Source organism: Cornus florida, unplaced genomic scaffold (assembly GCF_030987335.1).
Source record: "Cornus florida cultivar Cherokee Brave unplaced genomic scaffold, ASM3098733v1 CherokeeBrave_3.0.0_Hap2_Chr03, whole genome shotgun sequence".
Lineage (NCBI taxonomy): Eukaryota > Viridiplantae > Streptophyta > Magnoliopsida > Cornales > Cornaceae > Cornus > Cornus florida.
The window spans coordinates 30797916-30870004 of NW_026775573.1; the positions used below are offsets into that span (position 1 = coordinate 30797916).

At 35.8% G+C, this 72089-nt stretch overlaps 3 protein-coding genes, 1 non-coding gene and 2 pseudogenes across 4 annotated transcripts; 1 reads left to right on the forward strand and 5 right to left on the reverse strand.

Annotated features, from left to right (window-relative positions):
• Positions 1–5177: 5177 nt before the first annotated feature.
• On the reverse strand, positions 5178–5284 carry LOC132302112 (small nucleolar RNA snoR100; annotated as a pseudogene).
• A 10404-nt stretch (positions 5285–15688) lies between these two features.
• On the forward strand, positions 15689–16732 carry LOC132301378 (F-box/kelch-repeat protein At3g23880-like). The gene has a single exon (XM_059798636.1). It carries the CDS (start codon positions 15689–15691, stop codon positions 16730–16732), a length of 1044 nt encoding a protein of 347 aa, XP_059654619.1.
• Positions 16733–18296: 1564 nt separating this feature from the next.
• Positions 18297–18954, reverse strand: LOC132300138 (pathogenesis-related leaf protein 6-like). The gene has a single exon (XM_059797103.1). It carries the CDS (start codon positions 18897–18899, stop codon positions 18414–18416), a length of 486 nt encoding a protein of 161 aa, XP_059653086.1. The 5' UTR covers positions 18900–18954; the 3' UTR covers positions 18297–18413.
• Positions 18955–21272: 2318 nt separating this feature from the next.
• Positions 21273–21374, reverse strand: LOC132301825 (U6 spliceosomal RNA). Its single transcript, XR_009480651.1, has one exon. It is a non-coding gene; the product is annotated as a U6 spliceosomal RNA (small nuclear RNA).
• A 5883-nt stretch (positions 21375–27257) lies between these two features.
• On the reverse strand, positions 27258–27851 carry LOC132300142 (pathogenesis-related leaf protein 6-like; annotated as a pseudogene).
• Positions 27852–28805: 954 nt separating this feature from the next.
• On the reverse strand, positions 28806–35339 carry LOC132300139 (protein trichome birefringence-like 13). The gene is made up of 6 exons (XM_059797104.1): positions 34796–35339; positions 34087–34264; positions 32185–32325; positions 31381–31501; positions 29458–29592; positions 28806–29341 (listed from the first exon to the last, which is right to left on the reverse strand). The coding sequence occupies exons 1-6, from the start codon at positions 35241–35243 to the stop codon at positions 29078–29080; spliced, it is 1287 nt and encodes a 428-aa protein (XP_059653087.1). The 5' UTR covers positions 35244–35339; the 3' UTR covers positions 28806–29077.
• Positions 35340–72089: the final 36750 nt, after the last annotated feature.

Below are 72089 nucleotides of genomic sequence, written 5' to 3' on the forward strand. Positions count from 1 at the left end.
TATATTTTGATGCCAGGACTCTCCCAATTACCTATTTAGGCCTACCATTGTCTTCCACATTAATTAAAGCTAGAAACTGTCATACCTTGGTGGAAAGGATCACTAGAAGAGTTGGGAATTGGACTTCCAGATTCTTATCCTATGTTGGAAGAGCAGTACTTATTAAATCAGTGTTGTGTTCCATTCAGTCCTATTGGTCCCAAGCATTTGTTCTACCTAAGAAAGTTTTTGATAAAATCAATAAGATTTTAAGAAGTTTTTACTGGTTTGGGGTTAAGCTTAAGAAGAGGGGTGTAAAGGATGCTTTGACTGTAGTTTGTAGACCAAAGATTCATGGTGGCTTGGGGTTCCCTGATCTAGAGCTTTCAAATAGAATTACAAACCTTAAGCATATTTGGAAGTTGTGTTCAAGGAAGGAGAGTCTTTGGGTGGCTTGGACTTACTATTATCTTATTAAGGACATATGTTTTTGGACTATCAGGCCCTCTACACATAGTTCTTATTTTTGGAGGAGTTCATTAAGGGTAAGGAAAATGACAATAGGTATAATCAAGTATAGGGTGGGGTGTGGAAAGGACACAAAGTTGTGGGTTGATTACTGGCTTTGTAATGGCTCAATTGTAAAGTAGTTAGGACTAAATGATTTAGAAATTCTTCAACTGGACACTTTAGCTGTAACACCCCAAAACCGAGGTCCTTACCCGAACCTGAGAACACCTAAGGGTAAAATGGTCAACTCAAGGTATAAAAGTGAATGAGATGACTCTAAGTGATTCATACAAGGTCAACATAAGTTTAATTGGTCATGTGGACTCATGCCATAAGGTCTTAGACATAAGAAAGATGGTTGCACACAACTGCACCTTTTTGTTTTCAAAGAATTCTGGAGTAGTCTACACTAAAGAGCCCATAACTCTCTCCACAAATGAAATCTCTAACTGGGATTGGTATCATTGGAAATTTGACTTCAAGCCGATCAATTTAGACTCGAGAACGACCCAATTTGTGTTTAAAATGAGGAAGTTATGGTCGTTTGAAGTTCTAGTCAAAATGCAGAAAACTACTCTCAGGATTTCACCATTTCAGGCCCTATGGTCAAGCTCAAAGCCATATCTTGACCTTGGCTAGGGTCTAAGGTGTCCCTTTGATTATAAGGCCAACATAAACTATTCAATCCTATCCCAAGCATAAATTTCCAAGGTCTAAATCAACATGGCTGCATTATATATAAAATCAAACATGTAATGACACCAAAATGAAAGCATGAATACCATTCATCCATTGTACCATTTATACATTCAAAACTTGAAGTCTCTAACGTCTATAATTACATGCCCTAAAAGGGAAACTTCTTTACATTACAAGCCAAAGTTTACATTTTTTCACATAACCTAATTCAAGGCTTTACAACATAGCATTTATACAACAAAAGATGACAAAACTTATAACTCTAGTTCTATTCATGATTGTGGAAGGATGTCTTCTACAACCTCCTTTCCATGACCAGAAAAATAATAAGGAGTGAGCACAATGGCTCAATAGAAGATTCCTAAAATGCACTCCTTAATACTTCCGTAAATCCAAACAAAAAAGAACATATAGTAAAGGGGTCATACTTGTTCGGGGATAATAATCATTCTACAACGCAATTCCATAAACGAAATGAAATGCAATGCAAATGGAATGATCATGTTTCTCCCCATTTTCTAAAATTCAATCAAACATTTCCCCAAAATTAAACTTCAATCCCTTCACTTTCAAAAATCTGTTTTTCCCCAATGGTCACCCCATGTGATGTATGAACAATACATGCTACTAAATGTCATCTACACAAGGCATTTTCAGCTTCAAGTACCACAACAATAATCCTTACTTTGAACACACACTAACATGGCAGCTACTCAACCACAACAACAGCCATAAGTTTACACAAAAAGTAGGCATTGAATTTTTAGTTTGTAAACATCTATAACACAACTACTATCGTTACTAAATTTCATATTTTTGTAGACAAACCTAATCAATATTTAGGGGAGCTCATATACAGTTTCTAAGTACGTAATACCCACCATCATAGGAGCGAAATTTTTTGATTTTTGAGCATAAACAATAACAACAATCCTTACCACAAAACATTCCCACAATTTGAAGTCATTCACGCATAGGAATTTCAGTTTATGAAACAACAAAAACACAATCATGCTAATTAGTAAAATTTTAATTTTTATGTACACAACAAAATAAACATTTAGGGGAGCTCAAATATCAGTTTCTAAATACATATCACACACTATTGAAGCTATGAATTTCAGTTTTGGAACTTCACAAAACATACTTAGAATAGAGGCAAAATTCTAGACAAGTTCGTAGCTTAAACTCAAAGAATTAATTCACCAAAACAAAGGTTGTATACTATAGGAAACCCCTACCTCAGACCAAGTAAAGTCCTCCAAACAGCCCCCAAATTGAAATCCAAATGTCCCAAATAGTAGCCAAGAACTACCAAGAAGAAAAGGAAGGTAAGAGGAATAAAAACCTCCATTGAAGCCCATACAAATTCCCACCTTGAGGGCAATTTCGAAAATGAAATAGAGGGGAATGGTTCTGAATTTTACCTCATTGAATAGCTCACTCTCTAAGGGATATTTTTTGTTCTTATAGAAGCCACAAAATCCTCCTAGAAGGCCGTAACAACCCGAGCTCGTAGGTTCGGACCGTTAACCAGGTCCTTACCCGAACTCGAGGTCACCTAAGTCAATTCCAGTCAAGTCTAGTATCATTACATCATTCTTAAGCTATAATCTTGCTTCACAAAGGTTCTATGCGACTTTCCACAACTTAGGATGAATTTTGCCGGTGAAAGGAACAAAATGGGACAAGACAGCACAGTTCAGTCGACCGAAGTGGAGCTTCAGTCGACTAAAGCTAGTCCTCCTGGACTGGTCGGTCGAAGTGGCCAACCAATCGACCGGTTGTGTTCCCCAATAGTAGCTGAGGATATTGGAAGAACCGGTCGGCTGAAGTGCCCATTTTGGTCGACCGAAATGGCTCTTCTAGCTGTGGTTCAGTTGCTGAAATGTTGTGATCGAGAAAATGAAGTGAGGCTTTGGTAGGAACCTTAAAACTATTCTAAACCTATTCCATACATTTTAAAAGTGATATTTCATACTATGATCAGAAGCATCGATGATTTATCATATTGCTACAACATTTTCCATTCATTCCGTATATGAAAAGCATAGACTTTACACTTGATTCAGCTTATAATAAAATACTATTAAAAATTTGAAGTTATATTACAAGCGACGTTTTACAATATTATACATTTCAAATGATGCTTTTACAAAAGAGGAGCTCAATATACAAAAGATAACAAAATAAATGAACTTCTAGACCCTTTCAATCTTGTGGTGAATTGTCATCCATCACCTCCTTCCCGTGATCTGAAAAATGTTAAATATAAGGAGTGAGCAAAATTGCTCAGTAGGTGGTGCCTAAGACACACTTCTTGTGACCCCATGAATCCAAACAATGAATAGAAAAAATAGAGAACGGGATCATCCTATATCGGGAAAAATACAACACAATTTCAGTGTCATAATAAACAATGCCATGCTATGAAATAGAATGCCATGCTATGTCATTCCCCATTTTCAAAATCACTTCCATTTCTTCACTTTTCAAACCGTTAACATAACCCGTCCCTCGGTGACCCCTTGGCGACACGAGAGAAGGATTGGTTACTGTTCCTAACCCTTGGCAACCTCGCAGCATCATTTGTGGCCTAGATAACTCAACCACGCTTGGTCGATCTCCCTAGTTCCCTCTAGGTTACATTAACGCCACAAACCATCGGTACTCCTTTGGCGTCCGGGTTTTCACGAAATCATTTTATCAAATCTTCTTCCCAAAATCCCCTTTTTCATTCATTTTAAATCAACTTTCCCAATTCCTTGCCCAATGTCATACATGAATGCATTATGTTTTTCCATGCCATGCCAATGTCCATTATTATACATCTAATTTAAGCTCAATCACATAGCATATTCTACGAGAAAATCCCAAAGAAATATCATGCTTTCATGTCATAAAATTTGGCAATTTCTAAACATAATAGGCAAGGAATATCACCAATTAAGCATGCTAATTTACACAAATATCAACTACACACATAATCACATACTTCATTTACAGCAATTTAATTATCTTGAAGAAAAATCAACATAATTTAGCATGTTATACAACAAATCATATAGAAAAATTCACGAAAGTGCAAGAAATTGTGGATTAAGAACCCCTACCTTAGATGAGATGAAAAACCCCAATTTGTTACCCAATTTCAAAATTCCTAGGGTTGGCCAAACAGTGAATTGCTTATATCAATGCATAGATCACGACAAGCTCTCTGTTTTACCGCAAACAGCACCCAAAATTTACAAAAGATGAGAAAGTAATCAAGGATTGGATTTTACTTTGAAAAAGAAAAAAAAAATGATGAAATGTGAAGGAGAGAGAGAGCTTACGGGACAGAGGAAGAAATAAGGCCAAACATAGCCTCTTGGCCACTAAATAAAAGTTAGTGGTGGATAGGCCTGATCACGGTTCGGATCAAATCAGTTTGGGGATAAAGTTTAAGCCGAACCGGTTCCCACGGATTGGTAAAAATTGAAACCGAACCGATCCGTGGAGGCCTTCAATCCAAACCAAACCAATCCGTTACTTCACGGATCGGACCGGATCAGTTTCCATGGATTGGGCATAAAACAAACTTAAATCTTATCATTTAAATTACTACGATATTAGATCTCCAAAACAATATTATATCTAAACCCAAAGTAAAAACTAAATATACCGAAGAAATGAATTCAGATCTGGAAAAATCAAACAAGTCAGATCTGGAAAAATCAAAACAAGGAACTAAATATACCAAAGAAAGGAATTCGGATCTGGAAAAATCAAAACAAGGAATAACAAGAGTCACCAAGTTGATAATGATTTGGAACACCCAACAGTGCTTGTTAACAGAAAATCTATATCAAACGAACAAAACAAAATTAATTAACCAAGGAACATGATACAAGAAAATACAAAGAATGATATAATAAGACTTTACCAGCATATATATATTTTTTTCGGAAAGTAAAAGAGATTTATAGCAAAACAAAAAAAATAAATATAGATGTAGGTTTGATCCAGGCCCCCAAATCAAAAGGCTAGAAGCATCAGAGGGGGCAGACATGATGACCCTTTATTCTCTGTGCACTTTACCATGCTTCTTTCATTCTTATATTCCAGAACATCGGCTTAATGTACACAGATATAGATCTCAACGATGATATATATATACAAGAGGAGGAAGACAGAGGCGAAGAGTGAAGATTGAAGAGAGAGTCACAGAGGCGAAGAGAAGAAGGTGAAGAGAGAAGACTAAAGAGAACAGGTTGAGAGACGGGGGCGCAGCTGAAGTGTAATGAAATAAGATGAGAGTAAGATAGGGTTAACTTAAAAGAATAATGAATAAAAGAAAAAACAAAATACGGTGGTAAGTAATAAGTATATTTAATATTGTATATATATATAGAATATTAATAGGCAATGGTTCAGTTCGGATCGGTTAATGGTTCGGATCAGTTTTTTCAGAATCCAATCCGTTAACCGAACTGCGAATACCAGATTATAAATTTTTCAAACCATCACCGAACTATGAGATCTAAAAATTGAATTGAACCATACGGATCGGATTGGTTCGGACCGGATTGACGGATTATTTGCTCACCCCTAGTGGTGGGTTCCACCACTAAAAATCCAACCTTTTGTATTTATTTTCCACCACAAAATTGTATATGCACCAATATAATACCACCACATAATAAAACTTCCAAAAACTAAATTATGTACAATGAAATAATGCATGACATGCAATAGACCCAAAATAAAATCCCTGCGCACAACAATTCTGGTAGCGGGTCCTGCTTGGGACCGTCGGGCCCAAAAAATGAAAAAATGCCGAAATGGCAATCCTTACATTTCAAATAGTCCTGAACTCAATAAAATATCCCAACTAACTCTCGGACATACTCGGCATAACTCACGGTGTCTGGTACGTAAAACGAGAAAGGACGAAGATGCCCTTACATTACAGAAAATTCCAGAAAAATAGAAAATGGTAAAAAACAGAAATATTATAATCTCCTCAACTTAAAATGATTTCGTCCCCGAAACCAAGCATACCTGAGGGAGAAAACAACGCCTGGTACTTAGAGCAAACCTCATGTTCTAGCTCCCAAGTAGCTTTCTTGACTCCGTGATGCCTCCAAAGAATCTTCACTAACGGTATCGTCTTATCCCTTAACACATTCTACTGTGTGTCAAGGATCTGGACTGGTCCCTCTTTATAGGAGACGTCCTCATTCAATATCCATATCAACCCAACTCAAAATGTGAGATGGATGTGGTTCATACTTCTGTAATATAGATACATGAAAAACATTATGGACCCTATCCATCTGTGGTGACAATGCAAGTCTGTAGGTAACCTCTCCTACGCGGTCCAAAATCTCAAAAGGTCAATGAATCGTGGCAATAGCTTTCCACTCTTCCCGAACCTCATCAAGCCTTTCCATGGAGAAACCCATAAAAAGACATTATCTCCCACCTCAAAGGATAACGGTCGTCTTCGCTTATTCGCATAACTCTTCTGTCGGCTCTGAGCTGTAAGCAACCTCTGTCTGATTTGCTTAATCTTCTCAGTAGTCTTGAGTACAATGTCGAGTCCTAAAGCAGCTGTCTCGTCTACTTCAGTCCAACAAATTGGAGACCTACAAGGTTTGTTATGCAATGCCTCAAATGGAGCCATCTCAATGCTCGCCTGATAATTGTTGTTATAAGAAAACTCAATAAGTGGAAGGTGATCCTCCCAACTACCTCCTAAATCAAGCACATAAGTTTGAAGCATATCCTCTAATATCTGGATGGTACGCTCCGACTGGCCGTCCGTTTGTGGATGTAATGTCGTACTAAGGTGCAACGATGAGCTAAATGTTATTTGAAGTCCTTCCCAGAATTTTGAGGTGAACTTGGTATCCCTATCCGTAACAATAGCCACTGGGACTCCATGCAACCTCATAATCTCTGTCACATACAGCACACCGAGTGCCTCTGTGGCATTTGTCGCCTTAATGGGTAAAAAGTGAGTCTTGGTCAATCTGTCAATGATAACCCATACAGCTTTATTTCCCCTCTGCGACCTTGGAAGATCTGTCACAAAATCTATAGCAATCTGCTTTTATTTCCATTGCGCTACAGGCAATGGTTGCAATAAACTTATTGGTCTCTGATGCTCGGCCTTCACCTGCTGACCAGTAAGGTACCTAGCCACAAACTGTGCAACATCCGTCTTCATTCTATTCCACCAATATTGTCTTCTCAAATTGTGATACACCTTGGTACCACCTGGATGAACTGTAAAGCGGGAAGTGTGAAACTCCCATAAAACATCCTCACGATAACTTGTAGAAACGACCAACAAGCCTTTGAACTGAAGACCTCCATCTACATGCAAGGTCCAATCATTCACTGTCTCATCACTAGAGATCAAAGTGTGAATGGCATCTAAATTCGGATCCTGTCTCCGTGACTCAATCACTAGTCCGATAAGAGTAAGCTGAGCCACAAGACTAAACAAGAATGCCGACTCACTGCAAGTATCATCATCAAAGCAATACAATCCCAATTCTGTTAAGTTCTCAAGCATCTTCCATTTCCGGATGGTTAACCTAGCCAAAGTCCCACGAGATTTCTGGCTTAAGGCATCAGCTACCATATTTGCCTTTCTCGGATGATACTGCAAATCAAAGTTGTAGTCTTCCAAAAACTCAACCCATCGCTTCTATCTGTTGTTCAAGTCCTTTAAGGAGAAAAGGTACTTGAGACTCTTGTGATCTGAAAACACATCGAATTTCTCACTATACAAGTAATGTCTCTAATACTTCAAGGCAAATACAACTGCCGCCAATTCCAAGTCATGAGTGGGGTAGTTAAGCTCGTGAGTCTTTAACTGTCGAGACCCATAAGCCACTACTCTACCATCCTGCATCAATACACAACCCAAACCATCGCGTAAACCATCACAATAAATCACATAACCTAAGCCACACTCGAGCATCACCAACACTGGAGCAGTAGTCAACTTTGTCTTTAACTCCTGAAAAGATGACTCACAGGCTTCGTTTTACACGAACTTGATTCCTTTTAAAGTTAATCTAGTCATAGTTGCTGCCAAATGGGAAAAATCCTTCACAAATCTTCGATAGTACCCCACTAGGCCAAAAAGACTTCGGATTTTGAAAACATTCTTGGGCTGTTCCCAATTCAGAATTGTCTCAATCTTTGATGGATCCACTGACACTCCCCCTTCTGAGACAATATGCCCCAAAAACTTCACCTATTGTAGCCAAAATTCACACTAATCATATTTGGCGTACAAGCGGTGCTCCAACAAAGTCTGCAACACAATACCTAAATGAATTTCGTACTCCTCCCGAGATCGTGAGTACATAAGGATGTTATCCATGAAAACTACCATAAACTGATCCAAGTAATCGTAGAAAACACGGTTCATTAAATCCATGAATGCCACTGGCGCATTAGTCAAACCAAAGGGCATAACAAGGAACTCATAATGTCCATACTGTGTACGCAATGCAGTCTTCGGGATATTCTCATCCTTAACCCGCAATTGATAGTAGCCTGACCTCAAGTCAATCTTCGAGAAGTAGCTAGCTCCTTTCAACTGGTCAAACAAATCATCTATCCTTAGTAAAGGAAACTTGTTCTCGATGGTGGCATGATTCAACTTCCGGTAATCAATGCACAACCTCAAAGAACCATCTTTCTTCTTAGCAAACAAGACCGGTGCGCCCCACGGTGACACACTTGGTCGAATGAAGCCTTTTATACTCAAATCATCAAGCTGTTTTTTCAACTCTTCCAACTCAACTGGTGCCATACAATCCGGTGTCATAGAAATTGACGTGGTGCCGGGCATCAAATTAATAGTAAACTCCACCTTTCGATGTGGAGGCAACTCTGTCAAGTCCTCTGGAAAAACATCTAAGAAATCATGAACAACTGCTGGATAATCCTTTTCCACAACATCATCTTCTTCGGCTAATAAACTAGCCAAGAAACAATCACCACGACCTCTTCCATGAATTCCATAAAACGATAAAGTGTGGGAATCACTCCGATCTTCCACGAAAAAGAAACAATCTCTCTCGGGAGTGCAAACTATGACTCTTCCTCTGAAACAATCGATCGTAGCACAAAAATGAAGCTAACCAATCCATCTTGAGAATGACATCAAAGCCAATCATCTCAAGGAGGGTGAGATCAAACACAAAAGTTCATCCGGCTATCACAATGGAACAATCCTTCAAAACTCCACTCAAAGACACTGAAACCCCAACTAGCGTATCAACACACAACACTCGATCTATGAAACTGACCTCCAACCCCAATGCAAGTGCAAATGATGATGATATGAAGGAATGAAATGCACTAAACACAGAACACGAGCCCAAGAACCAAATACTGGAAATATACCTTAGAGAACTGATGGACCAGAAGACGTGTCGGCCTGGGCAAGTGCAAAGACACGTCCCTGTGGTGCCTGTGAATTGCCAACCTGAATACCTGGCTGCTGCATTAACATATTAGGAGTATCTCTCCTAGCTGGCCGTGAACCCTGTAAAGATATGGTAGGCTATGGTGGTGGTGGTCTGAAACCTGACTGAGTTGTAGTCTACTGTGACGGCCTCTACTGTGACTTTCTGGCACTACCAGTGCCTGCTCCCCAATTTGGACAATCCCAAATCAGATGGCCTTACTGGCCACACTTATAACAAGCTCTCGATGGTGAAAAAACTATAGGTGAGTTCATAGGACATTTGGACTTGTAATGTCCAGGCTGCTGACCCTGATAACAAACAACCCCACTCTTATCTGACCTAACTAGCATAGGGGTAGTAGGAATGGATCGTGCCGACTACTATCCCTGAAACTGAGACGAACCACCCTTGTTCTTCTTCTATAAAGGCCCCTTTGAAGATGATCCGACATTCCTCTTTTGTTTCCACTATTCCCTTCCTGCATTTCTATCCTTAGCTTCTATTTCTAGCATTAATGCCCTTTCCACTGCCTCCAAATATACCATGAAATATTGTACCGTTATCAGTGGCCTCATTTGGTAATGAAGACCAGAGACAAACTTCCTTGTCTTGTTAGCTTTACTTTTCATTATCTCTGGGGCAAAGCGAGAAAGAGAGGTGAACTTATTCTTATACTCCGTCACTGACATATTACCTTGTATGAGATCATCAAACTGTTTCCTTAGCTCCCACCTCTTGGTAATCGAAAAGTACTTCTCATAAAACAACTCCTTAAATATCTCCCAACTCATATCCTCAACCTTGTGTTGATTAATGATCAACTTTTACCAAAGCTTGGCGTCCTTAGAAAACTTGTAAGTAGACAAAATGATTTTCAAATGATCATCCGTCACATCCATAGAAGTCAAGTGGTCTTCCACTTGGTCCATGTAGTCGTCCGCTACCATTGGGTCCGCACCGCCCTCAAACATCATCGGTATTAACTTTGAAAACCCAGTAATCAACTTGAGATGTTTCTGCGCTGCCGTCTCTTCTACCTGTACCACCAGTTGTGGTACCGGTAATAGAAGAAAAATAATCGTAGCTCTTAAAGCATTCTGCAACAAACGGTTCAGTGCTAGTTCAGTCAAACCTTCACCCTCTTCAATAGGTGTCGCAATATCATCTCTCCTAGTGGAGACACCTCTCGGGGGAATCAAGTCCCTAAGAAGTGTATCCTCATCAACTTGTTCTGCAGGATTAAAGCTAGAGCTTTCACCAACATCACCCCTTGTTGGCCTAGAGCCAACTTTCCTTGGTTCCTTCCGCGGTGGCATCGTACTATAAAATGAGAAAACGATTCAACACTAATGACACTAAGGTCAAACCGAGGATGACTCAACACAAATGATACTATACTAACACTTAACATGCAAGACTATGCAACAAGTACATCAACACAAGCATATGAGCACATAAACACGTAAATAAGTAAAAAATTAAGCATGCTCTGCAAATAACAAACTCCTTAGTAAATAATCACATAAATATGGAAATAACTTCTTATACAACTCTAGGTAGGCCTCTACCCGTCGTCTTAAGGGTTTTTCGAACCATTGCTCTGATACCAAGCTTGTAACAACTCGAACCTGTAGGTCCGGACCGTTAACCAGGTCCTTACCTGAACCCGAGGTCACCTAAGTCAATTCCCATTAAGTCTAGTATCATTACATCATTCTTAAGTTATAATCATGCTTCACAAAGGTTCTATGCGACTTCTCACAAATTATGATGAATTTTGCTGAAGAAAAGAACAAAATGGGACAAGACAGCAGCACAGTTCGGTCAATCGAAGTGCAACTTTGGTCGGTCGAAGCTAGTCCTCCAGAACCGGTCAGCCGAAGTGGCCAACCGATCGACCAGTTGTGCTCCCCAATAGTAGCAGAGGCTACTGGAAGAACCGGCCAGTCGAAGTGCCCATTTCGGTTGACTGAAATGGCTCTTCGAGCTGTAGTTCAGCTGCTGAAATGCTGTGATCGTGAAAATGAAGTGAGGCTTTGGTAGGAACCTTAAAACTGCTCTAAACCTGTTCCACACACTTTAAAAGTGATATTCCATACTATGATCAGAAGCATCGACGATTTATCACATTGCTATACGTTTTTCATTCATTCCACATATGAAAAACATAGACTTTACACTTGATTCAGCTTACAATAAAATACTATCAAAAGTTTGAAGTTACATTACAAGCTACGTTTTACAGTATGATACATTTCAAATGATGCTTTTACAAAAGAGGAGCTCAATATACAAAAGATAGCAAAAGAAATGAACTTCTAGTCCCTTTCAAACTTGTGGTGGATTATCATCCGCCACCTCCTTCTCGTGACCTGAAAAATGTTAAATATAAGGGGTAAGCAAAATTGCTCAGTAGGTGGTGCTTAAAACATACATCTTGTGACCCCGTGAATCCAAACAATGAATAGAAAAAATAGAGAACGAGATCATGCTATGTCAGGAAAAATACAACACAATTTCAGTATCATAATAAACAATGTCATGCCATGAATTGGAATGCCATGCTATTTCGCTCCCTATTTTCAAAATCACTTCCATTTCTTCACTTTTCAAACCGTTAATATAACCCGTCCCTCGGTGACCCCTTGGCGACACGAGAGAAGGATTGGTTACTGTCCCTAACCCTTGGCAACCCTGCGGCATCATTTGTGGTCCAGATAACTCAACCATGCTAGGTCGATCTCCCTAATTCCCTCTAGGTTACATTAACGCCACGGGCCATCGGTACTCCTTTGGCATCCGGGTTTTCACGAAATCATTTTATCAAATCTTCTTCCCAAAATCCCCTTTTTCATTCATTTTAAATCAACTTTCCTAATTCCTTGCCCAATGTCATACATGAATGCATTATGTTTTTTCATGTCATGCCAATGTCCACTATTATACATCTAATTTAAGCTCAATCACATAGCATATTCTACGAGAAAATCCTAAAGAAATATCATGCTTTCATGTCATAAAATTTGGCAATTTCTAAACATAATAGGCAAGGAATATCACCAATTAAGCATGCTAATTTACACAAATATCAACTACACACATAATCACATACTTCATTTACAACAATTTAAGCATCTTGAAGAAAAATAAACATAATTTAGCATGCTATACAACAAATCATATAGAAAAATTCACAAAAGTGCAAAAAGTTATGGACTAAGAACCCCTAACTCAAATGAGATGAAAAACCCCAATTTGGTGCCCAATTTTGAAATTCCTAGGGTTGGCCAAATGGTGAATTGCTTATATCAATACGCAGATCATGACAAGCTCTCCATTTTTCCGCAAACGGCACCCAAAATTTCCAAAAGATGAGAAAGTAATCAAGGATTGGAGTTTACTTTGAAAAAGAAAAAGAAAAATGATTAAATGTGAGGGAGAGAGGAAGAAATGAGGCCAAACATGACCTCTTAGCCACTAAATCAAAGTTAGTGGTGGGTCCTACCACTAAAAATCCAACCTTTTGTATTTATTTTCCACTACAAAATTGTATTTGCACCAATATAATAGCACCACACAGTAAAACTTCCAACAACTAAATTATGCACAATGAAATAATTTATGACATGCAATAGACCCAAAATAAAATCCCTGTGCATAACAATTTTGATAGTGGGTCCCGTCCGGGACCGTCTGGCTCAAAAAAGGGAAAAATATTGCAATGGCAACCCTTATATTTTAAAGAGTCCTGAACTCAATGAAATACCCTAACCAATTCTTGGGCATATCCAGCACACCCCACGGTGTCCGGTACGCAAAACGAGAAAGGACAAAGATGCCCTTGCATTACAAAAAATTCCAGAAAAATGGAAAATGGTGAAAAGTAAAAATATTACAAAGGCCCTAAAATATAAGCTCCAAAAATGGCCTACAATGGAGGAATGTGATGGTTTACAGAAGAAGAAGAAGGAAAAAAAAAAAAAAGGTGGAAGAAGACTGAAGCATATACATGAATTATCAGTCAAAAACAACTGCACAAACTGCCACCTAAGTGTGTAGGTGTCCATTGCATTCATGGTTGAAATTTGACCAAAATACCCCTCCAATGCTACTAATTCACTAAAATGCCATTTCGATATCAAAAGTCCATTCTACCCCCAAATAAATAACAAATGACATGTAAAATGATTAATTACAATTAATAAAATAACACGAAATCCAAAAATCCCGGCGTGGGACCCACACGGGTCTCCCAAAAAATTGCAAAATGGCAAAAAATGCATATCAATACATCCTAAACTCAACAAAACACCCCAAATCAACATAAAAAAAAAAAAACCCATGACACGCAACTCGAGGTGCAAAAATGAATAAATGCAAAAATGGCAAAAAATGCCCGAAAAAATAAAAATTGCGAAACATCACATTAGCCACAGTTGATAGCCTAATTTCCAGCAATCATTTGATGGTTCCTTTATCATTGAGTTTCCCTCAGTTCTTTTAGTTTTAGGACTTTCTCTCCCAACTGTACTCCTTACCTCCTCCCTCTGAACAGCAGGATAGCATTATGTGGTTGCCTAGTCCTTCTGGTATCTATTCATTCTTTCATACAACTGCTTACTTTACACCACCATCCCCAATTTTTGTTTGGCATAAATTAATTTGGTTCAAGCATCATCTACCAAAGCATAGCTGCATAACTTGGTTAGCAGTAAGAGGTAGGCTATACGCTCTGGACTCCAAGCCAATGCTTCATAAGCCCTATGTCAATAGATGTTACCTATGTCTTGCTGAGAGTGAGTCTATGGACCACTTGTTCTTCAAGTGTAGTTACAGTTCACATATTTGGAGATTTATCCAGGTTTTATATACTTCCCAACTGTTGGATGGATTTGATACAGTGGTGTTCAACTCATTGGACTTCATTAGGTTTCTTGACACACAAGCTCCTATTGTCTGCAGCAATTTACTTCCTTTGGCAAGAGAGAAATGGAAGGGCTTTCAAGAATGTTTTTACTCCTCCTCACCATATTATTTCCCAAATCAAGACTTGTATCATAGCAAAGCTTGCAACAATCAAGTTAAAGAGGAATGCTGATCTTACACTAATCACAACTGAGCAAGACCTTCATAGTTTGTTTGTGCAGTCCTGTTCCACATCCTGTGTGCACTCTTGGCTAGTCTTATAAGGTTCTAGTTGGAGGTTATCAGTGTTAGTATTGTATTGTTATGCATTTTCACTATTGTAGCTAATGTTTTGGTTTGAGGTTGCATTAGGCTGCCTCTAGTTGGTTTTGTTCATTTCTGCACTTCCCCATCTCGGGGCCCATGTACATTGTTTCTCACTTATATACAAGCTTGCCCTTTAACCATGAAAAAAAAAAAAAAGAGAGAGAGAGATCATTATTTTTTTTTTTAACTTAACCCTTTAAATAATGAATAAATTAATATGTTCGAATTTGATAAATAGAAACATATTCCTTGTTATTCTTAATATAACTTAAATATATATTTGGTCGAGTATTATTATGACGAAAAGATAGCTTTGGCCTGGTGCGTAGAGAGCTTGGTCACTGATAAAATTATTTATGGACTTGGGCACGAACACTCTAGGGAACCGAATTTCTGGAGTATTAGGTGATTGAATGACTATAGGAAGAAATTTCTTAAAAAAGAAAAACTACCAAATTCATACCATTCATTATTTTATATTATATATTACAATTTTTTGTTTTTTTATTAAAAAATAATTTGTTAAGGCTGTAGAGAAAGATTAAATTATCTCAATCTTATAAGATTTTGAATAGAAAAAATAAGTTCGTTCATTATACCCGGCTATGTGGAAAGAAAAAAATAAAAATGAAAACTTTCTGTTTTGGCAATATCATTGGGTAAGGCTAGGAGTATATATATAATATATGTACGTGTAAAGAGAATGTAGATCACAAAACCTAAAAACCCTTTCAAGTTTTAACATAAACCCTTGTGCCGCTGAAAAGCGGCCGGCGGACTCCAAGAAAATGGAGGGAAAGAAAAAGCAAATGCAGGCTGCAATAGAAGAAAGCGACCTACCAAGTCTTCCATGCGACATCATACACAATATACTCTTGAAACTACCCGTCAAGTCTTTGCATCGATTCAGGTGCAAATCAATACGTTCTGTAATCTCTGGACCCGAATTCGTCAAAACTCACCTAAACCAATCCATTAAATTGGACCGCCAAAGACTCCTTTGCGGCCGGATAAACCATACAAACTGGTTCTGTTCCATACACTATGAAACCTCTGACAATCCAGTCGAAAAACTGTTCTCACCAATGATTGAATACTATTGTTCTTGCGATGGTTTAGTATTATTGAGTGGTCTTGGCCACGGCCACGACTCTATGTGGCTTTTGTGGAATCCATCCACTACAGCGTACAAAAAGTTCAGAGGCCCGTTTTATGGTTATAAATTGTGTTTATATGGACTATGTTATGACTCTTCCGTTGATGATTACAAGGTGGTTCTTATATGTAAACGAGAGGTCACCCATTACGGTAATTATGAGGGATTTGTTTATGTGGTTTTCCCTTCCAAGGATAATTCTTGGACACAACCTAGAAAGTTTACTCATAATCCTATTTTGAGTGAGATTGGAGTTAATGTGAATCGAGTGTGCCATTTTTTTGTGAAATCGGATAATAAGGATTTGTATGATAGTAAAACATATGCAAATATAATTTTCTTCGATCCTGTGAATGAGGAGTTCGAAGAGATGCCACCACCAATTTGTATAGGTGAAGGGGATGTATTTGGTTTGATGGTGGTGAAAGGATGCCTTGGTTTATACTGCAGTACGCCTGATGGAAATCAGGCTGGGGTGTGGGTCATGAAGGAATATGGTGAGATGAATTCTTGGATTAAGTTGTTCGTCATCAAACATAGTCTGCAACCAACCTCATTTTCACGAAATCACTTAAGGCCGTTGTGTGTTACAAAGAAAGGTGAAATTGTGATGGTGATGAATGAAACAATATTGCCATCTATAATCCTAAAGAAAACACGTCTAGGAACCTTGTGACCCCAGAAAATACGAGGTTTTTCAAACTGTTTTTATTTGCGGATACTTTAGTTTTACCCAATCGTAACTAGTTGATTAAGAGCCAACGGCATACTCAAGGGAAAGGAATAAGTAGGTAATTCAAATAATCTCTCTATATCAATTTCTGATATATATATATATATATATATATATATATATATATATTTCTTTCTTTGGTTGGTACTTTCTTTATCCCTCGTATTCTGAAAATTTTACTCCTCATACCATTTAAAATAAAATAAAATAAAAAATTTACTTCTCATTGGAAAACGTGTCCCTATATTTGATTTTTCATTTATATTCAAATTTTATTTTATTTTATTTTTTTAAACCTCATACTATGTTTCTCTCATGTCCAAACAGAGACTACAAGAAGGAGACGTATTGCAAACACTTACCAAGCTTTGTTGTTAGCCATGCTTAACGGAGAGAGATGTTAGGATTAGCTACCAAAGAAGGATATAAGTTTTGGAGTACTGTTTCTTCCTACAATATTTATTTTTATATTTCTCAGTAATGACTATTTTGATATATATCCACTAGTAAATTGGTTTTTATGGAATTGAATTTTTTATGGTTCAGAGTTATTTGACCATACTGATCTTTGTCTCATGATGCATCAGAAACATGCTTTACATTGTGTGTATGTGTGTGTATTTTAAAAAAAAAAATTTAAGGTATATTATAAAAGAGACCCCTGATTACACCGAGAAAAAACAAAATGCTTGGAACAGAGCAAAGCTCAATAAAACCGAGGCTGACTCTATTGCATAAGCAAAGCACTTCTTGATTATGTGAATGTTTATATTCTGCTTTGCTTAAATTGGTGAGATTTTGACCTATTTGATTATGAGAATGTTATTGCCTTCTTTGAGTGGGAAACAGATTTGAACCAATTTGATTATTTGGAGTTTTACCTAATGTTGCTTCATCTGTTCTGTTGCTATGGTCTTTCTGTCCTTTCCTACTTGTTAGAGAATTAGATTGTCTTTCTGTCCTCTACTATTTTGTGGTTGTTGCATCCTTTTTGCATTTTAGATTGTCAACCAAATTCATAGTAATGGTGGTAAATTTTCTCACCATGTCATTTAGGTTTCGAGAAAAACTTCAGACATTTCGGCTTTTCCTGAAATTTTACCTGACGTGTTCTCGATCATTTTGTTTGGGAGTAATAGATGTTTGATGTGTTAGAGGCGTCATGTTATTAATCTACCCATCCAATAACAATGCGTTATTTAGAATGTGTCTATCAAAGTAATTTATGTATATTTACGATCAAAGACACAATATTTAGAACAGAAAATTTGACCTCGCACATAATGACCAAAATACTTCCATACGCAGATAGATTTTTTCAAAAAGAGAAGAATATATATATATATATATATATAGCTCATTCTCAATTCTATTGTTATATTTCCATACAATAGTACCCATAAATAACCACCGCAATGTATATGATAGTATAGCTTGGCAGGTTAGAGAAATTAAAAAGAAAACGAAAGTAGAAAACAAATTACACACTCACATACACACATATATATACACGTAATACGGAGTAATTTATTTTCCATTTGTATTGTTATTATCCATCATCAATACAACTTTTATTTATAATATATCAAATCATGCATGCATGGACTTAAACAAGTACCATCTCTTAGTAAGGGCGTTGCCCTACGTAGTTGCCAGGAGGATCGTAGTTGCAACTCACAAACCACCACCCATTGTTGCACTTAACCCTAGCACACCCGAGCCGGACCGAATTGCGCCAAACCACCTGAGTATAGTGCAAGCACTCACCCCCAACACACGAGTTCGAGTTGTGGTTATAGTTAGCCTTCTCTCCCACCCACATGTTCACTGCAGCCCGGCCAGTGAAGTCACCACTGCCCGCCGCTAGGTTCTCTCCGTATGGCCTATTCGTCGAATGCACCATGTTGCAATCTCCAATCCTCTGGTTCGCGTAGTTCTGTGCAAACGCGGCCACCTTGTCGTCCCATGTCATGGGACCAACACCAACAGCTGCACGAGCCGCGTTGTGGGCGTCGAGGTAGTCTTGTCTTGTGTTCTGGGCTTGAGAGGAATGAACCATGGCTAACCCTAGGAGAAAAAGAAGTGTGAGTGATATATTAAACAACCCCATTTTGGTTTATGTATTTTTTTCAAGCCAAAATGTTGGTTATGATGAAAAATGAGAGAACTAAAATGGGGTATATATAGGAATGATCATGTGGAAATTCTCTCTTTGAATAGTAAGAATACTAAGTGTGATGTAATGGCCTGAAATTTGTGTCCCCACACGTTCACAACTCGATAATTCATTGGATGAACTTTGTGTGAGTCCAAGCTCATCCAATTTAAAGAAAAAAAATTCCACCGCAAATGCAGGAGCTTTATCAAACTAGATTTAAATTTTTGTATTCTTTGTATAATGTGTTTACTTTTCCGTCATGTTTCATATTGAATTTGCTGCGTTTGTTGTAGCAGTTTAAATTGATTGTAGCAGTTCAAATTGATAAACATCACGCAACCATTTAAGGGCCGCCCTTTGAACATGGTTAGAGTCTTACAGACCTGCCGTGATCATTGGGCAAGTTTTGAAAATGATTTAACTTATAGTAGATAAGCCATCAAAGGACTTGGCTTTTTCTTTCTTCATTGATGTGATGTGCTCCTAAATATTTAGTCTGCTTCATGATTTACTTGAAAAATTAAACTAGAATTTTCTTTAATTGCATGTATTGACAATATTTTCGTACATGAATGTGCTATTGCTTAGTAAATTTCTATAGAAATTTCAAAGGAGTAATTTTCCTTGTTGAATCTTCTGGATAAGGTGGCATATCCACTTAGATGCGTAGTAGACTCAAGACTTTGAACGACAACACTGTTTTCCAAATTATATATCTTGGTTTTACTTTCTATCTTTCTCACACTCTCCAATTGCGGTCTCAAATGCTTCATTGAATCTAAATTGTCCACCTAACAATACCAAATTTCTATTTCTTTTTTCTTCTTTTTCTTCTTCTTCTTCTTCTTCTTCATTTTCTTTTTATTTATTTTTTGTAAATAACATTAGCAAATTAATTTCATTTATATATTGTTCACAATAATGCTGCGTTTGATTTGCGAGAATGAAATGGAATGCAAATGGGATTGGAATAGAATGGTCATTCTCATTCTATTATTTGGTTGTAAGTATGAGATGTGTAAGAATGAAATGATAATAACCATTTTTGTGTTTAGTTGGACCAATTTAAAATTTAGAATATAATAATTTTCAATTTAAATTATTCAAAATATCTCTCTTAGTAACAAATAAATAAAATTAACAAAATGACATTCTCTAATAATTTTTTAAAAAATAAATGGTGGCAATGGATGGTGGTGGAGGTGGAAAGTGGTAGTAGTGTAGATGGTGGTGTTGGAAAGCGGCGATGGTGGCAATGGTAAAAAGCGGTGGCGACAGTGGTGTTGGTGGAAAGCGGTGACAGTAGTATGGTGGTGGTGGTGAAAGGAAATAGTGGTGTAAGTAGTAATGGTGGAAGTCAATGGAGGTGAATGTGGCGGCAGTGGAAGGCAGTGGATGTAACAACCCTCACCCTAACCGACTCTCCTGAACCAAAGGCTTTTCAGGGATCACCCATCCTAATACCAGGTTGTAATTAGATGTGTAGAAGACTCAAAACTTTGAACTACAACAATATTTTCCAAATTATATTTCTTGGCTTTACTCTCTATCTTTCTCACACACTCTCCAATTGCGGTCTCAAATGCTTCATTGACTCTAAAAAATCCGCCTAACAATACCAAATTTCTTTTTCTGTTTTCTTCTTTTCTTCATTTTTTTTTTTTTTTTTTTTTTTTTTGTTGTAAATATCATTAGTAAATATATTGTTCAGAATAAGAGTTTCAGAGAATTCAATTCAGTTGTGTTAGCCGTTATTTGATTATGCTCCCTTTGGGTTTGTTTGGGTTTCTTATTACTGTTTTTTTATTTATTTATTTTCCTTCCTGGCAAATGGTTAATAGTTAGTTTACTTTTAGCGTTTCATTTCGGGATTTTTTTTTTTTTTTTTTTCGACAATGGCTAGGAATTTAGTCGAAAGAAGGTGAATCAAAAATCTAGGGTGGGGCACTTTCGGGCCCTTTTATCACTCGATATTTTGTTACTTCTTTGTTTGCTATTACTTTTTCCACAATTGTGACCCAAGCACTATTTTACTCTTTATATATATATTTTTTATAATCCAAACTGGGAATACAGAAACTAGAAGGCTTGGTAGAGGACTCGAACACTGGCCTCTTGTGTGACAGTCCCAAGCCTCACCATCACTGCTAGTCCGCCGGGAGCAATTATTCTATATTATTACTTCACTTAATTCTATGTTTATGATACGTTACAAGTTTTAAACTCTATAAAAAAGAGAGTTTTCTACAATATCATATGATCCCAATTGTCATGCTCTTCCACTTGATTTTCCATCTATCCTACTTCAAACAATCTTAAGATTCAAAAAAATTGGACCATTTCTCGATTTGTGCGTGTCATCCTTGCGCAGGGGCATGCTAATCTTCTTTGGACCGTTCCAATTTTATCGAATGCCTCCGAAGGGACAAAAGGTAATTCCATGTATATATATATATTGAGAGAGAGTGAAGGGAAGTTTTTTTTTTGTTTTAATGTAAAAAGGAGTTAAAATTCATCACTCTAAAATTTACAAGAGATACTAATTCACTGAACTAGAAAGACAATAAAACTATGAAAATATGTAATTAGCAATATACTAAATAATTTTACCGAATAAAAACATGACTATTATGAATAGATATAAATTATTCAAGATAGGCGCAATTCTTCAATAACATACTATTAGCAATCGGTGTAGGCAGTTTAAGCACATCAACCCTTGGATTCATTTGCAACTCGTACTTGCATTATCAATTGGGCTTTAGTTTCAGCGCGCTGAATGTGTTTGTACACCCTACTCATGATTCAATGTGTTCTTTGTTCTTGCAAAGGACAATAACAGCAACTCCTAGCACAAAGGACAAGGAACCCTAATATCATATGATCCCAATTGTCATGCACTTCCACTTGATTTTCCATCTATCCTACTTCAAACAGTCTCAAGATCCATATCTCGCAAACATTGCCCAACATCATGTTACTACTATTTTATAAAAATCATAATTACCATTAATTTTTTATTATTGTGATAATTATTCTATATTATTACTTCACTTAATTCTATGTTTATGATGCGTTACAAGTTTTAAACTCTATAAAAAAGAGAGTTTTCTACTATTTTTTGAAAAGAGATATACTCGAGCTTAACATTTTTTGGGAAATATATGAGTGTAAGGTTGTGAGCTTTATTATTAAAAACTAATGATACGTTTGGTGTGCAGGAATGGAATGGAATGGAATGTCCATTCCAACCATTCCTTTGTTTGGTGTGCAGGAATGGAATAGAACGGCCATTCCTTTGGAATGAAAATTCATTCTTGGGAATAAAAATCCATTCCACAACTAAACCTATGAAATGGCCATTCCATTCCCAAGTAATTGTTTTTAAAAAATCGACTTCCCAAAAAACCCTCATATTCTAAGTCCAAAAACCACCAACCACCTCTGCCTTTCACCACCACCGCCGCCGCCGCCACCGCCGCCTTCCACCACCACCACCACCACCACCACCATCGCCACCGCCACTACTACCAGCTTTCACCACGACCACCACCTTCCACCACCACAGCCACAGCCTACACCACTGCCGCCTCCTTCCACCACCACCTTTCACCACCACCATCGCCGCCACCGCCTTCCACCACCACCGCCGCCGCCAACGCTTTCCACCACCGCCATCGCCGTTGACCACCTTCCATCACCATCACTGCCACCTTCCACCTCCGCCACCGCCGCCGCCTTCGCAGCCATAGCCACGGCCACCTTCCACCTCTGCCACCACCTTCCACCACCACCGCCGTCGCAGCTACCACCACCATCGTCACCTCCTTCCACCACCACTGCCGCCGTTACCTTTATTGCCTTCCACCGCCACCATAATCACACCACTATCTCCTTCCACCACAACCACCACACTACTGCTACCGTCTTCCACCAACACCACTACCACCTTCCACCACCACCACTGCTGCCACCACTTTCCACAATTACCACCACCGCCACCTTCCAATACCACCACCTACACCACTATCGCTTTCCACCATCCACCACCACCACTGCCACCATTTGTTTTTAAAAATTTATTAGAAAATATCATTTTGTTAATTTAATTTATTTATTATTAAGAGGGATATTTTGGAGAATTCAATTAGAAATTTATTCCATTCTAAATTTTAAATTGGTCCAACCAAACACTAGAATGGTTATTATCATTCCATTCCTACACATTTCATATTTACAAACAAACAATGGAATGAGAATGACCATTCCATTCCATTCTCATTCTCATTCCATTCCCACTAGTATTCCATTCCATTCCTACACACCAAACGTATCCTAATAGTTTTGGGCAACGTAGACACATACTAGTACAAATTTATCTCTGCACGTAAGGAGGGCATATGATTTTAGGACAGTGTTCGCATGCCTCTTATTATCCATGTCAATTCTTTCCTATATAGTTTTCCTTGATTTTCTATTATTTATTGAATTAATATTTTATTACTGAATTGTATTAATCATTTTATTGAAATCACTGTGTATTTGTATTGATTTTTTTTTTTTTTTTTTTTTTTTTGGATGGTAAAGCAAACACACACACACTTTTTTACCCACGCCCAGGCTCGAACCCCTCTCCTCTTCTTTAAAGAAGAGGAGATTATACCATTAGGCCAAAGGCCCTTTGGCTATTTGTATTGATGTGTTGTTCTCTAGTATTCTAATATTGTATTATTCATTTTGGCAATAAATTTAATCCATACTTTATCAAATTCCCCTCCACAAGCTACCTACACTCTTTCTCCCATTTCACCTTTCTTGCCCCAACCTTTACTAGTCACACCCCACACCCCAAACTATCTCCATGTTCAACCTTTGAACACTACTATGGAAACCTGCAATCCCACCCACTACCAATATTCTCAGATGGACGACCACCAAACCTAAAACTCATTTGACAAGTCAACTAATTATTGCCCAACACTCAAAAACACAATTAAAAAACTTATAGATCAATCAAATCAAAGCTCAAAGTTCTTAAGCTCCGATTGTATATATTTATTGAGGTCTTAGCCTCTATTTATAAATAATTCACAAGTAATTAACTCCTTTTAGACTGCATTGCTTGTCCCTTAAGCATCTCAATCATAATATACTATCCTTATCGTAAGGATTTACATTATTTGTTTTCCTTAAATTATAATCCTTTTTTCTAATAGAATTACTACTAAAAATGGACTTATTGGTAATCTAGCCTAGAACTCCATTGTTTTTTTTTTTTTTTTTTTTTTTTTCTTAGTTGGTACTCACACACACATGCCTTCACTGAGTCTTAAACCCTTGACCTCCCTTTGGGAAGTAAGGTCTGATACCGCTAGGCCACCGGCCCGTTGGTAGAACTCTATTGTTTCGGACCTTCTTAGTGTATCCAGCCCACAATATTCGGTTGTGCCGATCCAGACTTCTTGCTAAGGCCCAATTTGAAAGTTGAATAGTCTTTGTATTTGTAGTGGACCCCTCATGTGATGACGTGTCGTCTTTTTATTGGTGGAAAAGTATTTTCCCTCCACATATGGTCTTTCATTACCACCATCTAATCCCAAACCTATGGTCTTCCATCTAAACCCAAACCTATGGTCTTTCATTACCACCAACCTTCCACCTCCAAAGGGACCTTCTTGTTAACCCACCTAAGGAAATTTCTGTAGGAGGCATAAATGAGTGGAATGCTACTCTAGTAGGCCATTTTCTCAACAACAAAATGGCATAGAGATTCATCCAATCCCCTACACAGAAGCTTTGGGGCTCCAAAGGACTCTTGGAAGTGATTGCCAACTCCCAAAGGCATATTAATTTCCTCTTTAGATTCATCAATGAAGCCTGGCCTCTATTAACCTCAACCTACAAGAGGGTCCATGGACATTTGGTAACAAGCTTTGTGTCAAGTGTTTTTTAACTTCGATCTCACTTCAGTTCTACACAACTAGTGGCTTGAGTTGCATTGCGAATGCCATAAGGAGACACCTTTATGTTGATCAATGCACTCAGAGCTTGAAAAGAATTGATTTTGCTAGAATATGCATAGAAGTTAAGCCTACAAGCACTCTCCCAGAAAGTTTCATGCTCAATGTAGGTGATTGTCAAATAACCCAAATCTCAGTTCACCCCTGGAAACCCTCTTCATGTACCGATTGTCAAACATCTGATCACTCCATTGCCCAATTCATGAAATAATGCAATGTCTCTTATCTTCTGGTAAAGAAGTCCCCTAGACCACATGGATACACTTCCCTCTTATTCAAAAGCTCTTGGCACATTATAGGAGCAGAAATCACTATGGCATTATAGATTTCATCATTTCTGGGAGACTACTAAGAAAAATCAATTCCACCTTGATCGCCCTTGATATTTTCTACAAGTGTATCTCTAAATTAATCACCAAGAAGCTCAAGCCAATCTTACTTTTCTTCATTAACCAAGCTCATTCACCTTGCATCAAAGATAGGAGAATCGGAAACAACATCGTCTTGGCTCAGGAATTGCTCGGAGGTTACCACAGACACTCTAGTCCTCCAGGGTGTGCTATTAAAGTTGATTCGAGGAAAGCATTTTATACCCTAGGTTGGGATTTCATATCAGATATTCTCCTATTAATGGGATTCCCAATAATGTTCATTCACTTGGGTAAAGCTTAGCATTACCTCTCCTTGTTCTCAATCTCCATTAATGGGAAAAGTCATGGATCCATCAAGAGTTTTTTGGGAATCAGACAGGGTGACCCTCTGTCACCATTTCTTATTGTTTTAGCCATGGAGGTTCTCCCCTTGGTCTTAGTAAAAAAAAAAAAAAAAAAAAAATCCAATAACTCTAAATTCTCCTTTCACTGGAGACGTCAGCCTTTTGGCTTCACACAATCTTTGCTCATAACTTGTACACCGAGTCTTCTCTCCATGCTACATAAAAGTGGTGTAAACAGAATCAGAATCATGTAATAAAATAGTGGCTTCAACCGTGCATTAACAACCCTTATATTGTACAGAGTCTTCTCTCCATACAACACAATCTTCTAACAAGCCTCTTATTCTTTTCATTCATTACAAATTTTATTTTAACATTAGATTTGTGTACTTTCATGAATTGCAGGGCCCATTGATGATGAGCCTATAGGGACGCTGGCCAACTACATTGCTCGGGGATCATAGTTACAAATGACGAACCACGGGTCATTGTTGCACCTCACTCGAGCACACCCTACACGAACTGATCTTCTCCAAACCACCTGTGTGTGGTGTCTGCAACCATTCCCACCATTCAGGAATTAGATTTGTAGTTATAGATAGACTTCTCACCAACCCACAAGTGCACTGCACCGCTACCAATGGCAAGGTTCTCGCCATAGGGGCCACCGGAGTGGACCAGTGCGCAGTCACCCCTCCTCCGGTTAGCGTAGTTTTGGCCATAGGCTGCAACCTTGTTGTCCCACCAGTAATTCCGGGTAATTCCTTGTTGAACAAAAAAAGTAACAAATTTATAAAGAACAAAAAAGAATCACATTTCAGTTCCTAGCAATAATGTTGCCTAGATGTGCAACAAACAATTCATTCCAAACATTAGTAATTCCTGGTACGCACCAGTGCATGCGGTGTGTGGGTGATGATTCACTATGTCTCTCGCTCTCCGCGCGCAATTTCCCTCTTACTTTCATTCTGTGTGACTTAAATTTTACTGTTTTCACGCTCCCACTGTATAATTTAGGAAGTGCCTCCACAGTTGTAATTCACCAAGCATGTTTGGTAACTAGAGAGAATATATATATATATATATATATATATATATGAAAACGAAATAGAAGTCTAGTAAGGTATATATGACTACTAATTTCATTTTCAATTCTGTTGTTAAATACACTTTTTAAACACATACCATAATTAGCTACTGTTACAGAAAAAACCATAGCTGATAAAGTAACAAATTTATAAAGAACAAAAAAGAATCACATTTCAGTTCCTAGCAATAATGTTGCCTAGATGTGCAACAAACAATTCATTCCAAACATTAGTAATTCCTGGTACGCACCAGTGCATGCAGTGTGTGGGTGATGATTCACTATGTCTCTCGCTCTCCGCGCGCAATTTCCCTCTTACTTTCATTCTGTGTGACTTAAATTTTACTGTTTTCACGCTCCCACTGTATAATTTAGGAAGTGCCTCCACAGTTGTAATTCACCAAGCATGTTTGGTAACTAGAGAGAATATATATATATATATATATATATGAAAACGAAATAGAAGTCTAGTAAGGTATATATGACTACTAATTTCATTTTCAATTCTGTTGTTAAATACACTTTTTAAACACATACCATAATTAGCTACTGTTACAGAAAAAACCATAGCTGATAGTACTCTTTCTTGTAGCAGTGACATAAGGGCGCTGCCCTGCGTAGTTGCCAGGAGGATCGTAGTTGCAACTCACAAACCACCACCCATTGTTGCACTTACCCTAGCACACCCGAGCCGGACCGAATTGCGCCAAACCACCTGAGTATAGTGCAAGCACTCACCCCCAACACACGAGTTCGAGTTGTAGTTATAGTTAACCTTCTCTCCCACCCACAGGTTCACTGCAGCCCGGCCAGTGAAGTCACCACTGCCCGCCGCTAGGTTCTCTCCGTATGGCCTATTCGTCGAATGCACCATATTGCAATCTCCGATCCTCTGGTTCGCGTAGTTCTGTGCAAACGCAGCCACCTTGTCGTCCCATGTCATGGGACCAACACCCACAGCTGCACGAGCCGCGTTGTGGGCGTCGAGGATGTCTTGTCTTGTGTTTTGGGCTTGAGAGGAATGAACCATGGCTAACCCTAGGAGAAAAAACAAGTGTGAATGATATATTAAACAACCCCATTTTGGCTTCTCTGTTATTCTTTTCTAGCCAAAAATGAGAGACCTTAATTGGGGATATATATAGAAGTGATCATGTGGAAAGTCTCTCTTTCAACATGATTACAGACTCTGCCGTGACCCTTGGGTAAGCATGAAAATGACTTTGCTCTTTCTTTCTTCATTATATTGGCATTTTTCTAGCTTTTTCTTTAATTGTATGGACGTTCACTAGACGCGTAGAAGACCGACCCAGTCTCACGACAAGGTTGGTGAATCTTATTGTGACGTTTCCTCGCGTCCGAAATAAATAAACCAACAATTTAGTCACATCACTGCATGAGTTGACCCTGTACATGTACCCGAAACCTACAACACCGGTGAGTAGGTAAAGAATATTTAGGGACGTGAGACAACTCTTTTTAAAGAACTCGGCAAAAAAAAACTTTGTTTCTTCTAAAGGAGTGTCCCTCACAAAAGGGATAGCCGTAACCAGGCCCTAAAGTGGTAAGATCATGTATGAAAATATCATTTTTTAATATGATTAACTTATTATTAAAACTTTACTATATATAATAAAACTGATTATATTCCCTTAAAAAAAAAAATTTACCATAAAAAAAACTTTACCATAAAAAAAACTATCTTTTTTTACATATAATATATTCATGAAAATTTAATAAATTACTTAAAGTAAAAGAAACCTTAATTTTTATGCAATATATCCATAACAAATTAAAAAATTATTTAAATTATTCTAAAATTACTTAATATTTTTTATTTTAAAAATTAAAAATAATTTTATGCAAATTTAATGAAGAATGTCATCAAATTAGTATGAATTTAGCTTTTGAAACAACACTACTTTTTAAAACTTCCCCTTTATGAAAGTCTCAAGTCAAATTAATCTCCTTTGAACAGAAAGACATTGCGTGTGAGGGAGAGGGAGAATTTCTTCTCATAATAATTACTCATACAATAATTTCAAGTGATTTAATACATCGCATCAAGAAAAGCACACTTAAATTCCAATCGTATCCCACGAGGGGACAAGCACAATATTTGTAAAATAAAGGTGTTACTACAAAATAACATATGCAGCCATCAACCTAAACCGTAGATATATAACCTAGCTACCCAAATTAAATTTGCACCTGGCATGGTTCTTTTTTAAAAATAATAATAATAATAACGATAATACATACATACATATATATATATATATATAAAGAACAAAAAAATAATCACACTTCAGTTCCTAGCAATAATGTTGCCTAGATGTGCAACAAACAAGTCATTCCAAATATCAGTAATTCCAGGTAAGCACCAGTGCATGCAATCATCATGTTTCTTTCCTCCAGCTGTGGAAGGATGAGCATCTGCCCTGAACTCACTCATGTGAGTTATCTCCAGTATATGGAAGCTGGAGCCTTTGAGGGCCTTGTATAGATGCTTGTTTACGAGCCGCGTCTCCACATTTGTTCCGTTATTTTTCACTGAGAAAAGGTCTTCAACCTATAAGTGAATCCGGAATTCAAAGCCACATCTTGTAGTTTTTGTGTTGAAGAACGGGAGTGAATCGAGAAGCCCCAAAGTTAAATGAAATTTTGTAGTGATGTAATGAGATTTACCTGTGGCGGCGACAAAGGTTGCAAGTGCGGACAAGTACCACCTTGGTTCCAGTCACCTCCTTCAAAATGTCTAGGGGATTGTGTCCGGAAGAATATGACTGCATTTGGTTTCATTTTTCCCTCCACAAATGATATCTAACATTTTAAAGCATATAAAAGTTAATGAAATCAACACAATAAATTTTAAAGGCATGCATGGTTAGCTGTAAATCATCTGTTTAAGTTCAAAATAATTCTAGTCAAATCGACCCCCCCGGGAAGTTAAGACAGTACAGTATTATTTGTAACTCTCATATTAGCATCTAAGATCCATCAAGTCAAGGGGAACACCACTGTTTTGGCCCCTTAAACTCTTACAGAACTCTTCCACCTTTCATTTTCTCATCCCTAAAATTCTATTTGGGATAAATCCTGGAACCACAAACTAGCAAATGGCCCCAATTCATTTCATTAAATGAAAACTTTCATTTACAATTGACAGCAGAATGCATTACCAAAATAATTTCCAGGACCTACTTTTCCAAAGTAGTACTGAAAGCAATACACAACCAGTTCAGAACCACTTTTGTCCTGTGTTACTTAAACTCTTCTAAATTCAATATTAAGCACCTAGCAAGCATATCCAGTGGTTCAAATTTATAACATAATCATATATATAACTCTCATATTGTGCTTCTCTTATTACATTATTGCTTCAAAATGAGTGGAGTTCACTCTGTTACATAAAAACACCATTTTTATAATAGAAAATAAGAGAGAATATATAAATATTAAGCAGTGCCACGTCCTTAGATTTGTGCATCTTATAAACACTTAAGACACTTGGCACATAGCCACACCCAACGGTAGAGACCCTATAATATGGCTTTTGTCATTAACATCGTAAGGAAGACCAATTTTCCATATTCATTTGAACAAGTCTGATTTTCTGCATTCTTGCAGTCATCTCAGCTCTTGAGTGAGGATTTAAATATGAAACTGATTGAGGATCAGAATGTATCAAGGATGCCCAATCTAGCACACATGACAAACAAATAGCTGAACCAAACATACAACCTACATAAGCTCAACACGGCAAAAACTAGGGCAACGGGTATTTCTGACCATCAATTTTTTTTTTTTGATAAGTTCTGACCATCAAATTTGAAAGTGATATTTAGGTGGTCCGATATTTTATTAAGAAAAACCAATAAAAATGGTCCATAATCTCAACTGATCTGGTACAACCTTGATCGAATATATAGTAGGTGGTAGGTGGTGACACACCACAACCAACCTAATTGATGATCTTTAGGCATAGCCCATCAAGTCCTTGGTCCTGAACCAAAAAACGTGTGCCATGCGATCATGTGCGGTGATTAAAAGAACATGCTTCAGGCCCAATAGTCCATATCAAGATATCTGCACTAACTTCTACACTCTGATTGCCTATATTCAGGCTTTCCTTCTATAACATAAACATCATAACATTAATTTTGGCCTATAAAAGAGAAACTTTATTAGCCTTTAAACAAGACTCTAGGCCTCAGTCAACAGAGTGAAAACAATTTCAATTATAAGAATTACTTTAAAATGTATTAACAAATCAATCCATGATTGCTGCTACTCCAAAATACTTCAACTTTGCAATTTAAATCCCACTATGACATTCAAGTTGTAAATGGCACAATATGAACACATTTTTGTTATATTGTTAAACAAACTTCCAATAGAAGGAATTCTAGTAGTTCATTATGGTGGACTTTTTCCCTATTTATTATTGTGGACTTAAAATCTCAAGTTTGCAAAGTATTGACTAGAAGTACAAGAAGTCCGGTAAAGTCTCTCTCTTTAGAGCATAAACATAATCCCAAATACAAGTAGTCAATATGGAGATTTTCTAATATCTGATTCAGAATTTTAAAAGGGAGAATGGTGTAATACCATGTGCTTTAAAACCATTTCGAGAGCATCATGAGGAGGTATTTGAGGCATCACAGGCAGGCCCTTTTCAAAGAAAAGCATAGGTGATTTGACAGGGTCAAACTTTGAAGGAGCCCACCACCTGAAATAAGAATCATACATCCAAATAACTACTCCGGAAGATATACTACAAGAATTCGTTACCAACACAAACAAGATATAGCCACATAAGCCAATGGTAAATGTCACTGCATTATGAAACATGTCACTTATGGTCTCTCCATAAGCAGTCATCCATAATATCAAATAAATGTTTTTCGCAATTGGTTAATTAAACATGGGCTATAGTCATAGTGATCCCCCTATTCAACCACTTTGATCATTTCCAAACACACTACAGCATTTTCAGGGCATCTGAAGCTACAACCATTTATGTATAATTCAATTTTTCATGCACCTTCCTTCCAGTGGGATTCAAAGATAAAAATCTTTCAATGGCTCATATACCGACCCCTCTCACTTCCCCTCCAAGGGGTTTGAGAGCTTTGATGCAACAATGAGAAGAAAATGTGCCATCCCGAATAGGGAAGGATAGAGAATCGAACTGGCAGACACATCTCTCTCAATGTGGTAGATGCATACAAGTAGCACTTGACAGTCCACAGGTCTAGCATTAGTTTACCATATAAATACAACTCAAGATACTTTGCATTAAGCAAGATGTATGCATTTGCCAACTGTATAAAGAAAAAAAGAATGCCATCCTAAATTTCCAAGTCAGCAATTTAACCTATGTAATATAGGGTTGCAAGAGGAAAACAATACCAGTGTCCTGTGTTAAAGACGATAATATCATGGAAACTTGGTGCTTCTGCCCATGTTCCTTCTGGTATATCAATGTCAACTCTATAACCCTCTTTATATCCAAGAGATTCTAATACACTGCCATTAGCATTGGCTGACCACCTACAAAATACAGAAATGAAGAATACCAACATTAGACGGATTTAACACATAAAACAATTTACATAAAGGCTGCCCAAATCAACAAACTAAGGAATTAAACACGCACCATATAATAGATCCAACAAAATATCAGTAACGAAAGTCTACACAATTTAATGTCCATAATGCACATAGAAGAAGATAGGAATACTATATGCAATCACCATTCTTTTTCTCTAGCAAAAAGAAGTTTAATGAACATGTCAACCAGACATCATGCGCCAGCTCCATGATAACATAACAGCACAACTGAAATCATCAAGACGCTTAGCAGAATGACTCACTCATCATGCCAGAGGAAATTAAGTAAAAAATCAGTAATCCATTATGATTCCCTCAAACTCAAAGTTGAATAATTATAATTCTTTTGACCACCAACCAAGTTTCATGATTAAGAGTCAAATGTCCTGCACAACAATACCAGCAAAAATTTTATATTCCATTAAAATGATGCCCATGAATCAAATCCATGTGAAGATTTGCTATTTTCACAAATCAGTAACTATGATTTCCTCAAACTCATATAATTCTTTTGACCACCAACCAAGTTTCATGAATAAGGGTCAAATATCCGGCACAACAATACCAGTAAAAATTTCAAATCCTCTCAAGAGCTAAGCACACGTACATAAGATTTGAATTGGATCACTTAGAAACCTCAAACCTCTGCACCTGAAAATATTATTCACATAACCTTCCTCCATCTGGAAAAAAATTTCTCCGCTTGGAATATGGTCACGGGTTAACCACCCATCTTTTGCATAGAATACAAACAGAATCATTACTTCTTGAGAATAGAACCATCTGATCAGAATATCATGTTTTCTGAGCTCGTCCAGTAATATACACAAGAATCGCTCCTTCGTCACAATTTACAGAGCAGTTGAGAGGCCCCTGATGCATAATTTTTCTACTATACTGTCTTGATTAAACAACATACTATCCAATAGGAATTCACATCTTCAGTATATACTGTCATTATCATTATCCAGCTCTCTATCTAGAAGGCCCTTACAATAATAAATTAATTCCTGTCCATAAAATATGGTCATATAGGAAAGCAGGTGGAGGAGATGGAAATACATAATCGTATATAAATTGTCTAAAACCTTAGAATTTGGTAGCTTCCCTCAGACAATGCTTAAATATTTTGCAACAATCTCTTAGAGAACTGCAGCTACAACAAAAAGTAGTGTAATTTTTTCCCATTTGAAACTCACACATCCACTTTGCCCCTATGGGGACTTGAACCCTCAACTTTCTACTTTGTAGCAAAGCAGCTGACAGTGAACATGTCGTAATAGTCATATGAATTATATGTTCATCAACAAGTGAACCTTCTACTATAACCAGAGTCCAGCCAAGGTGATAAACAACAGATTATGAAACCAAATTCTTATGTGAGGCCAAGTTCTGTAAAAGTTGGATAATTGACCTATTTCAACAGAATTTTATTATGAATTAAATGGAAAAACGTGAACAACCGCAATAGTCAAAATTACTTTAAAAAGACATTCTCCATAGGCTCATTGATAAATGTGGTTGAATAAAAAATCTCCGGTCCTTAACCAGTCCCAACGACAAGCATACATGCCCAATCATAGTTTTGTCCAAATCTAAAGAAGTGAAGAAATATAAGATGTGCAGATATCTGTTAGCAACATGTCTTCAGTAAGAATATCACATAATTACCATATGTTAGTATAATCAAACATAGCTTACCTACCATAACGGGCCAAAAGATTGGTCCGATGATACGCAATGGTAAGGTTATACTGAAGAAAGGTAAAGCCACGGTCAGCTCCAGCGGGACGCCACTTTCTCACTTCAGCAGACACTCGTTTCAAAGTGCAGAAAAGAGAAACAAACATATTCCTATTTAACGAGTCACCAACAAACCCTGCACTGTTAAAAATTCTTAAGGTCTACAAACAGCACCATGAGACTATAAACAAAATTACAAAGAAAACAGATCACATAATCAGAAAATATTATATATATATATATATATATATATATATATATATATATATATATATATAGCTACTCAGTTCCGTTGATGTTTGATAAAACTAAAAACTAATTACTGAAAACTTAAATGTTAATTATAAATTGAGAACTTCTTCTATACCTCATTGACTTTTAAGCATCCAGCGTTAAATGAAGTCTAATTATATAAAATTTACTTCTTTGAATTGGAACTAATTCTTTTGCGTGGTATTCAAATTACATTATTAAGTCATGAATTGAACTATCAAATGCTCTTGATTGAATAATTACTTAGTTTATTTAGAATTAAGTAATGAATAGTGTTCTCAAACAACCTAATTAATCCTAAACAACAATATTTTATCAGCTTAAACAAAAACATCAAGTTATATACAATGCACCAAATGTATATGACGACATTAGTGCTAGAGAGAGAAAGTACCAATATTGGTGTTTCTGTAGCGTTCAAGAAACCGAAGTGGATCGAACGGCGGGAGATCACAGTGACTGGGCTTCCACCGCCACTTGATGAGATCAAGACCGTTTGATTTGTTGCTGCCAATGCAATTCCAACCTTTGTATATCTCCTTACAGGTGTTGTCATACCGCGAAGATCTGACTGTAGGATCGTAGATCCACTCTCCATCGGAGTAATCGCACGGTGATTCATTCAATGCTTCGTTCTTCGTTTTCGTTTCGGATTGTTCAGATTCGAAGCTTCGGTGACGGTGGTGGGGAGAGAGAAGGGTGACGGTGGACGAATATCGGAAGAGAGAGAAAGAGAAGAAGAGAGACACGAGGCAGAGTAGAGAGAGAAAGAGGAAGTAGCTGTAGCAGGTTGAGGAAAAGAAAATGGAGTGCTTCTTTGATTGGTGGTCTCTTGCGGCCATGGAGGGTTGTGATCTTCAAAACCCGCGCAAATTAGCACCCATCCCTCGCAAATTAGCAATGGTGGGACTAGATCTAGAGAAGGTCTTGTTTGAGTAATGGGTTATACCAATAATAATAAATAAAAAATCTAATAATTCTAATCTGTTATATACTTGTAAAATAATAATAATTTAAGAAAAATAATTTTTACACTAAATAGTTACCTAAATAGTTACAGTGAATTATTAAACATACTGGTCTTGTTTGAGTGATGGGTTATACCAATAATAATAAAAATAAAATAAAAATCTAATAATTCTAATCTGTTATATACTTGTAAAATAATAATAATTTAAGAAAAATAATTTTTGTACTAAATAGTTACAGTGAATTATTAGACATACTTTTTTAATTGGTCAATTATGTAACAAATAAATAAATGGAACCCTCCACTTAGTTGTATTTGGTATAAATAGACAATTAAAATTTATTTTAGGCAATTTAGTGCAAGTCTTTAGCTATAAGTATCACTTCTTTTAATAAAGAAGTGTTCGGGTATAAGTATCACTACTCTCATTCTAATAGGCATATAAAGTCAACAAATTATCCAAGAAAATAATAATAATTCTAATTCTAATTCTAAACTCTAAATCTCTATATAAAATTTAAAGTAATTTGCACTCACACCTTTTGAGTTTTGAGTTAACACCACTCAGTGATCGGTCAACGCACTAGTTTATATTGACACCCCATGTGGTTTCAAAAGTCATATTTATTCTTGAATCTGTTAATTGACAAAACTAACCCTAATCAAAATTCTGTATTTCTTCTCACCGACCACCGCCACACCCATACACCGCTACCGCCACAGCCACTGCATGTCGCCACAATCAAACACGCCGCACCCGCCGCCAAAACCATCACAAACACAGCTACAACCCCCACATCACCACAACCACACAACACAACGCCACACCACCCACGACACCATATCCACCGCTACACGTAAACACGCCACACCCCACACCGCCACACGCACAATGCCACAGGGTTAAAGAAGACAATCGGTCGCACCTACACACACACACACCACCACAACCACCGCCATACCCACAAACCCATACATTGGCTGAGCAAGTTGTTAAACCACCAAGCAAGATCTAACCCTACCCACGGTGAAGAGAAGAACGACGATTAGGTGGTGGCAACGAACTGGATCGTTTTCATCCTCATATCACCACCATATGCACTTTCACACTCTCCACGGGCCACTACAAGTAGATCTAACATGCTTTTCACGCGCTCTGCATCACCTTCTTCTTCAGTAATTCTAGTCTTCTTCACACCCTCTGCGATCATCACCAACTCTCTGACGCCGATAAGCATCAAATAAGCCGCTGCCCTCTACAGTAACCTTCTGCCACTACTGTTAGCTGTCTTCTCTACATCATCAACACCACCAAGGTTCTCCCAGTGTATGGACGTTAATCCTTACCGATGGACTCCTATCCTTTAATAAAGAATTACAACAGTGCAAACAAATAAACAAGTCTTAGCCACTACCTCCTCTTTTGGAGGAAGTGCGAAAAGAACTAAAAGTGAACCTTGGAGGATATAGGTGAATTGTGTAGGGTTAGAGAAAGAATGTAAAATAAAGGGTATTTTTGTAATATCCCTAATTTTAAAAGGATAGTCTCAGTATTTATGTATTTGTTTTAATTATATTTTTAATTGTTTAATTGATTTTGTTATTTGCTTATGTGTTTAATTGAATTAAGTGTTACTTGATTATTTGGATTATGTGTCTTTGTGTTATTTGTTTAATTAGATTATGTGCTTAAATAGTGTTTTGATTAATTTTAATTAATTGTAAATTAAATATTTTATTTTATTTTATTTTATTGTTATGGTTAGTAGTAATAGGCCAACAAATTAAGTTTTATGGACTACTTGGATAAGAGGTTTAATAGGTATGGATAATTACCCATGGATAATTGTATATATATAGAGAGAGAGAGATATATATATATGTATATATATAGAGAGAGAGAGATATATGTATATACATATAAAGGGGAAAGTAATTTATAAATTACTTTTATGACAACTTGGGTATTAATATTTAATCTAATGTATTTACTTTATATATTTATATAATAAAAATATACATAGATTATAATATTATGGTAACTTAAGTATTATTAGATAATTTGTTAATAAATAATGGGATGTATATAATTTATTTATTTAATAAGGATTTACATAAATTATATACGTAACATATTTTACGTTACTTTGTTAATATTTTAATTTTAATTTTTTAAGTTGACTTGGATTGGAAAAAGGATTAGGGTTATTTTATTTAGTCTATAAATACATAGCTATAGGTTGTAAAAAAGTGGGCTAGAAATATTTCACGTAATATATTCTAGAGAAAATGAGTTAGAGAGAGAAGGAGGAAGAAGAAGGAATCAGGAGAAAACCCTTTAGAAAAGAAGATCAAGGAAGAAGAAGTTTAACTTTCGATTCGAAAGTTTAAGGCAAGTTCTTCTTCTATCTCTCTCCCTTAGATTTGTGTTTCTATACATGCCTAGGAGATTCCAGGAATTTTAAACACATAAAACTAAATAATTATGCATATTTAATTGGATTAGAACATAGGTTTTATGAATTTGGTTCATAGTGTTCTTATTGTATGAATTGTTAATTCATGAATTTAATCTGGTTTGTTTTATGATTCTTACGTGTTTAAATTATGTAATTTTCATATCTGAGGATTAATGGAACGTAGAAACATGCCTAGGATTCCTGAAACAAATAAGGAATGAATTCACAGTAAAATTCTAGATTGAATCGCATAAACAGGGTTTGAGTCGTCGATACAGTGCTCGAGCCTTGGGGACCAAGCTCGAGCCATGTAAGGAAATCTCGAGCCTGTAAGGAAAAGCTCAAGCAATTGGATGTAAAGCTCGAGCCTGAGAAGGAAAGTTCGAGCAATTAGGATAAAAAGCTCGAGCCTGAAGTAGGATGCTCGAGCCTTGAACAGGGTGCCTGAGCATTTAGGACAAAAGCTCGAGCATTACCTGGAGAAGTTTCGTAAACAGCGTAGTATTACTTCCTGTTGATTTTGAAGGGTCCTGAACATTAAATAGGAACTAGGTTTGAGTTTAAATAAATTTAAATAGACTCGATCATAATGATGTTTGCTACTTGAATGTTTTAAATAAACGAATGGATTTAATCTTTTAAAATGTTCTGGCAATTGAGATTAAATGTGTAGGATGAAATGGATATGGAGAATGCTTATTCGACGGTATAATAAAATATCATCATGCATAAAATTCAGTTTGTGTAGGACATATGATATAGGAAACTTAAATAAATAATAAGTCATTCCTATTATGTGATAACTTGATATCATATTATCATGATTATTTCTGGATTGTTTAATGTATTTCCTTAATTGTTACATCAATTGTTGGATTGTGTGGTTTAATGCACCGGTATGGGACGATGGCATTATAGGGATGGATTAACTTCTCAGTTAAGTCCGACCTATTTTGTATAAGGGAATTGATTAACTAAAATGTTAAGTCCTACTTATATTCAAGTCAAGTCAGCTGAACAAGTTGAATGACTTATAGATGATTACTTGTAGAGGATTAATTTATACTAGATTATATATATATATAATTATAGTGCCATGATATGAGCTCGAGTCTCAAGATCAGTGGTTAGGGCGCATATATCGCCAGGGATGTGTAGTTAGATATAGTGTAGTTGTATGCCCTAATAGGTCTAGGTACTCATGCCCACTATATGTGCGTTTTGCATGATGCCTAATATTCAGGTTGAGGCAACCCTATAGTCTAGTGAGATTCCTTTAGTGTGTGCGTGTGTATATATATATATATATATGGACTACTAGTTATTATTGGATTGACTAGGATGTATACGTGTATCGAATCACTGCTTGGATTGTAGTAGTGTAGAACTTGTTTGTGGGCCTAATCCACCATTATTTTTCAGGTGTTCGTCAGGAGTAGAGGTTGTTCGTGCTGAGCAGGGATCAGTCTACTTCACTCTTCTGGATTTTCTATATAGGAGTTTATTTTACGTTTTAGTTTTCTGATGTAGACAGTTATTGCTGTCACTTGTTATATTTTGGATTTTTCTAGGGGTCCACACAATATGGATTCCCGAGTTGCATTAATGGAAGATTAATTGTATCAGAATGTTTTTATTATTAATAAGAATTTATTCTGAGGATTTATTGGATTATTATTTTGGTTTTCTTTCAATAAATTATTTATTCCTATTTATTCTTTTGTACTCTGTGTTTATTTATTGCCGATTTGTTTTTGATATCCCCGAGCATTCGGTTGTGGGCCTGGCCAACCCGCATTCTGAAATTCGGGGGTATCATAGTTGGTATCAGAGCACTCTAGGTTCAAATGTCCTTAAGAGTGTCTTTCGTTATATGAATTCCATCTTGCGTCTCTTAAAACTTAGAGCCCATATTAGGATTCATTGTGCTCTATTTACGGTTCATTAGGAGGAGCTGATGTCAATTATATTCTATAGTTACATAATGGTTGACACTGGGATGAGGATTGGGTCCAAGGCGAAGGCGATAAAGACACAAAGGAGTAAAAGAGTACGTTAACTATTTCTTTGCCAGAAGGTAGAATTAGGAATCGAAGGTTTAGTTCCGGATAACGCTACTTTAAAGTATAAACTAAGGAAGGAGTTAATTGTGTGTGTTAGGTCACCACATCTTGGGGCCTACACGATTTCAGTTATTCTCATAAAGGAGAAAAGCAAAGAGGAGGAGTCTAAAGAGGATCCAAATGGAGGAGATTTCAGAGTATCCAAGCAAAAGGGTGCTAAATCTTGAACATGAATGATCGCGCAAGGGTGATCTTGTTTGCTAGTATTATAGCAAATGATATTAGTAGAATTGGTGTTGATTAATCTACAAATAATTAAACTTTCTTATCATCTCTAAAAGAGATATATAATAAGTACTCTTCAGGAGTTTAAGAATTTGATGAAGTTCTTATCAGAACGAAACGTATGATTTTGTATCACATTCAGGAGAGTATGTGATTATGTTGTGACTTTGTAATTCACTTTATAAAACCAAGTTAGACAATCTATATTTCGCATATAAGGAGGATGAGAGATAAGCCCTTAGTATTTGCTTAGGCAAACATATGTTGCTTTTAAGCTATGTTTAAAGGATATGTTTCGAGGTTGCATAATTACCTATGAAACTATAAAAGAAAATTTTGAAACAATCTGGTAAGGTTGATTTCAAATGAGACTTTCTTTTTTAGAAAGAACGATGTCCTAAATAGGAGTATATTTTGTTATTTTGTGCTATTGTGTTAGTCATACGTGTTTTATTTTCATTTATTATTCTAGGTAATGGTATGTAGTTTAGTTAGGGATACAAGTATGTGATCAGTCAACTATTGTTTTTAATAACATGGAGTAATAGCGCTATTTACATATAAATCTAGCCAATCTATCGGACCTAGACATGCTTCATTATGGTATGTTATTTGGGATGTGATAGTTAAACCATCACTACGAGTCAAATAATCTAGTACAATTAGTTTGACATTTGAACCTAGGTTTGGATTCGTATCATATTACAACGCCATGATAATGGTGGTTATTAATATTTCAGTATGCATGAGATGGTGGTAAATAAAGATCATTATAACGCCACGATGATTTATCATAGGTGCCGGATTTGCTGAACATCTTCTTGGAAATCCCAGAAGTTGTTTCCAAGTTGAAATGAGGATTTAGTACTGGTTTAGGTACTGATTGGAATGACATCAAGTGAGGATAGTTGACTGGATCAATCTTCATTAGTTAATTCTTAATCAAGAATTTCTTCACAAGGGTGTGTCATTAGGAGGAGTTATCGGTGTTGCACATGGAGGAGGAAACTAAGTCTCTTCACTTACATAAATAATATGAATTTTTTTTTTTTAGGTCACAATTTGCAACAATTAGCTATTGCTAGGAAATTGATGACTTCTTTAGAGGATGAAGAGATTTCATATTCTTTTGAAGTTAAACAGAGATGTCGGATTGACACTAACTTGTCTTAAAGAAACAGGGTGTGTCAGAGACAAAGTGGTGAGACCAAACACCTATATAAAGAAGAGATGCACGGTATATATGGAAAGGTCGCAGTTTGTTGACTTTTGTAGAGTTTTTATAATAGTTGACTTTTGATGAATAGAATTACCGGTTGACTTTCATTATTAGTAAGTCTATCACAGATCTATGATGCATGGATTCAGTTGCAGAGTTCGCTTTTGAAGATGCTCCAATTTAAACAAAGGGTATAAGACGAAAGCTGGTGGTACTGGATTAATGGTACTTTCTGTAGACAAATTAGATAAAGGATGCAAGGACTGAGTTTCGCAACTCTTAGTTCTTTATTCATCTTGGTGGAAACATAATGCTTTACGGTATGAAGCAAATGTTGGGAGGACAGGCAAGAGGAGGGACATAGTGATTTTATCTCAAAAATCTAATATTTATTTAAGGCACTAGATCGGTATCCATCAGCGTTCACTAGATCCTTGCAGCCATTTCCTATACTAAAGTGGAAATGAGCGAGCATTTTACGGATTTAGGTTGAGGAATTCTGATTTTACACAAGGGTCAGGATTCTAGATGGGGTATTGGTTGACTGATAAATCAGTTCAGCTTAATTCTTGTATATTTCGAACTGGTGGGACTTTAGTTCATACGAATAGAATGGATCACGAAACGGTTTAAATGGATAGAGGTGGTGATTCACACTTTGCATCAAGTTCCGTTTGTTGGAAGAGAAGATGGAAATAGATGCTCTCAATAAACGATTTAATATTTACATCTTTCGGTTAGTTGTTAAGTTATCAAATGAATCTATAGCATGTGTAATAATGACATTTGTTATTACTAAGGTAGTTGAAAAGGTCAACTTTGAATATCGGAGCTGACCCTGGAGACTGTGTTACCTTACTCAAATGAAGTTTAAGGTACTAAAGGAGAATTTAGTAGTTTCTGTAAATAGTGTTATAACGGTTGGACGACTGAGATGGAAAGTTTATAATTTTCTCGGTGCACTAAAACGGTTAGAAGGTACATCATGACATCAAATATCGATTTTGGTGCACAGGTACGGATAGGGACATGTATATAATTGCCCTAAGTGTAACACCTGCTAGAAAGATGGAAAATTGATAATCGGATATCATAGGATTCTTTAGCCACTTCCTATAATGAATATGGAAGTAGGACTAAACAAGAGTGGACAATCGGTGGGAATTATCGACATTGATTTGGAATTTCAATTTTTCCATATGGAAGGATTGAGAAAGTTCGCTTGAAGACATTAATTTGAGTGATGCTTATTTTAGAACTTCATAGTAGCTCTATAGTTCAGTGATAGTGGTGTTATAGCATGTGGATGTTCATTATAGTGGATGCAAAGTGCTATTTCGAAGGAGCTTTACAAAGATTTTGGAGCAGCAGCTCTACTTCATATCTATAAACGGAGGAATTAATCGAGAGATTAATTTAGACCATAAAGGATATGTTTGAGGCATATATCCTAGGTTTCCATGGACAGTTGGAAGTGTTTACTTCACTTGTCGAAAGTTTGTTTGTGATATTGTTTGCACAAAGAGGTTAGTGTGACAACTTTTAAGGTTTTATATCTTTCACAGTGCAAACCTCTCATTTGTTGGTTTGAAATGGAAGTAAGGGTTATACAATCAGACCTTAACTTCATTAAACATAAGTCGGAGAGAGTACTCCCCTTTGAAATGAACTGCGCGTAGTTGGGAGGCGGCAGTGGGATGTTGTAAACAGTTGAACTCGTATACTAGAGTTTTCTATCAGGGAGTAGTTTGCTCATTCCGTTTTCCATATAGGAAGTAAGGCGATTTTTGGAGAAAGGTCCATTTTACTTATTACATTAACTTTTAGAGGATAGTATTTATCAATTGAGGTAGTCGCCTCTGGATTAGCGTTACCAAATCATTAGCACTGGGTGCATAGGGGTTTTGTGCGTATATTTTATGGCACTTGGAGGAATCTGGACTATTACCTTATCATATTGGGTGGATTACGTTGTTGTTAGGTACGACCTATGCGTTGTATGATTCTTGTGTTTCTTCAATATGGGAACCATGTATACTACTTGATACATTGGAGTTAAATGGAGCCCTCATAGTGAGGTTGCGTCTACTTGGGAATAGGAGGATGTTTTTTGCTCTCAGTTTCCAAGCTTAATGGAAGAAAGTAATAGCGAATTTCGAGGACGGAATTCCTTTTGTTATGGGGGAAGAATGTAATACCCCTAATTTTAAAATAATAGTCTCGGTATTTATGTATTTATTTTAATTATATTTTTAATTGTTTAATTGATTATTTATTATTTGCTTATGTATTTAATTGAATTAAGTGCTACTTGATTATTTGGATTATGTGTCTTTGTGTTATTTGTTCAATTAGATTATGTGCTTAAATGGTATTTTAATTAATTGTAAATTAAATGTTTTGTTTTATTTTATTTTATTGTTATGGTTAGTAGTAATGGGCCAGCCAATTGGGTCCTATAGACTACTTGGATAGCAGGTTTAATCGGTATGGATAATTACCCATGAATATATATATATATATATATACATGTAAAGGGGAAAATAATTTATAAATTACTTTTATGGTAACTTGGGTATTAATATTTAATCTGATGTATTTACTTTATATATTTATATAGTAAGGATATATATAGATTTTATATGTATCATGTTTTAAGTTACCTTATAATATTATGGTAACTTAAGTATTATTAGATAATCTGTTAATAAATAATGGGATGTATATAATTTATTTGTTTAATAAGGATACATTAAATTATATACGTAACATATTTTACGTTACCTTGTTAATATTTTAATTTTAATTTTTTAATTTGACTTGGACTAGGAAAAGGATTAGGGTTATTTTATTAAACTTATAAATACATAGCTATAGGTTATAAAAATGGGGTTAGAAATATTTCACGTAATATATTCTAGAGAGAGAGGGAGTTAGAGAGAGAATGAAAAAAGAGGAAGGAATCAGGAGAAAACCCTTTAGAGAAGAAGATCAAGGAAGAAGAAGTTCAACTTTCGATTCGAAAGTTTAAGGCAAGTTCTTCTTCTATCTCTCTCCCTTAGATTTGTGTTTCTATACATGCCGAGGAGATTCCAGGAATTTTAAACACATAAAACTAAATAATTATGCATGTTTAATTGGATTAGAACATAGGTTTTATGAATTTGGTTCATAGTATTCTTGTTGTATGAATTGTTAATTCGTGGATTTAATCTGGTTTCTTTTATGATTCTTACGTGTTTAAATTATGTAATTTTCATATCTGTGGATTGATGGAACGTAGAAACATGCCTAGGATTCCTGAAATAAATATGGAATGAATTCACAATAAAATTCTGGATTGAATCGCATAAACAGGGTTTGAGTCGTCGATACAGTGCTCGAGCCTTGGGGACCAAGCTCGAGCCATGTAAGGAAAAGCTTGAGCCTGTAAGGAAAAGCTCGAGCAATTGGATGTAAAGGTCGAGCCTGAGAAAGAAAACTCGAGCAATTGGGATAAAAAGTTTGAGCCTGAAGTAGGATGCTCGAGCCTTGGACAGGGAGCTCGAGCATTTAGGACAAAAGCTCGAGTATTACCTGGAGAAGTTTCGTAAACAACATAGTATTACTTCCTGTTGATTTTAAAGGGTCCTGAACATTAAATAGGAACTAAGTTTGGGTTTAAATAAATTTAAATAAACTCGATCATAATGATGCTTGCTACTTAAATGTTTTAAACAAATGAATGGATTTAATCTTTTAAAATGTTCTGACAATTGAGATTAAATGTGTATGATGAATTGGATATGGAGAATGCTTATTCGACGGTATAATAAAATATCATCATGTATAAGATTCAGTTTGTGTAGAACATATGATATAGGAAACTTAAATAAATAATAAGTCATTCCTATTTTGTGATAACTTGATATCATATTATCATGGTTATTTTTGGATTTTTTGATCTATTTCCTTAATTGTTACATCAATTGTTGGATTGTGTGGTTTAATACACCGGTATGGGACGGTGGCATTATAGGGATGGATTAATTTATCAGTTAAGTCCGACCTATTTTGTATAAGGGAATTGATTAACTAAAATGTTAAGTCCTACTTATATTCAAGTCAAGTCAGCTGAACAAGTAGAATGACTTATAGAGGATTACTTGTAGATGATTAATTTATGCTGGATTATATATATATATATATATAATTATGGTGCCATGATATGAGCTTGAGTTTCAGGATCAGTGGTTAGGGTGTGTATATCGCCAGGGATGTGTAGCTAGATATAGTGTAGTTATGTGCCCTGGTAGGTCTAGATATTCATGCCTACTATATGTGCGTTTTCCATGATGCCTATTATTCAGGTTGAGGCAACCCTATAGTCTAGTGAGGTTCCTTTAGTGTGTGTGTGTGTGTGTGTGTGTGTGTGTGTGTATATATACGGACTACTAGTTATTGTTGGATTGACTAGGATGTATACGTGTATTGAATCTCTATTTGAATTGTAGTAGAGTAGAACTTGTTTGTGGGCCTGACCCACCATTATTTTTCAGATATTCGTCAGGAGTAGGGGTTGTTTGTGCTGAGCAGGGATCAATCTACTTCACTCTTCCGGATTTTCTACATAGAAGTTTCTTTTATGTTTTAGTTTTATGATGTAGACAGTTATTGCTGTTACTTGTTCTATTTTGGATTTTTCTAGGGGTCCACATAGTATGGATTCCCGAGTTGTATTAATGGAGGATTAATTATATCAGAATGTTGTTATTATTAATAAGAATTTATTCTGAGGAGTTATTGGATTATTATTTTTGTTTTCTTTTAGCAAATTATTTATTCTTATTTATTCTTTTGTACTCTGTCTTCGTTTATTACCGATTCATTTTTGATATCCTTGGGCGTTCGGGCGTGGGCCTGGCCAACCCGCATTCAGAAGTCCGGGGGTATCACAATTTTGGTCCTTCAAAATCTAGTTTACTGGATCAAATAACCCTATAAAACCCTTTCAATCACCACCAACACACACACACCACCACACCCACACACACACCGCCACCGCCACACACAACGCCACAACTACCGCCATACCCACACATACACCGCCATACCTACAAACACACACCCACACAATACCACAACCACCCCCATAACCACACAACACCACAACCACCACTATACCCGGTGAAGAATTATAACACTAACAGTGCAGATAAGAGAAAGATCATCGAGATTGTCGGCGTTTATAGGGGTAGACCGATCCTCGTCGTCGTCCACATCAAAGTAGGTGGCGCGTGTATGACGGCCCAAGTTTTTCAACCCGGTGCGTCAGTGATGAACCAAAAGTTAATCCGATAACGGATTCGAAATGCGGAAGCAAATGATAAACCAATGTATTAAGAGACAGGAATCACTCCTAAGACACAAATGTGACCTTTCATGAGATCACGGGACCTAAAGAGAGCAAAAGCGGAAACAAAGGTCAAAAATGATAAAATTCGTTATTCGATGGGCAAAATGGTCAATTTACAATTAAAGAGAGAAACTTGACTCTAAACAAGTCAAACAAGGTGAATACAACCTAATCTAGTCATTTCCCAACATTTCAAGAGTTTTTAGGAACATTGGCCAAGAATCCCACTAATTGCCCTTCCCCGGTTGAAGTGAAAACTGACACTACTTCACTAAAATATTAATAACTTCCAATATGTTTGGAATCTGAGAATGGTATAGTTACCATTGGAAAGCTGACTCAAAATCCTTGAGTTTAGGCTCAAGAATCACCCCATTTGGATAAGGAACAAAAAATTTATGGCCTTTCGAAGTTGGACCATTAGTGCTGAATTGAAATCTGGAAGTGTTGGTGAACAGGGGCTATTTTGGTCGACCGACTTAGAGTTTCGGTCGACCAAAACTGGTCACAAAAGGGATCGGTCGACTGACTTAAAGTTTCGGTCGACCAGAACTCACAGAATGTTTTCTGAAGGCTTGTTTTTTTCTATTCATTTGGTCTCAAAAAGGGATCGGTCGATCGACTTAGAGTTTCGGTCGACCGAAACTCCTCAAAATGCTGCTGAAAGCTCCTCCAAACATGTGAAATTGCAATGGAACCTATGGGATACATTCTACCCACATGCATAGATCAAAAATTGATTCATTTTAAGGAAGATTGAACATATGAGCATGTCATTTACAAGAAATTCATGTGGCAAACCTCCAAGATGGTTAAAAATATATTTTTGAAACAAAAGTTTGATACCAAAAGAGTATAAGTACAGAAGTAATCATGTTTGGCCCTTAGCCTCCATACATACATGCTTATAATGTCAAAAATGAATACTTAAGTATCATTACATGTGAAGAAAGTTACATAAGCTTCTAAAGTACTATACACCCATGGTATACAGAATATGACATCAAAGTTAAGCATGCTAAACACTTGCATGTCAATATAAAAAAATGTTCTAAATTGTTCATTAGCCTCTAAGGATGATGAGCATCCAAGAATATAGTCTCCTTACCTGAAAAATAACCCAAACCACTAGGGTGAGTAATCAAGTTACTCGTAGGAAGAAGCATATGCGTATACCCTAAAGTTTCGATATCATTGCAAGATTAATATAGACGAATACAAGGGAGCATTCCACTTAACGTCTATGTTTAAGGTGTTATAAGGGATCATCTTAAGCTAACTTAAATGAATCTAGCAACACAATATCAAAATGGATGTACTTAACAACATCAAATCGCATGAAACTAAAATTACAAGTTACAACTTAAACATTGATTGACAACTTGGAATTGAATGCGAAATCAAAAAGTGGAATCCTTGGACACCTAAGCAGGGATGACCACCTTAAGTGCGCACTATCTCAATTGAGGAGAACTCATACCTCCCGCACTAGAGCCAAACTCTAGCCATGTCACTTATAACCATGTCCCAAGAGAATCCAAAATACATCAAGTTCAAAACTTATACATAATATTAAGGCATATATACCACCTGATCTCAAATCAATCTTTGAAAAGCATGTCGCTCCATTCAACTGATCAAACAAGTCATTAATCCTAGGCAAGGGATACCTATTCTTGATCGTAGCATGATTCAACTTATGATAATCGATGCAAAGTCTCAAAGACCCATCCTTCTTTTTCGCAAAAAGAACCGGTGCTCCCCATGGTGAAGCACTAGGATGAATAAAGCCCTTAGTTTTCAAATCAAACAACTGACTTTTCAGCTCATTAAGCTCTGCCGGTGCCATACGGTATGGTGCCATAGAGATGGGCGCTGTACCGGGAATGACATCGATGGCAAAAATAACTTCCTTTAAAGGAGGTAACTCTGTCAGTTCCTCTGGAAAGACATCAACAAAATCCTCAACAACTGTCGGAAGAACACGGCCCAAACTGCTATCCTCGTCAACTAACAAACTAACTAAGTAGGATCTGTGGCGACTCCAGTCACCAATACTGAAAATCATCGCTGGATGGGAATCACTCCGATCTCCCACAAAATGGAAACAATCTCCCTTGGGAGTGCAAACGGACACCCTCCCGCGGAAGCAATCAATCGTAGCCCGAAAGAATGACAACCAATCCATCCCGAGAATGACGTCAAAGCCTGTCATGTCGAGAACAACGAAATCGAACTCTAAGGTCCGCCCAGCTATCTCAATAGCACAACCCCGATAAACACAACCCAAAAACACTAGACCCCCAACTGGTGTGTCAACACAGAAAAGACTATCCCGAAGTGTGACCTCCAGACCCAATGAATGTGCAAATGATGCAGAAATGAAAGAATGTGATGCACATGTGTCAACAAGAACTCGTGCCCAAGAACTGAAAACTGCGAACTGAAGAGGTGTCTGCGGAAGCATCCGCCTGTGGAAGAGTGTAGGCTCGTCCTTGAGTCCCTGAGCCCTGCTGTGAACTGCCCTGATAGCCTGACTGATGCGAAGAAGCAGTAGGTGTAGAACCCTTGGTTGGATAAGTGCCAACTGGCACCACTGGCTGTGGTGCCTGAGGGACTCTGAAACCAGATTAAACCATTGCAGATTGTGCCAGTACTATCTGTGAATCTGTGCCACTACGTGACTTATTCAACAACTTTGGACAATCCTTCCTGAGATGACCTGGCCGTTTGTAATAGAAGCAAGCTCCCTGCCCTGTTTTCGTAAAAACTGAAGTCTGACTGGCCTGTGCGCGAAGCTTGATGTGCCCTGGCTGCTGACAATGGTAACAAACCACTCCCTGGGCTAATCCCGAAGATACAGGAACTATGGGTGCAGAATGGTTCTGATATGATGCCCCTTATGAGTGAGTATTGTTCCCTGTCCTGGCCTTCCTCCACTGACTCTCGAAAAATGATGGATTATCTCTACGAGGCTGCTTGTGTGAACCCCTAATCCATAACTGATCTCGTTCCTTTGCCTCAGCTAGCATAGCTCTCTGGACCACTTCTCTATAAGTCCTTAAATCAAGAATTGAGACCCGTGGCCTAATGTCAAGATGTAGCCCATCCTGAAACTTCATTTCCCTGGCCTCGTCTGTCGCTACCATATCCTCGGCATAACGAGAGATATAAGTAAATCGTATCTCATACTCAATGACACTCATAGTGCCCTCATAGAGACCTGCGAACTATGTCCTCATCTCTCGCCTCATAGCCCTGGGAAAGAAGCGCTCGAAGAACAAATCTCTAAACTCGTTCCAAGTCATCAACTCAACATTGTGGACATTGGTCATAGACCTCCACCAAATATCTGCATCCCCCATGAACGAGGAAACAGTCAAGGAAATCATCAACCTGTCCGTGGGTACCACCATACTATCTAACTTGCGAACCACAAGGTTCAACCAAGCTTTTGAGACTAGCGGATCTGAACTCCCCCCAAATGGATCAATCTTGACCCTCTGTAGTCGCATAAAGTACTCTAGTGCCTCATTTACTATCGGTGCCGGTGCCGGTACAGGAAACTGTATCCCTGCCACCTGCCTACGTATCAACTCCTATAAGGATTTAGCGATCCCCTGATTGATTCCATGAGCAACCCGTTCTTCGTAAGTCGGTGCCCATGGCGGATTAGCATTCACGCCACGAACTAGAATCCTGGGCATCCCCGGACCCCTCGTAAACTCAGTGTCGGCCACCTGCTCCTCAGTGCCCTGACGTGAAGACTCTCCACGTGTGACAACCATGGTGCTAAACGTGCAAAAGAAAGGAGGTTAACAATAATACAAGTTATTATGACCGAGTGCAACTCACACTATGAATGCACAAAACACAAAACAAGACAGGGTATGCAACATACTGCCATGCTAAAGTAATCAAAGAAAGCCAAGTAAACAGTTAAGCACTTAAGTAAGTAAGCATACATGTCAGCCAAGGATGCTTTTAAACATATAAGCATAAAGACATGTCATACTACCAAATGTGAAATCAAGAAACACATAAACATGTTATGAGCCAAAAAGTGTTATCAAAAGCATGTAAACATATCAAAGTAAATCAACAAAAGCATGATATGCACCCAAAACCTGTCGTCCTAAGGTATTCAAACCTAGGAGCTCTAATACCACTTGTGACGGCCCAAGTTTTTCAACCTGGTGCGTCAGTGATGAACCGAAAGTTAATCCGATAATGGATCCGAAATGCATACAAATGATAAACCAAAGTCTTAAGATATAAGAATCACTCCTAAGACACAAATGTGACCTTTTATGAGATCACGGGACCTAAAGAGAGCAAAAGCGGAAACAAAGGTCAAAAAGGACAAAATTCGTTATCCGAGGGGCAATGTCAATTCACAATTAAAGAGAGAAACTTGACTCTAAACAAGTCAAACAAGGTGAATACAACCTAATCTAGTCATTTCCCAACATTCTAAGAGTTTTTAGGAACATTAGCCAAGAATCCCACAAATTGCCCTTCCCCAGTTGAAGTGAAAACTGACACTACTTCACTAAAACATGAATAACTTCCAATGTGTTTGGAATCTGATAATGGTATAGGTACCATTGGAAATCTGACTCAAAATCCTTGAGTTTAGAATCAAGAATCACCCCATTTGGATAAGAATGAAGAAGTTATGGCCTTTCGAAGTTGGATCATTAGTGCTGAATTGAAATCTGGAAGTGTTGGTGAACATGGGTTATTTCGGTCAACCGACTTAGAGTTTCGATCGACCAAAACTGGTCACAAAAGGGATCGATCATCCGACTTAGAGTTTCGGTCGATCAAAACTCCTCGAAATGCTACTGAAAGCTTCTCCAAACATGTGAAATTGCAATAGAACCTATGGGATGCATTCTACCCACATGCATAGATCAAAATTTGATTCATTTTAAGGAAGATTGAACATATGAACATATCATTTACACGAAATTCATGTGGCAAACCTCCAAGATGGTTAAAAATATATTTTTGAAACAAAAGTTTGATACCAAAAGAGTATAAGTACATAAGTAATCATGATTGGCCCTTGACCTCCATACATACATGCTTATAATATCAAAAATGAATACTTAAGTATCACTACATGTCAAGAAAGTTACATAAGCTTCTAAAGTACCATACACCTATGGTATACAAAATATGACATCAAAGTTAAGCATGCTAAACACTTGCATGTCAATATACAAAAATGTTCCAAATTGCTCATTAGCCTCTAAGGATGATAAACATCCAAGAACATAGTCTCATTACCTGAAAAATAACCCAAACCACTAGGGTGAGTAATCAAGTTACTCGTAGGAAGAAGCATATGCGTATACCCTAAAGTTTCAATATCATTGCAAGATCAATATAGACGAATACAACGGAGCATTCCACTTAACGTCTATATTCAAGGTGTTATAAGGGATCATCTTAAGCTAACTTAAATGAATCTAGCAACACAATATCAAAATGGATGTACTTAACAACATTAAATCGCATGAAACTAAAATTACAAGTTACAACTTAAACATTGATTGTCAACTTGGAATTGAATGCAAAATCAAAAAGTGGAATCCTTGGACACCTAAGCTCAGAATTCTACCGAGACCTCAATGGTTATTCCGGACATTAACCCATAGAGAAGACCACCCTAAGTGCACACTATCTCAATTGGGGAGAACTCATACCTCCTGCACTAGAGCCAAACTCTAGCCATGTCACTTGTAACTATGTCCCAAGAGAATCCAAAATACATTAAGTTCAAAACTTATACATAATATTAAGGCATATATACCACCTTCCATGCATAAGCATTTTGAAACCACACAAACCATGTCTTAGGGTTCTAAGTCTAGAATGGCATAATAAATGACAAGTCTTTAACATGATAAGATATGCAAAACAATACCACTAACTTATCAATTTAAATCATGCCTCAACAGTAAGCTTTATATACTAAATCTTAGCATTTTAGTAATAAGCTTCTAAAACAATCATAATTACCAATAGTAATCTACTAGAATGTAGGATTAACATCACAATAGTATAGTAGTTCAAGTTAATAAGAGTTCTATACGATACCAATAATCCTACTCAAGATACATACACGATATACATGCTTAATCAATAAAATCCTAAGTCAATCATAAGGATTTCCTATAGTATGGAATACTACAATTCTAAAAGCATGTATACAATATATATTTAACCCCAAAGGATTTTAAAACACTTAAAATATAAACATACTACCACCCCTACCTCAATAGAGAATTGAATCTCTATAATCCAAGCAACCAAACTCAAAATGGAAAACAAGTTTAGGGTTAATGAAAAGGAGAGTGAGGGGAAACTTTTGTGTTCCAAGGTTCTAAGTCTAGGGTGAATGGAAGGAAGCCAAAAATGAAGTCAAAACTATGAACCAAGCTTTTCTCCAATGGTGGCTAGGTTAGGGTCTTGAAGAACATGTAATATGAAAAAGATAAAGTGTGAAATGGTGAGTGGAAGTGCTAGAAATCCTCCACTCACTATGTGTTCTTACACTACCTTACACACACACACACAATGCAAGACTAAATCATGATCCTACACTTGTCACAAATCCAATGCTCCTTCCTAGGCTCAATCTTAAGCCTACACTTGTCAACCATCTAAGCTCACAAGTGCATCAATCCTAGGCCAACATGTGGGTGAATCTCCACCCTCCAAATGTTAAGAGATCATTCTCCCAAGTCACTCCACCCCATTGCCAACAAGTGGCACCATGAGAATGTGACACTTGTCACATTTTTAAAAAATTGTAAAAATGTCCTTTTTCAAAATATCTTGCAAATTAAATTGCAAAAAGGTCCCTAAGATGAAAAATAATTACTTTATGTAATTACATAAAAACCCCAAAAATAATGAAAAATTACAATAATAAATGCATCCATGCCCTTTATGAGAAAGATAAGCAACTAGAATGTATTTTTTACAAAAGTAAAAATACAAATGTCATGGAAATCAAATATCATGAATGCATGCAAAACCGGAATCAAATCCGAGCACAACAAGTGAGGTTATGCAAAGAAAAATGAAAAACTGGAAAAAGAAGAAATAGGGAAAAGACAAAAAAAAAAAAAAAAAAAAAAAAAAAAAAGACGAAAAAAGAAAATCTTCGAAAAGAAAAAGAAGGAAAAAGACCGGATCATTACAGCGTGGATGCACGTACTGCCAATAAAACTCTATAATAATGAACCGGATTCCGACCTCAAAACGACGTCGTCATAAAGGACCTCGCTTTTGATCAAAACATCAACGTCCTTGATGTGACGCTCTGTTAAGACCGAATTGACATCGACGTCGATTAGTTCTAGAGAGAGTTGGGACGTGAATCAGAAAGGTCGGTGAGTTATGTCTTGCCGCCTATACTTCTTCGACCTCATCGCCCGGCTGAGATAAATCTTTTTGTTGTAGATAGGTTTAGATCAGGAGGGCCATGGTGGGACTCGACATCCGATAGAGTTTTAGAGCGGTGAAGATTGGAGTGGGAGTTGGTAAGTTGTTTTCGACGTCAAAGCCTTTGAAGCATCAGTCAACAACGACGGATGAGAAAAGTGGTGGCCGATAGATAAGAGATGTGGTGGCCAATGGATGTAGGTAAGATGAATGCAATATCAAATTTTTAGAGAGAGAGAGAACGGGAAATGAAGGTGATTTTGGTGGGTTATATTGGTAAATTAACACTTTTTATGTATTTGTTCACTAAATCAAAGAGTTAAATGGTGATTTTATTGTGTCTTAGTGTCTGGAGAGGGTGTATATGTAAACTTTTTAAACTTGAGAGAGTGTTAATGCAAAGAAGTGTGTTGACCATCTACTGAGTGGTGTTGACCGAAACCTTAGGAGGTGTCAGTGCAATTTACCCTAGTTTATACTATCTACCAATAACAATCAACCACGTGTCACCCCCACATAACTTTTACAAACATACTATATTAATAGGGACAAGTGCAGAAAACATCCTTAAATATATTCCGCGTAACACTTTTACCCCCTATTTGAAAAAGTGTGCAAAAAATACCCCTAATATTTTCACATTGTGCAAAAATACCCCTCAATAAAAAATGGACATAAATTAGTGCTGTAACACCCGTTTTGCCCTCTTATTCTTCCGAAAATGCCCAAAAGGGTATATATGCTACTAATCTCATAGTATAAGGGTATTATATACAAATTACTTTATATATATATATATATATATATATATATATATATATATATATATATATTGAATTGTTTTTCTCCATATATATTTCTACATTTTTTTTTTGAAACTTTTAGAATTCGTAGAACAAGGATTTGAATTTTTTGAAATTTCAGTTTACTGTTTTCTACATTTTTTTTTCTCTTTATTATTATTTTTTTCGTACCAACACTGTAAAAAAAAAAAAAAAAAAAAGAAAAAAAATCCCAATATCATTGTGCACTGATTTTCGGAGTTTGAAACAGTTTTCTTTTTTTTTTTTTTTTCTAATTTTATCTTTACTTGTCCATTACCAACATCCTCCAATAGTGTCATTTTCGGCCATTTTACAAAATTATTTATTTTTATATATTTTATAAAATAGTCCAATAAGGATAATTTAGTCAACTTAGGGTTTTAATTTGTCAGATGGACTTATTTGCATAAAATTTAAACTTTAGGGGTATTTTTTACATGTAAGGTATGTCCTTCAATAGTGTCATTTTCGGTTGCTTTACAAAATTATTTATTTTTAGGGTAAAATAAGGTTTGTCAAAAGGACACGCATATACAAATTACTTATTTTTTGGACAATGACACCCGCTTTCTGAAATCTAACCAAATAAGGCCTTAAATCATCTAAAAAGACAAAATTACCCTTTAATATTAAAATCAGTTTTATTATAAAATAAACATGTTAAAAGGACACAATTGCCCATGAAAATTTAGGGGCACAAATTAGTGTCACTTGGCATCAGATTAAACCACCATCCCACTTAAGTCTGATCTCATTTTTCCTCTCATTCAAAGGTCAAGATTCCCTCATAAGTATCATCTCTCTCACACCTCTTTCTCTCTCCTCCTCCTCCTCCTCCTCCTCCTCTTTCTGTCCCCCAAACCACTATCTCTGCAAACCCCTTCCAAAACCATCTCTTTAAACCCTCTTCACCCTTCTGACCCCTCCAATGCTGCCATTGTTCGTCGAGCTTCCATCGTTTGGTTCCTCAACGACCTTTGAGTTCATGACAACGAGTGCCTCAACTCGGCCACCAATGAGTCTATGTAAGTCAAGCCCTTATACTGCTTCAACCCTAGAGACTACGGTAAATCGTCTTCTGGGTTCGACAAGACCAGGCCGTGCGCTACCGCATTCTTGATTGAATCAATGTCGGACCTTAGGAAGAACCTTCAGGCAAGAGGGTCTAATCTTGTGGTCAGGATTGGGAAGCCCGAGACCGTTTTGGTTAAATTGGCCAAGGCAATTAGAGCAAATGTTATGTATGCTCACAGAGAGGTTTCACATGATGAGGTTAAGGCCGAGGAGAAGATTAAGCCGGCGATTAAAGATGAATGAGTCGAATTGGGATGACGGCAAGAGAGAATTTTGGCGAGCAAATTGTGCTGAATGGTAAGGATGGAACCGACGAGAAAGCTTTTGATCAACGATCAAAAATTGAACAGCTAGGCTGTGATACCCCTCGATTCTAGAGCCATGAGTGATCAATATGTAAATAAGCACAGATCCGAGGGATACTAGATAATTAATATGTAAATAAGCAAGAGTACAAAAGAATTAAAAAATAAAGTAATACGCTGAAAAGAATTTAATCTTTCCAATCCGTACAACTCGGGAATCCATCTAGTGGACCCCTAATAATTCCAAATGAAAATAAATTACAGAACCAAAATCCAAACCATAATATATGAAAGGAAGTCCTACGTAATCGGAAGAGTGAATGACTGTATCTGTGACGCCCAATTTTTTCAACCCGGTGCGTCAGTGATGACCCGAAAGTTAACCCGATAACAGATCCAAAATGCGGAAGCAAAAGATGAAACCATAGTCCTTTGAGATAAAAATCATCTCTAAGACACCAATGTGACGTTCCATGATGTCACAGAACTTAAGGAAAGCGAAAGAGGAAACTAAAGTTAAAACGGGCTAACTCCGTTAATTAAGGGCAAAATGGTCAATTCACAATTAAAAGGACAAAATTAACTCTAAACAAGTCAAACAAGGTGAATACAACTTAATCTAATCATTTCACAACATTCCAAGGGGTTTCAAGAACATTGGACAAGAATCCCACAAAGACGCCATTTCCTGGTTTAAGCAAAAATTGACCCTACCTTACTAAAAATGAATAACTTCCACTGTGATTGGAATCTAAGAATGGCATAGGTACCATTGGAAATCTGACTCAAAAGCCTTGAGTTTAGGCTCAAGAATTACCCCATTTGGATTAGAAATGAAGGAGTTATGACCTTTTGAAGTTGGAACTTCAGTGCTGAAACAAAACCTGTAAGGCTGATGAGTGAAGGCTATTTCGGTCGACCGAAATAGAGTTTTGGATGACCGAACTGGGCATAATTTTGCTGAAAACATGATTTTTGAGAGGAGGTTGGTTCGGTAGACCGAAATGGGCCATCGGTCGACCAAAATGGTCCTGAACAATGAAAAAACCTACTGGAATTGATGACTTACTGTGCATTGAAGCTTCCAAAAGCCATCGGTTGACCGAAATGGAGTTTCGGATGACCGAAACACCTCGGTTGTAAGACCTGTTATATGCCAAATGTGTTAAGGTTTAACCCATGCTTCAAATCCCTTCATGAATTGGTTCAAAAATGAAAGTTTAAAACTGATTTTCAATGAGATTAGAGTATGTGAGCATGTCAACAACCTTTAAATGAATAAATGAATGTATTACAACAACTTATGGCCTTATACATGTTAATTATAAGGATTTCATATGCCAAATTCAAAGTTGGTTTAAATAAAGTTGGTACCAAATGAACACAAGTGTTAAAGTAAACATATTTGGCCCTTGACCTCATTACATACATGCTTATAATGTCAAAAGTAGGTACTTGTGTATCATTACATATTAAGGTAGCTACATTAGCTTTTAAAATACCATACACCCATGGTATACAAAATATGATGCCAAAAGTAAAGCATGTTAAACACTTGTATGTTAATATACAAAAATACTTCAAATTGCTCATAAGCTTCTAAGGATGATGAGCATCCAAGAACGTAATCTCCTTACCTGTAAAATAACCCAAACCACTAGAGTAAGTAATCAAGTTACTCGTAGGAAGAAGCATATGCATATACCCTAAAGTTTCAATATCATTGCAAGATCAATATAGACAAATACAAGGGAGCATTCCACTTAACGTCTATGTTCAAGGTGTTCTAAAGGATCATCTTAAGCTAACTTAAACATTTCTTAGCAATACAATATCAATATAGATGTACTTAACAACATCAAATTGCATGAAACAAAAATTACAAGTTACAATTTAAACATTGATTGTCAACTTGGAATTGAATGTGAAATCAAAAGTGGAATCCTTGGACATCTAAGCTCAGAATTCTGCCGAGACCTCAATGGTTATTCCGGGCATTAAACTGTTGGGAAGACCACCCTAGTGCGCACTATCTTAATTAGGGAGAACTCATACCTCCTGCACTAGAGCCAAACTTTAGCCATGTCACTTATAACAATGTCCCAAGAGAATCCAAAATATAGCAAGTTCAAAACTCGTACATAAATATTAAGGCATATATACTACCTTCTATGCACAAGCATTTTGAAATCACACAAACCATGTCTTAGGGTTCCAAGTCTAGAATGGCATAATAAATGACAAGTTTTTAACATGATATAGTATGCAATACAATACCACCAACTTATCAATTTAAATTATGGCTCAACGATAAGTTTAATATATTAGATAATAACATTATAGTATTAAGCTTCTAAAATAAATTACAATTATTAATAGTAATCAACTAGATTGAAGGATTAACATCACAATAGTATAGCAATTCAAATCAACTATAGTTCTATATAACATTAATAATCCTACTCAAAATACATACACAATATACATGCTTAAATCAATAAACCCTAAGTCAATCATACGGATTTCCTATAGTATGCAATATTACAATTCTAAAAGCATGTACACAATATATATTAAACTCCAAAGGATTATAAAACACATAGAATATAAACATACTACCACCTCTACCTCAATAGAAAATTGAATCTCTATAATCTAAGCAACCAAGCTTTAAAATGGAAAATAATTATATGGTTTATGAAGAAGAGAGTGAGAGGAAACTTTTATCTCCCAAGGTTTATGGTCTAAGGTGAGTGGAAGGAGGCCAAAATGAAGAAGAAAACTATTAACCAAGCTTTTCTCCAATGGTGGCTAGGTTAGGGTTATGAAGAACAAATGAAATGAAAAAGATAAAGTGTAAAATGGTGAGTGGAATGTCTAAAAATCCTCCACTCACTATGTGTTCTTACACTACCTCTCACACACACATAATGAAGGACTAAATGGTGAGCTTACACTTGTCACAAATCCAAGGCTCCTTCCTAGGCTCAATCCTAAGCCTACACTTGTCAACCATCTAAGCTAACAAGTGTACCAATCCTAGGCCAACAAGTGGGTGAATCTCCACCCTCCAAATGTCAATAAATTAAGCTCCCAAGTCTCCCCACCCAAATGCTAACAAATGGCACCATGAGAATGTGACACTTGTCACATTTTCCAAAAATTACAAAAAAGTCCCTTTTCAAAATATCTTCTAAATTAAATTACAAAAAGGTCCCTAAAACAAAAAATAATTATTTTACATAATTACGCTAAAACCCCAAAATCAATAATAATTACAATAAAATATGCATTCATGCCCTTTACGAAAAAGTAAGCAACTAGAATGTATTTTCTACAAAAATAAAAATACAAATGTCATGAAAATCAAATATCATGAATGCATGCAAGACCGGAATCAAATCCGTGCAGAAAAAGTGAGGTTATGTAAGGAAAAATGATAAACGAGAAAAAGACGAAATAGTAAAAAGATAAAAAAAAGAAAATCACCGAAAAAATATAAGGGAAGAAAATGACCAGGTCATTACAGTATTTGTTTCATCACGATCAAGCTCTAAGCTTGGTACTGAAGAACACCTGAAAAATAAAAGTGGGTCACGCCCACACGCAAGTTCCATCCTACTATAATCCATACATAAACTCAATACGTAGATACATCATAGATAGCTCGGCAATAACTAAAATAGTCCATATAGATATAGATACACACTATAGGATTCTCACTAGCTTATAGTGTAGTTCAGCCTGAGTAGAAAGTAACATGTAAATCACACATTACGGTGTGCATGTGCCCTAGACCTATCAGGGAACATCAGTAATATCCAGTTACCCATCCTTTGCGATATACGCACCCTAACCATGATCCTGAGACTCAGGCTCATATCACAGTACCATAAGAATTTATATAAATCCTTCCTAATATAAAAAAAATAAAACAAACATCCATTATGTCGTTCAACTGTTTTAGTTGACATAACATGCATCCATGTAGGATTTAACTGTTTTAGTTAATCCATTCCGTATGTATGAAGAGGTAGGACTTAGCGTTTTGATCTAATCCATCCCCAATATGCCACCGTCACATACCGGTGCATATAATGCATATGATTCATAAATGATGCATACTCATTTGAACATCAAGTATATCCAGAAACCAACATAATAGAAATTAGATATAGACAAGTTCCTATTATGCACCCTGTATATGATTATAATCATAGAACCTCCGTTTAAATTGTTAGAGTAAGATAAACAATTTAAACTATTCATTCCCATATAATTGACAGGACATAAATTATAACAATCCATCAATTAACATTCATAGCATGATAAAATGAAAAGCAGAATTATTAACTGAGCACATTATACTAGAATTCCCAAACGATATTTTTATACTAGTTTATTTAAATTACTAAAACAAAGACTAGTAATTAAATCCTCCTCAATCATTGACGGCATGCAAATTAATATTTACATCTCGTGACGTCCATTTAATCCTCAAATATAAAACTTGTGCATGATATAAAGACACTCAGAAGCCTAAACTGCACATTATATGAAACCCCAGTAATGTTTTATACTAATCCATTTAAATTGGTTAAAACAAAACCAGCGAGTAAAACTTCTTTAACTCCTAACAGCATATAACTTAGTATCTAAAGCTCATGATGTCCATAACCATATCCTAAACCAAACTTTCTGACCTTCATTAAATTATATATATCATTTATATAACATCCCAAAAATAATTTCTTAACAATCTGTTTAAGTTGCTAAAACAAACTAGCCAATTAAACCTTCCTCCTTCCTTGACAACATGCCAATTATATGTTTATATTTTATGATGTCTCCTAAGATTAGCACTCTAGCATATACTAACTGTTTTAAAGGTTTAACAGGTTAATTTTAAACATTGAAAACCCCCTTCACTTTCCAGAAATCACATTCAAGCCCCTGGAACCCAAAAACCTTCAGAAAACACTCGTAGGAGTGCACCAATCAAGAGAGCCGGCTCCCCTATCATGGGAGCTGGCTCTCAAGCTTCCAGAGCCAGCTCTCCCTCATGGAGAGTCGGATCTCTCATCTAGGGAGCCGACTCTCTCCCTGAGAGCTCAGCTTTTCCGCCTCTGGTCTTCTTCTTCGCTTTCGGCGAAGTTCCAGTTGTCTGTTCTATTTTTTTAAAAGATTCTAGGGTTCAATCCAAGTCCTAATAGTCCTAAAAACTCCTCAAATTCCATTATACATTAATTGACAAAAATTTAAAACAGAATCGAAACAATTTATGCAAGAAATCAATTACTGTTACACAAGACGTAAAAACAATTTGCAGCTCGATTCATTATGCATAAACATCCGTTTTAAAAGTTTAATTACATTCCTGGAGACTATATAAAATGTACAGAATACAAGTTTACAGGAAGAATATAGAATAAAACTTGCCTTTAGGTTTCGGTTTGAAACCTTTCAACGTCGTCTCTAAATTCTTTGACAACTGCCGACTACCGGTAAACCTCCTACTGCTCGGTTTCAATCCCACAAGCCATCCATTCTTCTTCCCTTAGTACGACCTTCAGTCCACAGCTGAAAGCCTAACTGGTTCTCTCAATTTCCCTCTGTGTTTTTCCCCTCAAACCCTCTATGTTTCTCTCTACCTCCAGTTACGAGAAAAGGGTTCTTTAAACCCTTGCAGACACAAAGCTTATATATATATAGGCTTCTACAACACCTAACCCTAATTCTAACCTAATTATAAGTCGGCTAACCTAATTACATAAAATAAAACCCTAAACTATTTACGACACATACAAATTATAAACCAATTAAGTCACACAAGCCATTAAATAAAACATGTCAATTAACTAAATCATTAAATTAAATAACAATTAAACCATTAATTTAAAATAAATAAACAATTACAATTAAACACATAGCTAGATAAATCACATTTAAATGCACATAAAACAAATAATCAATTAATTAATTAAAATGCACATAAAACAAATAATTAAATTTCAATTATATCCTTTTGAGAATTAGGGGTATTACATAGGCTAAACCAGTAATGCATGATTACAGGAAAGGATTCTGGTGGCAGCAGTGAGAGAATTGGCCAGAAAAGATCCCCAATTCCGGCTACAAAGACAAATAACTCTGGCGAACAAGGTGGGTTAAATGGCGGCCAAGGAGGACTAAACGGAGGGGACGGATTCAACGAGCAAGGATCTAATCAGCGGAACTGAACTAACAACTACGATGACAGTAACTCGAGAGGATTTCACCGGCAATCTAAGACATTGAAGATGGTGAGAAATTCCGGCGGTGATGGCTGTGATGGCGATGTGCTTGTCTACTGCGAAACTGGCTTTAGTTGAAAGCTCACAGCGATGACCAGCGGATCCACGTCGGTGATGGAGAAACTGACGATGGTGACAACTAGGGCTACAACTCGGGCGGGCTTGGCACTCATCTCGGGCTAGGCCCATATAGAAAATCTTCAGCCTAAGCCCAGCTGCCCGAGCCCAGCCCGAGCTTACCTTAGAATAATTTGTATGTAAAAAATAAATCAATTAATGCTACACCCATGACTTGAATCTGAAACCTTAAGCATAAATCCCAAGCATACTACCAACTTAGCTACTATACTCATGTGACTTAAGTATAATTATAAATTTATATAATATTTTCAGGCTCGGGTTGGGCTTTGAGTTCATCCATATCAACCCAAGCCCAACTTGAATTGAATTCGGGCTTAAAATATATAGCCTAGGCTCAAACCAAAAACTAGAAAAACATTATCCAAGTCCACAAAATTTTGGGCTGGGCTTGGATTATTTCGGGTTGGACCCACCCGAGTTGCAGACCTAGTGACAATGAATTCCGGTAAAGAGCGGTTGGTTTACAGATTATTGAAGCTAAATCCGATGCCGGCAACGATATTTTTTTTTTATGCAGAAATTGTTCATGAGGGGTAAATTGGTCTAATTTATTAACTTGTAAAGTTAAAAAGGTCCACTAAACGATCAAAGGGCAATTTGGTCAATTTCCCATGCCAGTTGTGTAACGACCCTAAATGATGCCAAAATTTTAAAAAAAAAATCGGCATGACCTTCGCTAAAAATCGTCCTACAACAACCTGTTTAAATACATTTTTAACCTGTCCCAATACAAATATCATAAAATACACTCCATGGTGGTACAACCACTTACTATATTATCCAAATATCATATTTACAGTCCCAAATTACAAGATTAATATCAAATGTCTATATTTTGCAACATTTAGACAGCTTATACAAAAGTTACAACCCATAGGTGTAATTAAAATATGAAAAGTCCATAAGTCGTCGTACAAAATACATTATGCTTAATCTTACAAAAATAGTGAGACCTAAGTACAAAAGCAACAAAAGAAGCTCCTAATTCATACTAAGTCGGTGGTAGAATGTCATCCGCCACTTCTTTCCCGTTTCCTGAAAAAATATGTTAAATGAAAGGGGTGAGCAAAATTGCTCAGTAGGTGGTGCCTAAGACACACCTCTTGTGTCCCCGTGAATCCAAATAAGGAATAGGACAATAAGAATTTGGAGTCATGCAAAGTCGAGAAAACACAATATCAATTCTAAGTTTAAAGCAAATAAATTTCGTGCCATGAATGCAATGTTATACATGTCACTCCCCATTTTCAGAAAACATCATCACTTCACAAACTGTTAATATAACCCGCCCTTTGGTGACTCTGCAGCGACACGAGATAAGGATTGACTACTGTCCCTGACATTTGGTACCTCCGCAGCGTCATTTGGGGCCCAGATAGCTCAATCACGCTAGGGCAAACTCCCTAATTCCCTCTAGGCTATATTAACACACCGGCCATTTGGTGACTCCGCAGCGACCGGGTTTTTCTCAAAAACCGTTTCATCAAATTCTCCCCAAAATTCCCTTTTAATTTCATTTCAAAACACTTTCCCTTTTCTTTCATACCCAATGCTTGTGTGCATATATGGAAATGGAGAGAATTTTTAACACACAATTAACAAGCTTTCACATAAATTTCTGACAAATTAATTAGCATAGAAAACTAACACATTAAGCATGTTTTTATTTTATTTTCTTTCATTTATTATTATTATTATTATTATTCATACAATTCAATTATATACACATTATAATTCAGTTAAATAGACCTTCTCACATGTTTCATATATACAATCAAGTCATTTTAAGGAACAATTATCACAATATATCATGCTAGAATACTAATAGGATACTAATCAAGAAAAAATTAATTCACAAAGGAACAATCATCACAATTTAGCATGCTAGGACACTAATAAAAAACAATTAACTAACAAGGAACAAGATTGTAGGAATTAGAGACCCCTACCTCACTTTTAAGCAAAACCCCTAATTTATTCACCTCAAACCCTAGGATTTCGAATCTCCTATAGTGCACCAATCAAGGAATTGCTCCTATCAACGTGTTGATCTCATCGTGGGCTTCGAATAGCCGCAAACGGCTCTCAAAATTACTAAGTAGTGAAGGAGAGATCAAACTTAATTGATGTGGAAAAGAAAAAGAAAAAAACAAAACAAAACCAGTAAGAGAGAGAATTGTCGCGAACAGAGGAAGAAAACTGAATGAAGAAAGAAAAAAAAAAAGTCTTGATCACTTATTATAAGAGTGGGCTCCACCAACTTTTCCATTTAATATATATATATATATATATAATAATAATAATAATAATAATAATAATAAAGTAAAACATTACAAGTTGGCTGCATGTGGTGCCTTTGTCCACTTTTGAACCTTTAAGGGTGTCATTGTCCAAAAAACAGATAACTTTTGGGGTGCGTTTAGTAACGCTTTCGTTTTCTATTTTTGCAGTGTCAAGAAAGCAAAAACATAATTTTATTTTTTTGAGTGACAACAAAAAGCAAAAATGACGTTTATTAACACTTGTTATGGTCACAATTTTGAAAGTAGAAAATAATAACAGCGTTTAATAATATAGTTGTTACAGATTTACATAACATTTTTTTATTATTTAATTTTAATTTTAATTTTAATTTTTTTCATTAGTACAAAAAAATCTTAAATATTTATGCAATTCAATTATTTAACAAATATTAAAAATATCCAATACAGGATAATAAAATATAATATTCAATTTAAAATCACAAATCCTAATAATACTCGATACATAAATAAAATCCTTCAAGGTGAAGTGGTGAACATATAAAGTTAAAATATATGTAACAAAGAAAGAGGAAATAATATAGAAGTATATTTTGGTCCTATAAGTTGAAATTTTATAATTCCAATAAAATTGAAAAATACATATTAATTACATCTTCTCTAATTGATTTTTCTGCCAATAAAAGGTGCACTGTGAATGTCCAGAACCGCCCCAAGTCCAACATCAATATGGGTGGTTCGTAGATGGTATAAATGATATCAAAAGGGTACATTCTTCTGCCGATCGCATCGCAGCAACTAAATCCGACAGCCTGAAAACATCCTCCGCCGCCGCTCAATCCGTACGCATCCACCCATCCATGGCTCTTCGTTGTGTGCTTGAGAGAGTGGGTAGAATTGGTATAACAGTCATCTGAAGACAAAGTTAGGATTTTGAGAGTTATTTCAACCAAAAATCACCACCACCACCACCAGAATCTGAGGCCATTCTGTCTTCATTCCTCTTCCGGGTTGTATAGGCTGCATACGGAAGTTGGAGAATAGTATTATCGTCCACCAACACCTGAAAGTCTGGTATTATCGCTTTCCCTCTCTCTTTATCGACCTCTCTCTTCATATGTACATAAATATATATTGCAATTACAGGGGTTTGACGTGGACCTTGACCGTGATATCGATCCTTTAGATGTCGGATGCGGCGCAATTGTACCCTACTGGGGTCGTTTAGATGATCCGGCTCCTACAGAAGCCGCCCGTATGGCTGTGGAGCTACAACAAGCAACAGGTTTAGATTTTGTTTTGTTCTGTGTGTTTTTTTTCTTCTTCGATTGTTAACTTCACCAATGCTATTTTAGCTCAAGTAATAATAGAGTCCTACAGTTGGATAAATCCGATTAAATTTTACGTGGGTAGGGAAATAATTTCATGATGTGCCACCCTTCACTAACATGAATCACTGAGTTGTTTGACGTTTGGACTCCTAATCATTTTCCTTTTAATTCCAACATGAATTGTCTAATGTGCCTCTCCAACTCCTTCCCCATCTCTCTCCCTCTGTGTGTGTGATGTGTAAACTGCAAAAAATTCACGATACCTGTGAAACTTATGTGGGTGGTTTATGTATTTTTCCTACTTTCTGCATATCTCACGCCACAGAATTCAAATCTCGAGTTTGTGAGAGTGGTCAAAGCAAACAAACAGTGCGTGCGTGGTAGAAAGTGGTATGTCACCTTTGAGGCAACTGATGATGCTGGTGTGAAGAACACTTATCCAGCTCGGCTTTATTGTTCTTTTAAAAAGAAATGGGAATTAGAGGTGTTTAAGGCTCGCTCCTTAGTACTCAGAGCCCTTCAAATCTGGTTGTTAAGCAAGGTAACTGCTTCGAGACCTTAGTTTTTGTTTGAATTCAGTTAAAATCCTTCGGCATTTATTTATATTATATTTTGAGATACCATTTTTTATCATATATTATATTCCCCGTCTTAGTATATCTCTCTCTGACAATACATTTGTTAATGGGAATAGGATTGTGATCGTGTTCTACATAAACAAAATTATAAGATTATGACATGGTAGAATTAGGTCCTCTTTTTTTTAATTGTTTCTGCATTAGTAGTTTATATTTTGTCTGTGAATTATCTCATGCAATTAAACTTTTTGATAGATATGGTATTCCTTTGTCTACATGTTATTTTAATTTTATTTCTGATTAGGGGTCTGTCTATTGATATTTGGATTTGAAACATGAGGGTTGTTTATTAATATTTGGACTTGAAACGTGGTGAAAGACGGTGCCGGCAAAGGAAGGCGGTGTCGGTGGTGGTAGTGGAAAACGGTGGGTGGAGGTGAAAGTCGGTGGCGGTGATGGTGGTGAAACGCAGAGGTGGTTGTGGTGGAAGGTGGTGGTGATTTTTGGACTTGAAACATGAGGATTTTGTCACTGTGGTTATGATGCACTTTTAGGCTGTGTTCTATTGTATGGAATTGAAATTTTGGAATTGAAATTTGTAGAGTTTTGGAATTGAAATTTATGGAATTAGAGAAAAGCAATTCAAAAAATTGAACCAAAATTTCCTCCAATTTGATCAATTTCAATTCCAAAGTTTTCAATTCCATATAACCGAACATAACATTAAGGTTTTCTATATGAATTTGAAGTTAAAGATTAGGTGGGTTTCCTGAATTCAAACCTTTCTTTCATCAAGATGAGCAATGCTATTATGCATAATATGGTATCCATAAATGTCACTTGCTTCAGAGTGGATAATGACAATTCTAAATACAAAGCACATTTTGGCTTTGAAATGTTTTTTTCTTGGAAATTAATTTGGCTTAAAAATAAATTCCTTAAATCTTTTGGTTTTAAGTCCATATCAAACAATTGTTACAACAAAGTGTAACTATAAGTTGTATTCCACTACAATAAAGATTATTCCCTATATAACAAAAATGATAACAGAGACCAAACACTTTTGTGTTATGATATTCTTTATTTAAGAGTTAATTATAGTGACATTTAAGATTTGTCATATTGATCTATTTTTGTACAATGATACCTCCCTCATCAATTGAATCCAAACAGCCCTTAAATCTGTGTGAAAAGTCAAGATTGCCATTCCTTATTTTATTTAGTTTAATGAAAGATATCATAATAGAGAAATGACCAAAATGCCTACAGCTCTCTCCTTTTCTCTCATTAGCTCTCTTCTGGTTCAGACGCATCACACATGGATTGCATCTTCACCAAATTCATCATCATCTTTCATGCCCTGGCCCTTAGGATGCATCTCACCAAATTCATCATTGACACCAAAGTCATCACTGAATCAAATACTAATAATCCATTAGGTTATAAACTCAATTTAGAGAAAGAGATTGAAGTGAAAAATTAAATATATATATATATACACACATATATATAATCTGATTTCATATATATAGACCCATATACACACACCTATATATATAATAGGATTTAATAAATATAATGAATTCAAGTTCTCAACAACTATGTATAAACTCTTATATGATCGGATTTCATCTTTCATACTCCCATCTCTTCCGTTTTGTAAGATAATCAACTCATATCATGAAATTAAAACCAATTTGATGCCAGTGAATGGGGTCGGAATATCCAATGTCGTTGGATCTGGCGGCCCAACCTCTAGTGGTTTAGATGGTATAATTATATATGTATATACATGGGTGTGAAGGATTTGTAGAGAGAGAAATTGGGTGTATTGATTTGTAGAGAAGGAGGTTAGTTTGGTTCACTAAAATGATTTGTAAAAAAGGTTAAATTAGTAATTTTATGGTTTCAATTAATCAATTTATAAGTTAAAGGGCATTAAGGCCATTTTACTCACTCAGGCATAAGTTAGCTGATGATTGGGTGTCATTGTTAGTTTTATTAAATACGAGGGGGTGTTATTGTCCAAAAAATGAGTTAAGTTTCATATAATTATTAATAGGGCAAACTAAAGAGAGTATCATTGTAATTAACCCTTTATTTAAATTTGGGCCCATATCATGTTTGGGATATTAGTTTGGATTAGTTCATAATATATTATTATTTTTTTGTCCAAACTCATATCATTGAATTAGTGATATTGCAAATTGGTGATATTGTGTATTTTGTTATTGTAGCAAAGGAAGTAAAGCAAATTATTAAAAAAATTTCAAAACAATTTTTCATTATCAAACATAATTTCTGATTTTTGCCCAAAATATTCTTACGAAAAAACGATTGCTTTGGCATTGACCAATAATTTCGATTTTTACTCAAAATATTATTACAACAAAACGGTTATTTTGATAACAACCAAAAATCATGCAAACGGCCCTCGATTAGTCATGCTTACAAAATATAAAAAAGATGGACCGTTTACTTTCCTATCTCGTAAACATGACCCATCAATAGATGGCACTGTGTTTCTAATTATTTCCTCTAATCCTATATCTAGATTAAAATTTGTAGGTACTACCAGATTTTTTTTTTCCTAGTCTACTACCAGAATTCAAATTTCACAAACTAAAAGTATAATTTTAAAAACCAGAGTCATAAGTCAAAAGCAACATACATACACATTGTACGTGGTTGTGTGTAAAAAATAAAAGGTAAATTGTACTCACCTCCCATGATGTTTGAGCAAATTATATTCAGAGTGTTCGTTTAGCTTTTATTACTTTGACCTTCCTAAAATTTGAGACATTTGCTCAACCCCACCCCCAATGTTTTATTTCCGGCAAATTTGATGATTTGACCCTTTTCTTTATGAAAAAACAATAATAACCTTGCATACATAATGAAATAACAAAAAAATTTCCAAAAGTAAAAATACAACATTACCCTTCCTTGTATTAAAAAGAGATACAGATTGTATCAAAGGTATATATAAATTCATGTGTGTTTATATACATAATATTTAAAACAAACGATTGAATATATCTTACAATGCTATGTAAATGCATCTGGATAATTGTATGAACTTCAATCCAATAAATTTTTAGTTTTTGTGCTAATTAATTTTTAAGAAAATTCTAATAATAAATCCTCCAATATGCAAAATTTCCTTCATTACCTAAAGGATAACTGATCTCATATATATCTATATCTATATCTATATCTATAAATATACATCTATACTATTATTAAATGTGCAAAGTGTTTCAGTGTTTCAGTATTTTAGTATTTATTTACTAATATAAAAAAATATTTATTAGTTACTTCATTAGTTCAGTATTTATTTGTTAATATAAAAAAATATTAATTGATATAAAAAGTGTTTTTATAAAAAAGAGTTTCTATAAAACTCTAACACATTAAATGTGCAAAGTGATTCGGTATTTTAGTATTTATTTATTAGTATAAAAAATATTTATTAATTACTTCATTAGTTCAGTATTTATTTATTAATATAAAAAATATTTATTAATTGATATAAAAAGTGTTTTTATAAAAAAAGTTTCTATAAAACTCTAACAAAAATTACCTAATAAAATTTTAGTTACCTATTTTATTTTTTATAAAACTCTATCACATATAACATATATATATATATATTTGGCCAGACTTGTGGTATGCATATTTTTTTTTTTTTTCTCTTTATAATTGGTCTCGTAAGTTTTTTTTTTACTTTTTCTTTTTATAAGCATTATTATTATGTTATTATTATTATTTTTTTCTCTTCCTAATTGATATTTATGTTTAGAAGTAGTTGATTTGTTTTTATTTTCTCTTTCTAATTGATGTTTAGAAGTGGTTGATTTTTTTTTTCTTCATTTTTATATTTTATTATTTTTGGTTCATTATTAATTTATTATTATTTTGAGTAATTATTTTTATTTTTTATTTCTTTTTCAGAAGTATCATTCTTCTTTTTTCTTTAATTTTTATTTTTATTTTACTCTTTCTGATTATACTTTGGATGTTTCAAAATTTGTTATTCTTAATTTGTTGTATTGAGAATGTTGGATTGTTAATTTTTTTCTTTACTTTTTCTTTTTAGAAGCATTATTATATATTTTCTTTTATTTTATTTTTATTTTTCTCTTTCTAATTGATGTTTAGAAGTAGATGAATTGTTTTATTTTATTTTTCTCTTTCTAATTATTATTGTTTTTTTTCTTTTTCTTTTTGAGAAGTATCATTCTTCTTTTTTCTTTAGTTTTTATTTTTATTTTACTCTTTGTAATTATACTTTGGATGGTTCAAAATTTGTTATTCTTAATTTGTTGTATTGAGAAGGTTGGATTGTTAATTTTTTTCTTTACTTTTTATTTTTGGAAGCATTATTATTATTTTTTTCTTTTTTAATACAAATTTCTATAATAAAAAAAAATTTCTATAAAATTTACCACAGATTAACAATTTTATTTTTTTATAAAACTCTATCACATTATCTATTTATAATGAGTTTTATAATAAAAGAAAATCTAATTAGACAAGGATATATTAAAAGAAAATAAAATAATTTCTATAAAATTCTATCACAAATTACCTATTTTATTTTCAATAAAACTCTATCACATAATTCACATTAGACAATAATATATTTATAGAGTTTCTATAAAACTCTAACACAAATTACCTATTTATCTAGTTATTATTAGTTTCTTAATGAAAGTAAATCTATTTAAGCAAAAATTATATATATATATATATATAATATTTATTAATTGATATAAAAAGAGATTTTAAAAGGGTTTTTATAAAACTCTAACACAAATTACCTATTTATAAATTTATGAGTTTTTAATAAAAAGAAATCTAATTAGACAAGAATTACAAATATAAAAAAATATTTATTAATTGATATAAAAAGAGTTTTTAAAAGAGTTTCTATAAAACTCTAACACATATTACCTCTTTATTTATTTATTATGAGTTTTTTTAATAAAATGAAATCTAATTAGAAAAAAATATATTTAAATAAAAT

Coding starts and splice junctions, on each gene's coding strand:
- LOC132300139 (XM_059797104.1), bottom strand. CDS start 35,243: ATGGCCGCAAGAGACCACCAATCAAAGAAGCACTCCATTTTCTTTTCC. Junction 32,326..34,086: donor CTTTTGGCCCGTTATGGTAG/GTAAGCTATGTT, acceptor TGTATTTTGTAG/GTGGTCAGCCAATGCTAATG. Junction 29,593..31,380: donor AAATGGTTTTAAAGCACATG/GTATTACACCAT, acceptor TTAAAATGTTAG/ATATCATTTGTGGAGGGAAA.
- LOC132301378 (XM_059798636.1), top strand. CDS start 15,689: ATGGAGGGAAAGAAAAAGCAAATGCAGGCTGCAATAGAAGAAAGCGAC.
- LOC132300138 (XM_059797103.1), bottom strand. CDS start 18,899: ATGGGGTTGTTTAATATATCACTCACACTTCTTTTTCTCCTAGGGTTA.